The sequence below is a fragment of the Bactrocera neohumeralis genome, chromosome 4, assembly GCF_024586455.1.
Source record: "Bactrocera neohumeralis isolate Rockhampton chromosome 4, APGP_CSIRO_Bneo_wtdbg2-racon-allhic-juicebox.fasta_v2, whole genome shotgun sequence".
In the NCBI taxonomy this organism is placed as follows: Eukaryota; Metazoa; Arthropoda; class Insecta; order Diptera; family Tephritidae; genus Bactrocera; species Bactrocera neohumeralis.
Window position 1 is genome coordinate 45,304,483 of NC_065921.1, and position 72,089 is coordinate 45,376,571.

Genomic DNA, 72,089 nt, shown 5'->3' on the forward strand with positions numbered 1-72,089 from the left:
AGACAGCGAAACTTCCCACACATCGCAACAATCAATAGATTTATTGACTACTTCGGTGAGCAGATAACTTCACGATTTGGGCCGGTCGATTGATCACCAAGATCGTGCGATGTCACAGCGTTTGACTTTTTCCTGTGGGGATATGCAAAGTTTAAAGTCTATGCGAGCAATCCGGCTTCGATTTAGGCCTTGGAGCAAACATCACGCATGTCTGTCGCGAGTTACCAGTCGAAATGCTCGAACGAGTCATCGAAAGTTGTACTGAACGGAAGGACCTTTGGGACGTAAACGAGGTCAACATTTGAAAGATAGAATCTGCAGTAAATAAATGTCAAAGAATGTTCTTTCGAATGATAAAAAATATTTCCCATTATATTTGAAGTTTCTGTGTTTTTTCTTTAAAAAAGTGAGGAACCTCGAAATGGATAACCATTCGCATGTGTGTTTCTATATAGCATGATGGAAATAAGCGATACATATATTCTAATTGAAAGTAAGAAATACATTGAATATCTCTTATAAGGCGAGCTTCAGTTTTGCCCATTGAATAGTTAAATAGTTCCAAGGAGAATCATTAACTCCCAAAAGGTGTCAACAAAGTATAGTTTTGAAAACTATTCGATTATCCATCTTTCGGCCATGCTCACCAGTTTGAAACTATTGTCATTATTGAATTGTAAATATAACACTGAAAATTATTTTATTCAAATATACTAAAATTTTAAAAATTGTTTTACAAAATTTCGATAAATTTTTGTAACTCGTTTATCAATACCTAACCTATAAAATTGTGGTGTGCTTTAAAATTAGCACTCTTTAAGATAATAGTTACATAAATACATATATATATATATAGGTGAATTTGTTTTTGTGTATAAGTCAGTTTTTATATTCCGATAAATCTTATATACACGTTTAGTTAAATATAAATATTTCTACTTGTATTTGCAAATGTAAATGCAAATTGAATTTATATGTATGTATTTGAAATATATATATAGATTTCCTTGTAATTTTAGCTTAAACTTACAGTTTACTTAAGTTTTGTGAATTTCAATTCATTTATCACCATTTAGTATCGCATCTCAGCGCATCGGCACGTACAAGTTGACTAAGAGAGTGGGAAGGTGGGTGTTGGGTTGTTGGCTTTACCTTGCGTAATAGTGGACCAACGGACAACTGCATTAAGCTTCACTTCATGAAAATAAAAGCTAAAAAGTTGACAACTTCGGCAAACAAACAACAAAGCGCATCAAAGCCGCATTCGAAGGACAAACAGTGGGTGGCACCCACACACACGCACTCACACATCCATGTATAAATTTGTGCCACTTACGCTCGCGTGGCTTTTGCCAGCATTGCCTCTGCTCTCAGTTGTTGGACCCCCGCAATTTTTCTTCCGGCTTGCAATGAAATTCCATTTATTTGGCTTATTTGCTGTCCATTGTTGTTGGCCTTGGGGGTATTGGTTTTGGCATTTGCCAGCATCACTTATGCAACAACGTCTCACGCTTACAGCGTGTTCTGTTTGCTGCTCTCGTTGGATTTCGTAGATGCCGTTAGACGTTTTTGCCGCGTACGCTTCTTTAGTTGCAGCGAGTAGAGACGCCCGCTGCGTGGACGTGCTTGCGGTTCGACGACGCTGATGCCGGCGTTAGAGTTGTGGGTTAATTGATAGCTATGTGTGTGTTCGTGTGTGGAAGAGAGAAGAAACACAGAAAAATTAGAAATGTTCGTCAATTTTAAAACATAGTCTTATAGGGTGCTGCATTCAGTGAGAGCTCTTTAATTTTAGAAAACTTTGCTGAAAGGTTGATATGGGATCTACGCGGAGTAAAATGCGTCTCAATTGGAGAAGTGCTGAAGAATTTTGAAAATTTTTTTCTGTGAAGCTGCTCAGGCAACGTCATTTTTGGTAACTTTGAGCTCCCCACAGGCATGCCAAATGAGTTTTTGTGGTTCCAACAGTTCAACTGTTATTGCACCCAAATGACAATCGAGTCTTTTCGAATAAAGTTCGGTAATCACTGTTGTTGTACCGGCTCAAAATTTTCTAGAAATATTTTTTGTGTTGCGGTCGAGTTAACAGATTTTGTACGGATATTAATCTGGTTATGATCCGATTATGTAGTCTAAACTGTCGTGGGAAAGGGTTCCGTAAACATCTTATCTATTGTGTACAGTCACGCTTACAGATTGAGTGTCTGGAAGACAGGGTCTATGCGAACAAGTCAATCATTACAGTCAAATCGACATTAAAGTGAAGATATTATTAAGCTTACTAAGCCTTACGTGAGATAGTGGCAGAAATTTTCAAGGCATCGGAAGACATTCTTCGGAAGACGAGGTTAACAGAAAGCGCATAGAGAATATAAGAAGCGATATGAATGAAATCTTAACCTATCATATAAATAAATGAGGAGTGCTTGCGTTCATGAGAAACCGAAAGATTTTCATTTAAGAAAAGAAGCTCCTTTACGAACCATCCCTTTAAATGTCTACAAAAATGCTTCCGTGTGCTAGGAAGACAAATGCCGGTAAGTTAGTCAAAGTTCAATGACTTATGCGTGTAATTTTCACGAAACATAAGCCATTCATCCAGCTGTTTATCTTCTCAACACTTCTCAAGTGCTTTCAGACTTCCTACAAAAACGCTCATCCACCTTCCACTCATACTCACTTTGATTCCAGTTTCGCCAGCCGTTGCTTCAGTTTCGCCTGACTGGCTGTGTACTCGGCAAGTAAGCGTGCCAACCGCACATTTAAATTCTCTACGGACATCTCTAACTTTTCAATGCCGCTCTCGATGCTGTCGTGCGCGCGTTGTGAATCTGAAAATTAAAAAAGTTTTCCATACAGATTTGCACAAACTTCGTCTCATTTCCACTCATTATACACTTGAATAGTTCACTTTTCTTAATACACACCCGCAAAAACACTCTCGTCTAGTAGACCATCTTTACGCAGCAGCTGACAGCCGCGTTCCGTGAGTGTGGCACGCGCTTCTGGATAATCGGACAGCGTTTCCCATAAATCACGTTTCGCCAAACAAAAGAGATCCGAGTAGCCTAGTGAACGTACATTGGCTGTTCGTCGATTACCGGTGCGATTGCCTGCTATTTCCAACACTGACACTTCGCCGAAAACTGAGCCGGCGCCAAGTGTTGCAAACACTGTGACGCCATCGTCTGCGACCACGGACAATTTGCCTCGTTTTACTATATACATTTCTTTGCCAACATCACCTTTACGACAAATATAGTCGCCGGGACTGAAGACTTGCAGTTTTAGTTTCAACACAAGCGCCTCTAGTAGTCCCGGTTCGCAGTCGTGGAAAATGCGCACCTGTTTTAGTGTGTCCATATGCACTTGTATGGCAATCTCGGCTTTCAGTTTGTCCGGTAGTGCCGCCAGCACACGTTCTTCGTCGAGCGCTCCACTCTGTGACCAAGTGTAGGCAAACCAACGTATCACACGCGCCTCCAACTCATGGCCAACCTTCCGGAAGGCCATGTACTGTTTGACACCGTCCATGCGATTTTGAAACTCGACACGTGCCACATTCATATTGGAAATCATCGAACCAATGTTACCTAAGGGTGCATGGAAAATGTAGAAATTAGGTCTGGAATATTTTTTAAGACTAAGCTAAAACTGGTGGAACTACCCTCATTAGTTTTTATGGAACGGAAACTAGTTGCGACCCTTAAAATAAGTTATCCTTTAGGTTTTATTTGGCTTAAAGTGTGTTAGATGAGGTCGTGACTAGTTGGGGTTATTTTGAGATTTCGGAAATTCTTCCGCCAACATGTAAATTCTTGTCTCTATATTTGAGAACCATATGTTATGTAATACCTCACATTAAAAATGCTTCCAACCGTAGATTTTTATCATGATGAAAATGAATGAGTACCGTAAAAATTTGGAAACGCTATTTGTGAACGAGCCTGCGATAGTGTTTTCTTTTATAAGGGGGCCGGAACTTAAGGTTTTTCGATTTAATCTTCTAGTGTGCAGTTTTTTAAAGAGACGGGAGAACTGATCTGTGATGTCCTAAAAGAGGAACGCTCTAGCGAGTTTTTAAATGGAAGAGGAAAGACTTGGAACTGCTCGACGATTAAACAGTAATAAATTCAGAAGGATGCCAAACATACTGGGTAATATAATTAAGTTTGACTTACTCTGTACATTTGGGCTACTCTATATTGAGAGTCCTTTTTCGGAAGAGTAAGACTAACTTTTTATAAAGTGTGTATCACGAAGCTTTCAATAAAAGATTTTAGGATAAATTTAAGCATTAAAACTGCAACTCTCTCATAACAAGCTGACCAAACTCGGAATTTCTAGACTGTAGAAAAGCTCCAAAAATTCTCCTGTCAAAGTAGCCTGTTACAGGCATTAAACTTGATTAGAAGTGATGATTTGATTTAGTTTGGGTATTAAAAATTATCCTCCAGTGCTGGACCATAATTTTTTTGCTGTTCGGTAATCGAATGTTGAAATATCGACCGTTAAGGGGTAAGCCTACTCATTTCAAATTCTAACAAAACTGTTGTCTACTAACATTTGCTGGACTAGAAAGCTCTATCACGCAATCCCTCTAGAAAGTTGCTTATTTCTCGGTTAAACTTTTTAAAGTGCAATATCTAAACACTTTTCGATTCGTCAAACGCTCTTTAACATATTTTTAAAACATTCCATTACTTGAAGTGTATATTAAAGAGTTTAGTCGTGCAATTTGCATTACAGCGTTGCCGTGAGCACGTACGCCAACCATTAGAATGACGCCAACCACAATGCACACAAAGGCATAACTTGACAAACAAGGAAAACTGTAAACAATAGGCACGCAAATTTCTCGTAGGTATGACAGCGCGATGAATGAGGTAAGAAGCGCCGACGTGGAACGATGTTTGGTGCTGATGGCCAACCATCTGTCATTCGCCGCCAACAACTGTACTCAATGACGAATATGTAAGTGCGAAAAGGTAGAAAAAAGGGGGAAAAGAGATAAACAACAACAAGGAGTGCGCAACTTGACGTATCCTGTGGACAATGTCAAGTCAGAAGGCGACTGAGGGTCGAACAATTCATTTTATTCGATGGCATAATATGACCAATTAAGTCATCAGCTACAATAACTCACGGAAGGAAGCATTCAACGGCTACGCAGGAAATACATATTAGGTATATTCTTATATACAAACATAATACTGTGTTGGTACCGGGAAATCATTAACGAAGTCGAAGGTTAAGGACATTGATAGCCCATAGTTCATGTAAAGTGTACTTTAAATAGCTTGTGGGTGAGGCAACGAGAGTATTGAAACCTGAAGAGTTCGTTTTAAAGTAAATAAATAGCTAAGCAGGTTTTAATGGTGAAATAATTTGTGAAGAGACAAACTAAGATAATTGCCGTTGCAATGTAGGACTTAAGAGTAGATATTAAAGGGCAATCAATTTGATTGTGGCCGTACTTTGGCCTTGGTCTTGGTTTTGCTGTTGCCTTGCCTTAGTTGTTGGTCTTGGTCTGGATCTTGTCTTACTCTTGGTCTTGGTATTGATTTTGGTCTTGGTCTGGGTCTTAGTTTTGCTCTTGGTCTTTGTGTTGTTCTTGGTCTTGGTCTGGGTATGAGTTTTGCTTTTGGTCTTGGCCTTGGTTTTGTTCTTGTTCTTGTTCTTGTTCTTGTTCTTGTTCTTGTTCTTGGTCTTGTTCTTGGTTTTGGTCTTGGTCTTGGTCTTGAATTTGCTTATAGTATTTATGATTTTATTAGCTTTGGCACTAGTAGTTGCTAATAATAGTTGAATGCGTCTATTGCAAAATACTCACCCACAATTGTGGCGAAGATCAGCACGCCTGCCAGAAAGTCTGCCACCACAAACAGGTATTCCGCATCATTTTCTGGCGTTGGTGTCTCACCGATCGTCGTCAATGTCAATGTAGACCAATAAAAGCTATAAATATATTGTCTCTGCAAAGTGCTATTCCGTGGGCCATTCAAATTATATACCCAGTTGTCCGAACCAAAACCGAGATAATAACTAATTGCGAAATACATGCAGGCATTCCAATGTATTAGCACCAAAATGGCGAGCACCACTTTACAAATGCGAAAAGCATTCGGATAACCAGTAGCCGTTTCGGTACGGTCGAACCACTCCCAGAGGCGAGGAGCACGTAACAAACGATTTAGGCGCACTATCACGGGACAAGGTAAACCGCCGGCACTACAAGAGCTTGGCGACCACCATATATATGCAAGATCAGTTGGCAGCATTGACAGCACGTCGATGGACCAACCTTTGGTGTGAAAGTAATGACGTCGTAATTTATAAGCATCGCGCACGAGCAGACCCTGATCCAAGTAACCTAAAAAATAATGGAAATTTTATCTATAGAAGGTCCTAAGATAGTTAATTAAAGCTTTGGCGACTTACCTTCATGCATATGCACTAGCGTATCCACCAGATAAATGCAATCACATAAATAATCCAGGAAGTACCACACCGTTGGAGCACGATGATTTATCTCCCAGAAGACGGAACGACCCACCACAAAGATTATGTTATAGAGAACAGCTAACGATACAATACCAAGCCACTGGAAGGAAAAAAGCATAAAGTAGGAGCTATATAACAAGGAATTAAATAATTTGAAAATAGTTGGTGTTGGCAATGTAGCACCCATAGTGACGTCAGCAATACAGCTGATTTTGGTGAGAAAAGCGACTAACGGTAATTTCTACTCACCCTGTAATGTGACTGCAGTGTCGGGTTCACCGATAGACGATTACACAGTCGACTCGAGCCACGTATTTCACTGGAAAGACCCTCATCGGCTGGCGCCGTATTCGCCGGTGCTGGTCCACTCGCTCCTTCTTCGTTAGCCACAACTGCAGCTGTTGTTGTAACGGTTGTAGTCTTGCCAATTTTATCTACATTATTTGTATTGGAGAATTTCTGGAGAAACCAATCGGGCGGCTTGGTGCGACTGCGACGTGTTAAACGCTGACGCAGCGCATTTAGTGTGCGTCGCAATGTGGAAGGCTTTGTGCGTTTTGTTTGGTCCTGCGGCGCCGGAAAAATAGAAAGAACAATTATACGAAATAAAACAATGGAAAAAATTAGCGCTTATAATAAATATATGGTATATACAAGTATATATATATATATATATATGAATGTGTACAAACTAGCTACATACATATATCGCTGGTTTTCTTGAAAAAATTTTGAAACCAAAATGTGGTAGAATAATCCTTTCAGCCCTTGCCTTCTTTACTGTCTCCCGCTATCTTGGCGGTGTCAAACTGTGAACAATTACAATTTTATTCGAGCGCTTCCTTCTCATGCATTATTTTACAAATATGGTTGTGAGTTGTTAAGGACAATGTGATACTGCTTGTGACAGCATTTAATCCATTAACGTGTCTAGCAAGAATTCTATCTGCTGTGTGGAATGTCACTGCGCTCTCTAATACATATGTGTCTACTACACCATTGTTTTTAAAATACCAAGAATTTTCATAAAATAATAATGCAGATGAAACTTTGCGACCTTGATTGTAGAATATTAGGCAGAATGAGATTGAGTCAAAGACATCATAGCCACTAGATTTGAGTAGTTGAGTTGAATGAGTTTATTCTTGAGCTCCTTTGCGCTCAATTGGCGCTAGTATACATGCTGACAAAAAAACACCCGGACATTGTAATCAAATTCCTCGAGTAAATGATATTTAAAAAAAATGTATTTTGCTCAGCTGGTAGGACAGTCCATAACTACTGTGCCAAATATGGTATACGATCTGTCAACCAGTTTGTTTACAGTAGTTGCTTAAGTCGGTACAAAATATCCAGCAAAGAATTTATCTCAAATATTATATTTCTAACCAAATTTAGATAAGGTGCTTGAAAGTTGTCAAGCAAAGGTTAGAGAGATGGCAAGAAAGCTCGAGTCCGCTCGAACGATATTTTCGGTATGAAACGCATTCTTGCTCAACTTGTCCCGATAAACCTGATTTTCTCTGTGGACATGCTTGATCGTGCGAATTCCGATCCTACATTCATGTAGAGCAATATGACTTCCGACGAGACATGGGTTAATGATGGTGTGTCATGAATTTGTTCTGTAGGGACAGGCGGTAAGGAGTTCTACAAGTAATGTATTTGGTCGCATTGAGGCGTTTGCGTGAGAACATCGGTCGAAAACGGCCGGAATTGTGAAGGAACAATTAATGGATTTTACACACTGATGATGCATCGAGCCACGATTTTGACCGAATTTGAAGCCAAAAACACAATTAATTTCATCAATAAACAACCAGTTTTAGCTACGTGTGATTTTTTTCTTGTTCCCCAAACAGAAATTGCCGCTCTGTGGAACCCATCTTTAGTTGATAGAAGATATAAAACAAAATTCGCTGAAGGTCATCTCAAAAAAAATCGTTGGCATATGTGGATTACTTTGAAGACGATAAATTAAATTTGCGTTTTATTTCCAATTTCCGAGTACTTTTTTGTCACAATGTATATGTATAAGGTTTTCCAAATAGGGCTAAAATTACTTCGAAGCGTCCTTTTGGCTATTTTTAATACGTCATGATCTGTAATTTCATGACTCAGTAATGTTTACAAATTCATCATGGAAACAACAACAACGTTAACAAATCATCAAATTTTATTACCACAGAAGGCGTTTTTCAATTGCAAGTTTTCGTGCGCCTTTGCCATTTTATGGTCGTTATAATGGTGCGGTAAATAAACAAAACTGTCTCTTTTGGTGTGAAGATCATCAACAAATTATTCATGAATCATTACATTTACATAAAATTTTATCTAAATTGACGGCTTGATGTGGTTTTTGGTCTGGAGGAATTATCGCATCGTACTACTTTCAAAATAATCTGCTGCCACCGTTACTGTCAATATAGAGCGGTACAGATCGGTGATAACCAACTTTTTATTGCCGCAATTAGAGAAAGTTGATCTTGACCACATTTGGTTCCAACAAGACGTGGCTATGAGCCGCGTAGCATGTGCAACAAACGAATTATTGCGAGAAAAGTTTTGAGATTCGAGTATTTCAAGAAATTGTGACATTGAATGGCATCTAAGAAGTTGTGAAAAATTTTTTTTTTTTTTCGTTTGGTACTCGGAAAAATAGGTTCCTAGACACCTCTAAGAAAGCCTCTCCAAATATGAGTTTTTAATTGTGACGGGAAGGTTCTCCTACTTACAGTTTTCTATTTTTTCTTATTATCAGATAGAAAAATTTATATCTCGCTTCCAATTACTTGAAAAAATTTCTTGTTCCTAAGATTTTGTTGGAAATTGAATGCTCTACAAAAAAGGTCTAATATGATTTTTTCGTAAACCCAAACGTTTAAAAGATATTAACAGTTAAAGTTTGATTATTTTTGGGAAACTTTTTTATTTGTTAAGAATTTTATAACTCAATGAAAAAAAATTATTATGAATAGATTTTTGGAGAGGCTTTCTTAGAGGTGTCTAGGAACCTATTTTTCAGAGTACCAAACGAAAAAAAAAAAATTTTTTTTTTTGATCCACCCTAATATGCATTGATGTTTGACGATGAATATCTCGTAAACGCTTAACTTAATCGAAAAATCAAATAAGACCATTTTTATAGAGCAGTAAATTTCCTACAAAACTGTGAATTTCATCATTCATAATAATTTTTTTTCATAGAGTTATAAAATTCATAAGAAATAAAAAATTCATAAGAAATAAAAAATTTTCCCAAAAATAATCAAACTTTAACTGTTAATATCTTTTAAACATTTGGGTTTACGAAAAAATCATAGTAGACCTTTTTTGTAGAGCATTCAATTTCCTACAAAATCTAAGGAACAATATATTTTTTTAAGTAGCTGGAAGCGAGATATAAATTTTTCTATCTGATAATAAGAAAAAATAGAAAACTGTATGTAGGAGGACCTTCCCGTTACAATTAAAAACTCATGTTTGGAGAGGCTTTCTTAGAGGTGTCTAGGAACCTATTTTTCCGAGTACCAAACGAAAAAAAAAAAATTTTTTTTTTTGAATCACTCTAATATATGTATATATAATTGTTTATTACGCTGGAATTGAAATTTGGCGCCGAAGAGACTAATAATGAATCTCGGCTCTCTATAAATGGTCGTTTTCTGGATCTTCCTGTAATTGTTCAGTAGAACTCCACAGGCCTCTTCTATGCCTCAGAAGATGATAGCTAATAATAACAATAGGGTCGGATACTCTGTACAGTATACAATGATCTGCGCGACGAGCTATATTATTTGGCCATACTTGTACGTCTTTATGCCATATACGCGAACTAGTCTCTCAGGTTTTAAGTTATGTGGTCTGAAATATCGCACACGTTCCCCTAAAAAAATTACCCATTTCCTAGGACCGCCGATGTGGCACCACTATATGATATATCTGTCATACAAACTGATTGATCAAAATAAAGTTTCCGCATGTAAAATGTCTTTATCTGACAAGACATTTTCACGAAATTTGGCATTGTTTAATATCCATGCAATGATACAACCTCCGAACAAATGTTCGGATTCGGATTGGACAACTATTTTATAACATAAAGCTGTCATAAAACTGACCGATCAAAGTCAAGATAAAATGTCGGCTTTCTTTATTAAGTAACCCTAAGAGGACTTTAATAATGTTATATCAAACAATGTGGCTAGAAAGAACTAACCTTTCTCCATTGAATGCAAAACCGTTGGCCATATTTTTTTAGTTATACACATACTACTATGAGCAAACAATTATAAGACTTTCTTCATAATTTAAAATGCTTAATTTATTTATTCTTCAACATCTATGTCGTCCCCCTCAATCTAATCCCTCTTGGTTCCAATATACTGGAGCCAACGTGTTTGCCAATCCTCGAAACATTTGTTAAAATCAATTGCCGGAATAGCCTTTAATGCCCGTAGCGATTCACGTCAATGTTGCTGAATAGCTAAAAGCCTCGATTGTCGAAGAAAACTGTCAAAATGTGGGCTAATGACAGTTTTTTATTAGACATAAAATCTTCACCGACTTTTCAACCTTGAATAAGGTTATCCTATACAAGTATATTAAGATTGCAGATAACTTATAGCAATATAAAACTCGCTATCAGCTTTACGTTGGTGTCATTTGTACTTTTTTATGAATTCACAAATGTCCTGAGGTTTTTTTCTCTCGTTTCAATCAATTAATAAGCATGGTGAATGAAAATAATCGGTATTAAAAATTCTTCGCCTTTCTTAGTAAGGATAAACCATCGTCTAAACAAAGGGTGCTAAATAGGACAATGTGGAAGGTTAGGAAAGATTTAACTAATTAAACGCTTCTTCTGTATGTATTGGCTTTAATTGGTTAAATATCTTATTACTGACACAAAATATTTATACTTTTTGTTAAACTTTATGAGAAAATACAAGCCAAAGAAATATTTCCTGATGAAAAGGATCAATAAATTATTTTTATATATCGCTTAAAAGAAATGTTAAAAAATATATATAATTTTCGGAAACTTTACCATTTCGCTTGTTCCGGCTATCGTCGCAACATCGACTGAATGCACCATTTTTGTTGTTTTTTGTGCTTGATATGCAGCTTATTTTATTATAAAATTAAATTTTGGTTAAATTTCACAGTTTTATGGCGCTCAATTCAACACATTCAAATTAAGATTTTGTTTTCGACGAAAATAAACACTTCAGTCCAAGCTAATTACGCAACTTATCACTCATAACATTTGCGTTTTATAGTTTTATTTCGCCTCCATAGTCGCCATTGTCTCATCACTTCAACACTTGAATTTATTAGCGAACTTTCAGCTAAACAAAAAGTTTCAAAGAAATTTTCAATAAATCCCAAACTGTCGTCATCTATGCATTGCCCACACAGCGAGTAACAACAAAAAGAAAAAAAAAACACATATAAACTTTAAAATTAAAACTGTTAATAATAAAAAAGCATTTAAATTAAAATTCCAATGGACGCTGGCCGCAGCCAGAATAGAAGCATACAAGCTTACAGTTGAGTGCTTGGGGTGCAGCGGGGCGTATGAGCAACACCAAACACTCGATTCACTCAGCACTTCAGTTACGTCTACACTTCATAGACATGAGTAATTTATGATATTTTTGGCTTTTTTATTACAATTTTTGTTGTTATTGTCCATTGCGCTTGCGCACAACGAGTTGCGCATGTGCGTATAAATTACACGATTTGTACTTCAGAATTATTTTTAACACGAGCGATTCGGAAAAAATCACACAACTTTTTTGTTGTTTTTTTTGTAAAGAATAAATAAATTTTAGCAATCGATCAGCACGATAACGGCTAAAGTTGCACACGCATCGCAAAACCACATCGTGAGCGCAGCGTAGCGACAGTTAGTTGAAAATAACGTTAAATGCAGTTGCAGTTAGGCGTTGCTGGTAGAGTTGGCGTCAGTTTGATTCATTATACTACATTCATTTATACTACATGTACTAACGCCTTGTTTACAACAACTTTATTACTACTTATAAATGTAATAAATACGCGGTTGTCAAACGTTTATGGTTAGACAACAAATTTCCGTGCCTAGAAATGCTAACTGGCAGTGGTTTCCCAACATATTAAAAAAAAATTGTTGGTGTCTTTTTTTTGTTCTGTGTACGTTTGTGTTAACCGCTCAAAATTTAGCGGTCTACTTAAAATTTTATTCAATGAAAGAATGTTTGGTTTAATATTAATAATTTCGTATTATGATAAATTATTAAAGTTTTTCTTTCCTAATTTAAATATTATTTTTTTGATTTTTATTATTTTGCAAAAAAAAAAAGAAATGAAATAACTAATTAAAAAAAAAAATAAAAATATAGTTTTATTGTTCAATAAAAAAATATATTACAACTTTTTTTTTTCAAATAGTTCAAAAAAAATTGCTACTTTCGGAGATAATAAATTTTCCTCGGTAACTTCGGACTAGAAAATTATAACATTGTTTTATTTTTCAACTAAAAAAAAGGTTTAAAAAGAAAATTAAAAAAAATTATTTTTAATTTTTAATGACACTTAAAAATATTAAACATTTATTACTTTTAATGAAATAATTTTTATGTATTGAAAAAAATATTTTTTCGGTTTTTATCCCAAGAAGAATAACATTTTGCTAAAGAAAATATATTTTTAATAATAATTTTAATTTATATTTTTAATATTATATATTATTGTAATAAGAAGGCTTTATGTTATAACTGTCTTATTCAGATTAGGAAAATAATTATTTTTTAAGAGAATAGATAAAAAAAAGCGTTGTTTAATAAAATTTCCGTTATTTTGAACACCAATTTTATAATATTTTTTGAGATTTAAAATAGTTTTTTTGTCAAGTTTTAATTATATTATTTTGAATTTCAAAATATATTTGTTGTTGCTGTAATTTTTTTGTTGTTGTTGTTTAATAAAAATAGTTTTTTTATTGATTTTCAATTCATGGCTTTTCTAAGATCTTTGAAATATATTTGGTGTTGTTGGTGTTGTTGTTGTAAATTTTAATATTTTTTTCAGATTTTTAATTAATTGCTTTTTTTTAATTTAAAATATTTCTGTTGTTGATGTAATTTTTGTTTTATTGCTGAAAAATAAATAGTTCTTTGTTGATTTGGAATTAATAGTTTTTTTATTTTTAAGTTATTTTTGTTGTCGTTGTTATTTCTTTGTTGTAAAACCAACCGTTTCCATTTTTTTTCATTCTAAAAGTATGCCTCTAAATATTTTCATCATATTATAATGCCACAATATTACAAAACTTTTATGCCCGGTTTCACAGTCCATACTTAAGTTGTGCCTAAATAAAATCTTAGCTAAGTATTGTTGCAAACTGAGTGGTCGTTTGCGTTTCACAGTCAATGCTCAATTTCTATAAAATTTTATAATGATATATGGCAACGTTATGGGCAACATATGTTTTACAAACGTCATTCATAAAAATATGTTTGAAATATTTAAATTATAACAGACAATACATAAATTTGCGAGGAAAATTATATCAAAAATTGATGAAAACAACAAAAGAACCCCAAATTTCATCACTAGCGAGTCGGAGCACCTATGGGAACTGAAGGAAAAGTATAAGCTGTTATTGAGTGCAAACGAACGGACACTTGCCCTACGCTACGAAAGATGTCGCTGAAAATTCAAAGCAAATTCAAAACAAAAATCAGCTGTTATTTAAGCACTGCTTAAGTCTCCCCTTTTCAGTACTTAAGCATTACATAAGTATGAACTGTAAAACAATATTTTCCTGTTTTATCTTAAGTACAACATAAGTATGGACTGTGAAACCGGGCATTAATGTTTGTATAATAAGTTGCTCAGAATAACTTTCGTATTTTATATCATTACATTTTAGTATAAATTTTCGTTATAAATTGATAGCAACCACTTGTTTCAAACCGGCGCTTACTAACTTCCACGCACTACTAATCCATGCTCGTTGCGCGCAATCAGCACATAATCAAGCGAACACTGCGTTTTGCGACTCGCTGCGCACACGCATGCGCGTCTAATTATTCACGATGACTGACTGCCAAACTATCCAGCGCTTTGCGGAACGCTACTGCTGCCAACGCTATAATATTGCCTTAAACGCCGACCGCTATGAGTGGCAGCCCAAATTGGCAGTGAGTGCTCTTCAAATGCGAAAACAAAAAACAAATTAAATTATTTTAATATTTTTTATCAAACGCTACTAACAATTTTCGCTTGAGTGTGCGGGCAGTGAGATCGCATTGCTACGCGCTTCAATTAAAAATTTGTTGTTAACACGGTTGCCAATTAATTTGACAGAAATTGTTGTAATATATGCGCTGCTGTTGTTATAGTTTTTGTACATCGACGATTTTCGGGTTGTTGGTGTTTTGTTGTTGTATTATTTAACTAAAATTTTCAACGAATTTATTTATTTTATACAATAAACTTTATCTAGTTTTTGTTTTTGTTGCAATTTTTGAAGCTTGTTGTTGTTGCTGTCAACATTTGCACAGCAACTTGTCGTCATTGCTGGCGGCAAACATGGCTCAAGCGTTTGATGGAAATACATTTCGAATGTTTTTGTTGTTTTTGTAAGTTCTTAAATCTTGTTTTCGCTTATTTCATCGAGTTTAATTTTAATATTATTTCGAAATCATTTGCAAAAATTTTTCGAATTAATTAATAGGCGATTTTGAGATTTATGAAGTGACACCGATTATTATTCGTAATTATCGTTAACTTTATAAGGAATAGAATAAGCAATTAAAAATAAAATTAAATAAATAGCGCAGTAGATTGGTCAAGTTAAGACGATAATTGGGCATAGCCACTCCCAGTGGCGCGCTCATGTGGCTGTTAATTGTTTCGCTACCAAGCATCATGAAGAATGGGAAGAATTATAAGAAAGGCCTCAAGACATATTTGTACTTTGCTTTTACATATAACAAAATTATCAGATAATAGCGTAACATCACGGATAACCTAAAAATAATCGACGTTGGCATCAATTCTGCTATGAGAAAGCAACTTCGATACTAAAAAATTAACCTAATCAATGAATGTTGTAGAGGACACCGTCTAAACTCACATCAATACCATATGAACACACCACTCTATAAGCAGAACAGCGCGAATTTGATAGCCCAGTTCCTTTCTATCTATTCCACATCATCGTCCGAAAAGGACCTCCAACATTATATATCACAATACGTAGAACAAAAAAAAGACATCTAATTGGAAAAAATTCCAACATCGATATACCGAATTCAATGTAAATGGCCTTGACGCCTTATACCCAACACACACGTTGACACCAAAATGGTAAATTTACCATATATACGCTTACGAATCAGACACACAACATATTAACCGATTACAGTACATAAGGTAATCATAGCTTTAGGTCAACTTAGAGTAATCAAATTAGATAAAGCAGACAACCACGAGCTTCTCAAAAAACTTAAAGCTTGTTTACCACACTTTTGAACGTTTTCCCGTTTTTGATGAAAAAAAGATAGTCGGCCCCGCGTGATTCCTACCAATTCAGCTATAAAACTATTTGCGAACGCATTCTCAGTAATCCTCTTAGAAAACAAAAAAATATATATATCTGTATATCGGCCAGTACCTTGACGTTTATTCAAGTTGATCTCCACATGGAAATTTATCATCGGTCAACTGATTATCTTCTGACCACGCGTTTGAAGCAAATTAGCCTGAACAGATGTAAGCAGCTTCATCAGTGGTATGCGGTCACAAGCTATAAAAGTATCGTTTTTCGGATGAAAATATTTTCACTGTTAATAAAGTTTGTAAAACCATAAAATCTACTAAAAACTTCCAAGAGCGATAAAAGGTTATTCCAAGGTTTCAACGGTTCCATCATTTAGCTGCTGTAATGGTTTGGTTAGGGACTATCGTTACCCTCTTTCACTTCTCTGAAAAAGAATATAAAACTGTGGAAGAAGTGTTCCAGCGAGTGTTTTAGAAGACTTGGTAAATCAGTTAAGCAAAAGTATCTTTCACGGAGAGGATTGGATCGTTCAAAAAGATTCCCATCCAGCAAAGAAGTCAAAACCCAACCAACAGTGCCTTAGAAGCAATGTACCCAATTTAATAGCAGCAGATGATTGGCCATTTCGAAATCAAGATTTGAAGCCATAGTTGGAAAACATGGCCTATTACGTACTTAACTGAAATTTGAACAACCTCTAATGATTTTTGGTTCTATACCGTTTACAACGCTTTTTACAAAAGTTTCAAACGACTTTTTTGACGAAGACCGTTGAGAGCCGATTCGGCATCGGTCGCAGCAACTCGAAGGAACGACTTAACTCATTTTAAGTGGAGATCTTTAGATTGGAAGCGTATAAATTACAACTTGTGTAAGAACTGAAGCCGCACAATCTTTTCAAGTGACATCGGTTCGCTTCATGGGCTCTTGAAAAGTTCCAAGAAGATCCGACGTTTTCGAGTCAGTTATTTAGCGATGAGACCAATTTCTGTAAAAAAGCAAGATAAAGAGCAACCTGAAGAGATTCAAGAGCTGCCATTTCATCCAGAAAAGGCAACGGTTTGGTGTGGTTTGAGGGCCAGTGGAATCATCTGTCCATATTTTTTCATAACGATGACGGTGAGGAGGTAACCGTCAATGGCGACAGTTAACACACTATTTGGTGCCTGAAATGGACGCTCATGATATCGGTGATATTTGGTTTTAACAAGATGGCGTCACTTCCCACCATCGCATCAATCAATGAATTTATTGAGAGAACATTTCGGTGAGTAGATAGGTAGGCCTTGGAACTAAAATATCGCGCGTGTCATTCGTCAGTTACCAGTCGATATGCTCAAACGAGTTATCGGAAATTTGGATGAACGGATGGACCATCCGAGGCGTAGTCACGGCCAATATAATAAGATAATCTTTAAAAAATAAATGCCAAAAAATAGTGTTTCTTCGTTAAATTTCAAGTTTCTGTGTTTTATCTTTTAAAAAGTAGGGAACTTCGAAATGGAACACCCTTTGCAAATATTTATAAACCAAAAGGATCCCTGTTTAAGTATGTAATTATTCAAATATTAATTCCAACAGCTACACCTATATACTGTATAGATGTTGCCCTCCTCAGCATTTAAAATTGATCAGTTATTAAATAATATTCATTCACTCGGGCAACGGTAATTGCTGATTCAAAGTCAAGTAACTGACCTACACCGCAGCAATTGCCAACAATTCATATTTCTTTTTGAAATATTTGATCCATCCAAAACAAAAAAATTGCAACTGTTGGTAAATAATTGAAATGCAACACTGTCTTAACATTAGCATAAACGAAAATTGTCAAAAATATTCAATTGAAACTAAATCGGCAATCAGAGATAATAAATTGATAGAATACTGAGTATGTACAAACAAACTCAGCAGAATTCCTATACACATATCCATGCATACATATACACTCCCATGCACATATACATATGTATAAATATATATTATTACTACACTCATGTAACCTCACACACATACATAAGTGCAAGCATTCAAGCTCAACAAGCTGCTGGTCAATCGAATCGAATCGAACTGAATACTCCATGAGAGTACTATTGAATAAACGAATGCTTCTGTATTATTCATTGTCGTCACGGCACACCGAAATCACCACTTGGTGGACACATTTGGACAGCACGTGCCTGGAGTGGCAAATGAGTGCACAATTGGGCAGCTATTTTGTATCATAAAATTCTTGTTGGCTTGATGACTAGTAGTTGTTGTTGTTGTTGGATTACTACTGCTTCGTACTACTGGCATATATTTTTATATGATTTTTAGTGTTGTTGTATTCGTGGTGTGTGATAGCTATGCGCGCAATGAGGTGCTTTGAACTATGCTGGGCGTACCATTGGTGGTTTAAACATAATGTACAGGTATACATTAGGGAGTTTTTTTTTTTGAACTATTAATTTTTATCAATTCCCTCATGAAATTTCTTTGGAAATACCCTGAAAAAAATTCCCTGAAAATTTGAGCTCTTAATATTAACATTAAGGACTGGACCAAGACATGTAAATATTTTCCATAGAAAATACGGGACAATCGTGATTTTTTATCCTTAAATTTTTATAGCTCAGAGGCATTTTATGGAATCGCTTTAACGATGTAGTACGGGGCTTTAAACCTGACTTTTCCACGAAATTCGCATTTTTTTAATATATCTCGTAAATGACAACAGCTACAGAAGAAATGTACATGACAAACTTGTAGAAAATTTTATTTGTTACAAAAAAGATCCGAACGAAGAAAAAAGATCCAAAACCTGAAAAAAATTAATCGTTAAAAAAAACACCCTAATATACATACATATATATGTAGTCGTATGAATAAATTTATATGTATGTAGATATGTACATATACTACTAACAGGAAGAACGTGCTCCACATGAATTTAAGTATATAAGTATGTAACACTGTGTGTCTGTTTCTATGTAACTTTAATGCAGGTTGGATCGCTTCCTAAGCCATTTCGCTCCCAAAAGTGTTGTTGTATATTACAAGAATTTTTTTGGTTCCTCGTTTCATTGTCAATCCTTGACATTCATATTTTTGGTGGCTTCATTCTGAGCTTCCAAAAAAGCGCACATTGCACCTTAAACGCAGCAATAAACTGTTTTAAATGTTATTTGTTGTTGTCATTCATAATTATTAATTTCTGTAAGCCATATACGATAGTGAGTAGTTTAGTTAGTTAGTTTGAAACTTATAATAAACAAAACATTATTTAGCTATATGTTATATTCTACCGTTTAATCGACGCATAAATTATGCGCCTCGCTGACAATAAAACTATTTATAGATATGCATAACTATAAGTACTCATAGTAAAATTTTAAATATGTATTTATTACGTGTTAACATATGTTTATATAAATATATATAGTATATGTGTTATATAAATTATTGAATTGGATGTGGAGCCGTTGAGTGACTTTGAATTTAGATGAGCGCTGGCAATGACCAATTGGCAATAAAGTGAAAAATTTCATTTAAATTGAATATGGAAAATAAGGGGTACAACTACGGAACGTAATCTATAACTCCCGGGAATACACGTATTTAAGAGAAATTCTATCTGATCAAATCTCATCCGGACTGGCTCATTTAAACTTCTTACGCAAATCGAATCGAAATTTTTTTTCTTCGATTAATACAAAATTTTGTTATGGTCGTGATGATGTGAGTTTGATCTCAATATGTCAATTAGTATTGGCAGCTGTTTGTTTTCGACGCGAAAAGTTTGTTTGGCGATTTTTGCCATTTTTACTGTGAAAAAAATTTAATAACAAGTTTCCTTGAAATTTCATGCTCCCAATGAAATCACAGCTACTAAATCATTGTACATCTTGTATAGGCGTTTTGGCAAGTGTATTTTATCACGAATACAAGTATTTGAGTGCTCCAAAGCATTCAGCCAAGTTCGAGAAGAGAAAATCGTATGCAAGTCGTCAATGTCGATGTTTTTGTACTACTCTTTAATCGGATTAGTTGCGATTTCTTCAAGATCAGTAAAACATAACCCCTGTACTGATTATATGAAGCGAATTATGAAGTAAGTGTGCAAGGAGAGCTTCATCCAGAGGACAATATATTATTTCCTGCTACAAAATAAATTTAAAGATTTTCCGAAAATTATCCGATTTCCAATTTATCCGAGCATATTGATTTTAAGAACACTTTCTCATATTCCAGTTCTTTCAGAGAAATAACTCCTAATTTTTCATTTTCTTTATTGGCGAAGATACCGCTTACGCGGTTATTGCCGTGTTACACTGAAGATTCCAAGTGTAGCCACTTCCTTCTCCACCTGGTCTTTCCAACGGAGAGGAAGTCTTCCATTCCTCTGGTATTGCGTGGAATACTCTTAGAGCTGGAGTGTTTTCATCCATTCGGACGACATAATCTAGTCAGCATTGCCGTTGTCTATTAATTCGCACTATGTATATGTCGTCGTATATTGTGTACAGCTCAGTGTTCTATCATTTCATAATTCATCCTTGTTCGTCGAGAGGATTTTACTTTTCAATTGCTTACTCAGTTCGAATAAGTACCTGTTAGCAAGAGTTATTCTGCGTTGGATTTCGAGGCTGACATTGTTGTTGGTAGTAATGCTGGTTCCAAGATAGACGAAATTATCTACGACTTCCAAGTTATGACTGTCAACAGTGACGGTTGTTATGTTCAATGATAGCGATGTCATCGGGGTACGTCAGCAGTTCTACACTCTTGCAAAATATTGTATTTTCTCTATTTAGTTCTGCTGCTCGAATTATTATGCTCGGAGACGTTCTTCCCAACACAACCACATAAGTTTTGCAGGGATACCAAACTCGGACATCGCGGATTGTGATATGAGTTTTTCTTATTCTTCGTCAATATTATGTAAAAAAGTATGGCAACTTAAGGATGTTGTTTTTGTTATTAACCGATATCCTGATAAAACGAGACTGTTTATTTTCATAAAGTTTTGCGCTAAGGAAGATTATTAATACACTGACGCAAAATCTCAGAATTTGAAACATTGATTTTTATTCACTTGAAATATACGCCTATTATATGTATATGCTAGCGAAACGATGTGATCCTATTTTGGAAACATTGATCCAAGGGCCTTAAACCGCATCTGCGGATATCTGTGCAGTCAATTAGCAGGCTCCCTGTCGCAGAACCAGAAATTTACGCAAGAAGCTAGGCCCATATTGTATAAATGTTTATCCAGCTTGCAGTGATCAGTGTAGAATGCGACCATTAGTCTGAGTTTATCCCAAGAGAGGTTGATTGCATATTTAAACCTTTTGAGATTGTACCCCTCCATTACCAACTTGGCTGCGGAGCGAGCGAGCTCATCAGTCAGTTCGTTACCAGCTAAACCCTTGATAAGGTGCACATGGTTACATTCTGCTAAGCTATTCAGCCGCTCTCTACACTCCTACACCAGTAGCGACTTGATCCCGTAGAAAGGGACTAATTTTATTGCGCCTTGATTATTGCTGAGTATGTTTATACGTTAATTGCGATAGTTGCGTTAGTGGTTTATCTCTATGCTTGAAAAATGCTCGAAAAACTTCCCATACCTCCGACGTTTTCGAGCAGTCAGTGTAACATTTGATTGTACTATCGCTAAACAGTAGATCGAGAGTGTAATCATTCCCTTCAGCCTTACTGCCAAGGGTAACCTTGAATTTCTTCATGAAGTGAACCCTTTTAGTAATGGTGTCCTTTAGGAGAAGGGCCAATGGTGTAGCAGCACTTGGGACGAGATTACCTTACCTTTGCCGCACCCTTCTGCCGTTACTTGTAGATTTGTGTGCTTGGCCGATCACTGGATGAAGCAGTGTGAGCTCAAGTGCTGCCATCGGACAAGTGCGCATTGCACCCGACATGCAGATGTACATATGCAAGATACATTGGAGCTTCGATAGTTGAAGCCCTGCCAAAGTCTCCGAAGCTTTTGAGGCCCAGGCCACCGCCCCATACGTGAATTATCGGTTGCATGATCATGGTTTACCACCACCTTGGCTTGCAGCCCCAGGATTTTCCAGCTAGCCAATTGCACACCATTAGTGCTTTAGCCGCTTTGACCAAGGTCACATGGTGTTTCTCCCGCTGAGTGGAATCCAGCATGAGACCAAGATATTTGATCATGTTACCTAGTAAAGTTGCAATATTTATCGAAAATAAATCTTATATTTACTCTTTGCCTCTAAATGAAGCATACCTGTAATTAAGATATAATTTCGACTTTACCACGTAGATTTGTCGATCATGTTGTATAAAAATGTGATTATTTGATTAAAATCAAAAAAAAATTATTTTAATTTTTCTTTTAATATAGTAGGTATATTTTATTACCAAGCTAAAGAACTAAGATTTAACATCTCACTCGTTAACAAAATTTTCAGCAGCGTACTAAAGCGTTTCATCATAGCCTGATTGTCATAAAAAACTCACCTTTATTTGTAATGACACCCACACATTCATTTGCGGTACAAATAACTGCATTTACGCCTTCATTCATAACTTCTTTCTCACATTGATTCCAAACTTTTTACTATTACTCATAATCATCCAGCCAACGTCCACGCGTTTCCATATAATGCCTTAAGTTATTACATTATATAATGTGCAAATGTTTAATGTACATACGTATATTATCATTCTTGTCTGCATATACATACAAATGATATACATATGCATATTGCATGCATAAGAATATATGTACTTGTAATTAAGTCACTCATACGAAACGCTAACCCGCATCTAAACGCATTTATCGCTAACTAAGTAGTTAGACGACTTTTATAGCCATTTGTAAAGGGGGGTTGAAGTCTTCACGCAAGCAATAACAGAGAAGCTGCAAAAATAACTACAACAAATATATAATGTTTTTGACATCTTACGCCAACCACGCTCATTCGCGCTGAGCCGCAATTGTGGTGGCAATAAACTGAAGTGAATCAGGTCAGCAGCCGCGATGACTGCCTGTGGCACAATATTTTTGCTTATGCGACTTATGTGAAACACATGTGCATACATCGTGTTGTATGTACGTATGTGTGAAAGACTCTTTGTTATTATTTTTAATATGTGACAATGGCAGTAGAGTTTTCCATTCAATAAACAATCTTCTAACCAGCAGACTCTGCATATGATTTTATATAATACATGCATTTTCTCTCATATGTGCTGTTATTTGCACGAGTATAATGTCACTTTCATGCTTTAGTGCTTACAAGCAGAATACTCTTACTTATGTTAAGCACATTTCAGCTGCCAAAAAGTCGAGTGCGCATATATCCGTCATAAATGCTTTAAATTTCGTTATGAGTTTTGGCGACTACTGCTCTGTTGACTGCCACTACTCTTTGAATGTGTTTATAAGCCTGACTACTTACATAAGGCTTAACTCACATATTTTAGTTCACTATTTAGTTGAGTTTAAGATGTTATCATTCTATTTTTGGATATATGTATATATACATATCTAAACTCGATATACGGGAACTGTTAGACGACATTTCAAGCTACTCACGTACAGCTGAAAACGAAACCATGGGTTTTCGGAAAATGAAAAAGAACTGCTGGTACGATGAGGAGTGCCGTGTGGCAGCGGAAAAAAAATAAACTGCTTACCTCCAACGTTACAATCGACCACAACACTTGCGGGATGGAATAGATACCGAGAGTTGAAGAGGGAAAAGAGACGTATTTGTAGACAAAAAAGTTTGAATAGCAATCACCTGCCTAAAGAACGACAAATTGAAGAACTGATAAGGAGAATGCATCAGTTTCTTTGTAGAATATTAAGAAAAGCCCACCGCCAACAAACTCATTGGACCTTATCAGTGTGGCTTTGGGCCTGGAAAATCAACATCTGACCAGATATTCACTATGCCCCTAATCTTGAAAAAGTCCTGGGAAAAGAAGATCGACACACAACATCTGCAGGTTGCTTTTGACAGCACGCAGAACTAATACGGCTGTGTAAACTGACGCTGAGCAATACAAAATTTCTACAGGCATTATAGGTCTGAGAGTATTCGACGCAGCACCGAGAGGAAGACCTCTATTCCGTTGGTAGAGGCAGAGAAGGACCTGGCTACATTTGGAATATCCAATTGGCGCCAAACAGCTAAAAGTAAGAGCGACTGGCGCGCTGTTGTATTGTATATAACTGGAGTAAGCTGTTCTACTCGAATAAAGAAGAAGAAGCAGATACTTCCTCAAAAATTGATCACCGAACAAGTTAATTTCTCATTTTTTCTTGCATATTTCTATGGTGTTTAGCTTTAAAAACAACACAATATAGTATATTTTTTGATTTATATCTTAACTATTTTTTCAAAGCGTACCTACCATCCAAAAATTTTCAATACAAGTCAACTTATTTTAAAACCGCCAATATTTTCATTTCTGTTCTTTTTTTCATATAATATTTAGATTTGTTTTCTACAAAGAAGGCCGAAATCCCCTCAACAGTGGAGGAGCTTTATTCGATCAAAAAACATTTAATCTTTTCTCCTTCTTTTCTTCTTACACCCTGAACAGTAAAAACCAACTTACCTAGATGTTATAAGCAAAATGCATATAAAAAAAGAAGCATTTATTTAAAAGTCGTGTGAGTGTGTAATGTCAACTCTAACGATAATTTAGCTTATTAATTCATATCTAACCTTGCTAATTTGAAATTCACGAAAAATATTATCATTAATATTCATGCACACAACAATGTACATATACGCAAATTGAATATAAAATTTGGAAACAGTTAAATAGCTTTAGAAACACCCACTCAAATACATTAACTCATATGTTTGATAATTTCGAATAGACTAAAATTCCAGTGCTAAGCTAATTTCATGTATGAATATTAGGCTTTCATAATTTTTTGGCCGCACTAATGCAGAAACAAGTAAGGATAGATAAATACGTACACATCGCACTTGCGCACTTGATGATTAGGCCCTTTGTAGCCTCAGTTGTAATTTGACAGGCAATTCATATTGTATGTGAATGCTGTAAATTACAATAACAACCAATACAAGAGAAGCTGTAAACTGTATTAACGCAGTAACAATGACACTGATAAAGGCGACTGACACACGAGCCATTGACTTTGAAATGTGGCGACAGTGGCTTAATAGCGGTTATAACTAACTGGTAGTATAAATCTATACACATTCACTCACTCACTTACTGCCGCAGGTATAGTCGAGCAGAGCAAAATCGGCAGAGTAGAGGAAGTAGCGGAAATGTCAAACCACCAGCAGCCTCGGTGGTTTACAGCAATATTATAACTATATATATGTAGTATGTATGAATATACTTGTACGTATGTACTTGAAGTAATATTTATACCCTGAACAGGGTAACATTAAGCTTACCATGAAGTTTATGGCACCCTTTAAAATATAGGGTAGTCAAAAAAGTCTTTTCGTATTTTGTCAATAGATGTCGTTGCAGTCGTATTTCTCCAGTGCTTGTGTCGTACCATATACTTGTATGCCCGTCTTTTCGTCAATTCCTCTGTCTATATGTACAAGTACAAGTGTAGGATGCCATTTATATTTCGGGATTTAAGAACAAAAAAAAAATTATTATCGAAAATAGCTTTATTGTTTTTCAAAATATTTTCCATTAAGATCTATACACTTTTGCATGGGTTTGAATTACTTAATTGTCGAAGCACTTTTGCCACTCTGATTGAGACATGTCCACAAGTGGTGGTCACGATGTCATGATGACGATGACATAACCCTTTTTTTCAGCTATTTCCGAATTGTGTAGAATCCAACATAAACAAATTGAATATATGCAAGTCGCACTAATGCCCATAGTGGTCTGAATCTCGCGATAGGTCACATGACGATCTGGCAATATCAAATTGCACACAATATTAATAGTTTACGGAATATCAACTGATTTTGGCTGACCTTTCCGAAATTCGTTTTGGAGTAATCTACGACCTCGATTAAATTCACCATACCATCGAAAAACACTGGTCCTTGATGTAGCTTCATTGTCGAAAAGTTAGTTAAGTTCGCCTATGCACTATTGATGAGTTAATCCACTTCAAAAGTTGTAAAAAATAATCGCACCAAATTTTTCGATATTTAATTTACTTTTTTGGTCTAGAAGAATATTTTAAGTTACTGTAAACAACACAAATGGCGCTCTTATGTCAAAACGTTCTGAGTAACAATAAGCATGTCAAACCTTACGATCAAGTTGTCAGTTTCCAGAAATTTTGTGCATGTTCTCCTCTCTCTAAGAGGTTGCTCATTTGTCGGAGCCGCCGATATCGAACTACTGTAGCTTATAGCTGTCATACAAACTGAACGATCGCACTAAAGTGCTTGTATGGGAACTTTTATTTGTGTAGGGTATTATTGCTTCGGTAGAACCGAAGTTACAGTACTTGCTTGTTGTTTTTGATACTGAGAATTGCAAGTCGACACATAATAAAGATAAAAGCCGCACATTTTTGCACTCTTTGAAATTTGTTTGACATTGTTAGACAATTGCTTTTGTTGGTGTTGTATACGTTATCAAAGTCGAATTGGCTGAGCAGCCTTCGACAATTCATAAACTTTTTGAGGCGCGAAATAAAATGCGAAGAAATCAATAAAACACCATTGAATACCAACAATTTTTTCTAAACTTTTTCTTTCAATTCAAAATTGAATTGTATTGACATTCGAAGGCCAAAAATCACCAAAAACGATAAAAAATCCGGCAAATACTTATGTTGGAACGTGTGTATATGTAACTATAAAGTACAAAAAAATATCGATTGGTTTGTCACAATTGGCGAATGTCGTTCCTGTTGTTGTTACATTATTTTATTTACCTTATGCGTTCATTCGCAAGTAAAAAATACGCAAACGAAGTCAATTGCTGCCAATAGCGTTTTGCAAACATACGAATTCAGAGCTGATGTAACACACACACACGGAAAGGCTGACATTCGTGCTGTCATTATATATATATATATATATATATATACGTACACCTACGCGCATTTTTGCTTTCGTCGATTCCGTGCCGATAATTTGATGTCAAAGTTCAGCCATGCTGTGGAAGGCCAATTGTAGAAAGCATTTATTAAAAATGAAAAATTGAACAAGAGCTAAGCAATGCATAAGAATCCTTTAGCAACTCTTTAAATAAGGCTTTGTATAAGAGGAAGCCTTTAGATGTCACAAGATTTAACACAAAAGAACCTCAAAGAACTTCCACTTCCAATCGCTGCTGAATCGTGTTCCATTAGGTCAAAGCACTTCGAAAGCGCTTCGTCAGAAGTTCCCGTTGTAAAGTGCATTCTTAATCTCGACCTGATATTAAGTTATTCGTATGATCCCTGCTTATGGCGAATGATAGAACTGCTGAAAAATTCACATGGTAACGAGTTTTCAAACAAAACAGTATATGTTTGACTTCACTGGGATAATTCCAACTATATTAAAAAACCCTTCAATTTAGTGCAAACATTTTTAATCTCTTTCAATATATCATAAATAAGAATAAGAAAAAACGTTAATTTCGACTATTTTGAAGCCCTTCACCGACGAATTTGTATACCCTGCATCGGAGATCCAAAAACTATATATATCTAAATGATCAGCGTGCGTGGTAGATTTGACCATGTCCGTCTGAACTAAAATCCAATGTCGTTAGGGAGAATGTCAACAAGTATGACAAATATGGCTGCCCGAACCACTCCAATCTCCACACTCCCATTCATCAGGGTTCCATCTGTGGTCCATATATTTGGAACCTTATGATGGACACTCTGCTTGGGCAGCTCGAGTCACTCTGTAAGTGTTGTGCGTATGCGGACGACCTTCTTCTTATGGTCGAAGGTAGCTCGCGGTCTGAACTAGAGCGTGCTGGAGGAGATCTCTTAGAGATCGTGAAAACTGTAGGAGTGGGGGCGGACACATCGAGGGAAAAAACGGTGACAATGCTGTTTAAGGACAGATTGTCACCGGTTCGTCCACCGGTTGTCCGTGTGAATGGGGTCAGCATCAGATATGTGACGCAAGTCAAATATCTGGGTTTGACCATGAGTGAAAGGATGTGTTTTACTCCACATTTGGCGAATGTGATGGAGCGACTGCAGGCTACAGTAGGCAAAATACGCCGCATTTTGAGGAGGGATTGAGGTCTCGGAAGTCGTGCTGTTCGCACCATATATCGTGGCTTGTTTGTGGCCTGTGCCACATATGGAGCCCCTGTATGGTGGGAGGCAGCCACGACTGTCTGGGGTCTGTCTGACTCTGGGTTTTCTGCTTACGGCGCATGGGCCTCTGAATGCATTTTTGCATCAGAGGCACCTATCGGATACGTCGGGGTGTTTTTGTGGGGCGGGGTTAGAAAATTGGTCGCATTTAATTGCGGAGTGCCCGATGTACTCGAACATGTGATCTCCACTAGTCGGAATACCGAACAGTTAGGGTCGTTTGCGCGTGAATTATTTAAACGGCGAAGACGGTTAGCTGGGAATCAGGGTTAGTTTTTGTATGATTGGTGTTTGTATGTGATGTATGTATGGGTTCAACCCCTGGCCACCAGTCCAGAGCCGTATGGAAGCTCAACTGGTAGTAGCTTCGGCTGCGAGGTCTGACCGGAGACTTAATTCTGGTACCACGGGGAGCAGGAGCCCTTGGAGGTAACTCCAAACTGCTCATGCGGGCTGGCCCCTAGGGGAGTATCGTGGTGGTGGTGGTTAAAACCCAAATGCGGGAATAACTGACTTTGTCAGTTGAATGTAGAGTTGCATTGCAACCGGGTGCCGGACCCAAAGCACGGCAGAGGTTTTAGATGGGCCTCGAACCCGATCAAGGTGGTTAGTGTGTCCATTCCACACTGCCATTGGTACTGAAAATGCTTAGCATTCTCAGGGCGCTGATCAACGCATTGACTTGATCCGCTGTGCCTTTGAGCGCCGTGGAGTAAGGCTGTCGTCAGCAGGTACCCACGTTAAACACACCGGACGTTGAACTAAAATCCATATGCACTATGTCTTTCTGTTTGGGCATGCCTTGAAATATTAGTATAGTCTATGTCAAAAATAGTGCTATAATACTCAGCCTGAAATGATATTATAGGCTTTATATTAATTCCTAATATAAAGACCTTTGTTGCTCAAGCGACAAATCTCACCAGTCATTGAGGTTTGTGGGGCTCAACTAGTAGTAGCAAATGCTACAAGGTCTTACCAGAGACGTGGTACCACGGTGAGCAGTTAGCCCTTGGAGTTAACTCCAATCTACTCATTGCGTTCGGCCCATTGTGGAGGTTCGTGGTGGCTGTGGTTGAAACCTAAAGGCTGGCAGGGTTGAAAAATTCAATCCAATGTGGAGTCGCATTGCGGCCGGGTGCCGGACCCAAAGTACAGCAGAGGTTTTAGATCGGCCTCATACCCGACCAAGGTGGTTAAGGAGTCCCTATCCACCTGAACCAATTGGAATCAAAAATACGTGCAAAATGAATTTATACTTTGGGGCGCTGATCAACGCATTGTATTGATCTATGTACTTCAAAGAGAGCAACATGAGGTAAGGCCGTCGTCGCCAGGTACAGTGATTTACACAACAATTGTTGTTTCTCCATTAGTCCATCCGTCTTTGTCTATACGAACCAGCTCATCAGGTTTTGAGTTTTCAATCTGAAATTTTGCACACACCCTCTTCTCGCCAAGAAACTATTAATTTTTCGGAACCATCGATACCGGACTACTAAACCGGACAAACGCAAACTCAAAATCAAGTTCTTGTGCGGAAGACTTTTTTCTTATAAAACATATCTTCAAGAAATTTTTGGATGATTGTCTAAAGCAATAAAGTAAAACAATCAGCGAAGAAATTGTTCAAATCGAGTCCTTATGGAATACAGCTGCTGTGCAAGCTGATAGATCAAAGTTCTTGTAAGAACTATCTGGCATTTGGGAAGGGTATTATAGCTTCGTTAAAATGGAAGTTAACACTTTTCCTTGTTTGTAGCATAAGTGAAATAGTTATCTTTACTTTGATTTTTTTTCGAACAGCTATATTCTATAATGTACTGATATGAACAAAGTGTTCGGATATTGAGGCGACGCTTTGGGCAATAATCTATTTATGTCAATATTCGTGAAGATGTCGTGTAAAACAAAAACTCTTTTTACAAAGAATTTGATTTTGATCAATCAGCTTGAATGGCCTATAGAAATTTTAGCAGCTTTCAGCTCCCCATTTGTAGTAGTTCCACACAAAACGAAAGTTAAATGTTCTTGAACACTATTTTTAAAACAAAGTTTCATTTAATGATTTTTAGTATTTACTTATATAAACGCAAAAACGAGCTATGAAAGGATCTATTAAACGTGCCTCTCTAGCAGGTAAATTCAAATTTGTCAAGTAGTTGGCTGAAATCTTAAATTTTAATGTGAAAATATATCTAATATTGATACATTTCATGTAAAAGTTTTCTTTAAAAAAAATGAAAAAGATTATTTCGGAATTTTTGCAAATTACCATTTACGTATTTTTTTCTTTATTTTATCCACCATAGTGGCACCATAGAGTGAATTTTTTATCAATAGTCGCAACTATAAAGCTCATAAGATACTTGTGAGCATAAAGCTGACTAAAAATGTTTCATATTTGGCTTAATGTTGTTTAAATATTTTACAGAATTAAATTTTCGTTTCTGTTATCATTCATATTCATAATGACTTTCTGCTGCTGCTAATGAGTTAACTTTTTTCCTTAATCGGACAAGCGTAAAAATACATATTATATATGTATATGGGGAGTTTTCTCTCACACCTTAGCTTATTCATATTGCTGATCTTGTCATAAACATTTCATCGATTCATAAACTTTTGTCGCTCAGACAATTCGTTCATAAATCGGTTGCAACAAGCATCACTTGTCCTATTATTTATTAGCTCTTTATGGTTTTGTTGCGCACTTTATTATGAAAAGTAGGAATAATATGTAAAATGCTTACATTGCAGCTTAGTACGTCGGCATGTGTGACATACTTGTAAGTCATTTTTATTTAGGATCACTGGACTCTTGTGCAGCTTTTGTCTTAAAGCTTTGTTTCGAATTTCATTGTCGTCGTTAGCCACTACCTCACTGCTATTTTTTCTCATCTTTACTTGTTGTAATATTTTCGTAAAGCATTAATGAAACGCATTAAAGTGGAAGACAATATAATATAGTACATGTTATCACTATCCATATCGTTCACTGCAGCAGAGATCCTCATCGTTTTACGCATGTTAAAGGTGAATGCATTTTGCTGTTTATTTCGATGATTATAGCGATGCTTTGTTGTGCTTACTGCTATAGAATTCGTCTTAATATTTCATGAATTTTGCTTATCCAAACCCTGTGTGTATCACGACCATCCAACCTTGACGTTTTAATCCATGTTGAAATGAACTCCTATTCCTAACTGTTATTGGAGGTGATAGCTATTAGCACAAAGCGGGATGTAAGTAGAAACTGCATCTTATGAATACTATACATAAAGTAGAGGTCGTCCGCTGCCTAACCTACGAAATGAGCCAACCGATTCATCTCTCATTAGAAGTTGTTAGCATGAATAGTGACAAGGCCATGACGCTGAAGGGATTATAGGCACACAAGTCTTTTGAGGAATTCAGTGCAACTCAAAGCTTCTTTGAGATCATGCTCGTTTATCACGGAGTTTTTGAGATATTAATCTGAAGTTTTTGACACATCGCTTCCTTCTCAGCAAGCTGATCGCTTGTCGGAACCGCCAATATCGGACTGATATGGCATATAGCTGCCATAAAAAGTAAATGATCGGAATCCAGTTGTCGTATTTCAAAAGATATCTTTTTTTATTTCTTCAAAAGATGTTTTCAAGAAATTTGGATGGCTATAGCTTAAAGACAATTACTTTTGCAAGTTTGAAACCTTCATAATCCGTCGTATCAATTTATGTAATCACTAGCCTTCAAAATCTACATTTGTTGAAAATTTAAAGTGAGAGGAAAATTTTAACCTGATAGTTGCTAAGTAAATTACTTAAAAAAGCGGTTCAATAGGCAAACAGAGACACACTTGCGCTTGGATAAACCGCGCAATGTCCAGTCTCCATAATCGGATTATAAGCTTTACAAATACCGCATACACTTCTAACCAACAGTGAACACACCAAATGGAACCTAAAAAAAAATTAAAAAACTTGAAAAGCGAAGAGGAATGAAAGACACTGTATAGGCAAGTGTAAAAGTGACAGTGTGGCAGGAATGTGACAACGACTGCCGACGGCTGTAATAAACGTAATTGTAAGGTCAATGATATTCGCTTGTAGGCTTCCATTCATTCATTCATATCGCTTTAGCAAATCCCTCAAGAGATCACCGTGATAAATCCTCAACAGAAATTTATACATAAACATAGATGCACACACAATACTAGAGAGTTATTTTATGAGGTGTATTAAGTAAAACATTTTATCATATTTTTCTTGCAAATATACGGATTTGTTGTGAAGCCAGTGTTTTGCTGGCGACTTGCTTTGTTGCTTTTGATTGCGCAGACGAGGTTGTTGCCGTAAAAGTGGCTTCATAGGTCAGCAGTATGATTGTATTAACGGTTGTTTTGTGTCACCAAGTTTGCGGTCAATGATTTATACTTTTTTCACGTTCCTACTGTTCTATACTTTATGGTTAGGTTACTCGACATGGATTTGAAGTCATGCCATCATGGTGTTGGCATCAGAGATATAGCAGTGGAACTCAACATATTTTATGAATTGACTCTACCAATTTGGTTAATGTTTGAATGTTTCTGTAGAAAGAGTGGTAATGCTAGACTCGTTCCAAAATACCTGAATCCTTTTCAAAAACGACGACGAGTAGAGGTTGCGAAAAAGATGCATGACTACGTCGCTGAGATTCCTATAATCATTAAACACATTATTATTACTGGAAACTAGACGTTGACTTAAGAATATGACGTTGAAACTGTCCAACAATCTATCAAATGACGCTCTAAAAATATGCCTCAACAAAAAAAAGAAAATTCGGTGAAGGCAATGGAGCCCACTTCAGTCGAGGCCTTTAGCAAGTTAATGGAAGTTAGGAGCTTGTTGTGTAGGTAGGTAATAATTTGTTTTATATCTCATTTAAGTAAATAGGTTTGAGCGCATTAAAACATGGATTTTACGTTTTTTTATGTGTTATTAAATCCTAACGGGTGATCCAAATAGATGTAATTTTTTAAATAGCCTCTTTTTTGATAAGTCACGCGTGAGTCGTGTCAAGCTATCATGTCACTTTTATTCAGTATTGTTTGGCATTTCATCATCGAAAGACACACCGTTTAGAAATCTTTCAACTTCATTACGAAAATACACGTTCTGTAAATAATGTGTTTAGCATTCTTCGGTCAACTTTTGGTCAATATAATCGGTTTACTAAGCGTACTATTCGGAATATCATCACTTATCTTCCGACCCAGCATTCATTATTCGCCCGAAAAGACCACATAAAGTACACAGTGAAGAAAATATAGCAGCCGTAGCTGAGAATGTACACAAAGACCATGGATAGTCGATTCGGCGCCGTTTGCAGCAACCTGGACTGACGTATAGAACGACTTGGCGCATTTTACGTCGAGATCTTAAATTGAAAGCGTGCAATATGCAACTTGGGAAAGAATTAAAAGCGCTCGATCGACAGAAAATGAAGGCCGTGATCTCGGCGACATTTGTTTTAACAAGACGGCGTCACTTCCCACATATCGCATCAATTAATGAATTTATTGAGAGAACACTTCGGTGAGTTGATAATTTCATATCTTGGGAGGGTAGATTGGCCACCAGGATCATGTGATATCACACAATTATACTTTTTCCTGTGCGGATATGTAAAGTTTGAAGCTAAGCGGACAATCTTACTTCAATACATGCCTTGGAGCAAACCATAACGCGTTTCGTTCGCCAGTCAAAAAATAATTAGCAAAGAATGTTCTTTCGAACGTTTGTAAAAATTCTTCATTATATTTGAAGTTTCGATGTTTTTTCTTTAAAGAAGTAGGGAACCTCGAAATGGATCACCCGTTATGTCATCTCTAAAATATTATTCTCATTGTTGAAGTTGATCCGAGTAATAGTTTCGTAGAGGCAGTTCTGTCTTTTCGAAACTGTGCGTTCAAAGTTGATCGCCAAGATTTCTCGCGAGCTTCTCAACTGATCTTAATAAAATTTTATGCAGGTTTTCGTGATATAATTTATAAGGTGTAAGATGAAGAATTTTTTTTTTCAATTCCAACTGTTTGAAAACAAAAACGTCGAGAAAGTTTCACAAAAATTTGCATTTTTTATGAAAACTTCTGCTTTTGTAATTACTTTTCCTTCATTTAATACTCAGTTTATGATTTTCGCCAAGGTACGTGTTTTTTTCTTTTTATTTCAGAAGATCCTATAAGAACTTCTTTTTTTATAATTTAGTTTTAATATTATTAGTTATTTGTATTAATTACAATAATTTTAGCAAGATTTTTTTTAGCTTACACTATTATTTGAATAGTCTTAAATTATTTATTTATGTTTTTTTTAAGAAATCATACAGCAAAAAATATGATTTTTGATAGCAAAATAAATAACAACAGAAATTACAGGTTCTTTTTAATTTTTATAATTTTTTAATTTCTTTGGAGCCTATTTTGATTTCTTCACGAATTTTTGTACTTGCACGTTTGCTTTGTTTTTGAAAAATATGTATTTGCACACAAATTAAGATAATAATTTTTTTCACTTCCAGAAATTTAAACACACATATTTTCAAATTAATTTTACAATATTTTAAACCGTTTTTCCAAATCTTTTACAACTTTCTTGCTTTCTTCACATTTACAATTTAATTTTTATTTTCTTCGAACTTTTTTTTTTAAATTTTTAAAAGTTATTTTTCACAATCCGTTCAGACAAACTTACACTCAAATATGAGACCGAAGCAACACATGTGAAAAGCGTATACTCGTATATGCATACCCGAACTACGCGTCAGCCGACGCATCCGCATAGAGACATTCCCGCAAAATAAAATACTTTCCGGTTTAACAAAAAATACGCGACTGCAAATTCAATTTAAAGCGACGCCGCGGACGGCACAAAGGACGTGAGAAAACTGAAAGTATATTTTATGGTAAGTGAGAGGCGAGAATGATAAAAGTGAAAGCAAAAGCGACACTTTCACTTCAGCTACTCTTTTCTCATAAACACACCCCTTTCGGCCACTCGCGACTTTTAAAGGCGGTTTTTGTCTATTTGCAAATATTAACGGGACTTTTTGTCCCCTAGCAGTCGTTTCGCATTTGCCATTAATCGCTTTACGAAAGAGGCAAAGGAAAAACAATAGAAATATGTTGATTAAATATTTTATATGAAACAACAACGTGAAACTTGAGGACAGACAATTGCAAGAGCAAAACAACAAGCAATTAGAAAAAAATATGCACACACTGTTATTAAAACAGAAACAATATGCTGGTACGCAACATACCTACAAATACTTATAGATATATCCAGCTCATTCAGCAACAATGTTTAGTGTTGCCATTCCTCTGGAATACTTTTAATTGGTGTTGTTGTAAATAGATGGCAGCCTTGCCGATCCTGTGACTTTGCTAGCCTGTCAGAATTGTCTATTTAATTGTTTGTTGTTGTCATTTGGGTAGAGTAGCTGAATGCCGTTAAACCAACTGCGGCCGTGTGCCTTTAATTGCGCGTTTTTGTTTATGGGTGTGTGTGTGTGTGTGTGTGTTTGTCGCTATTTACCATGTGGTAGACCATAATAACCGGCGTGCAAACTAATAAATTGCAGAGGACCGAACGCAAAGTAATACGATAAGCAAAATTGAGCAGAAACGTGCAAGGCAAAAGAATGGGATGACACGAGCAGAGAGGTCACCAACTCTATGGCTGTAAAAAATGTGGGTGGCGATAGAGGAGTTAACAGACAATGAACGCCGAAGAAGACATATTGAGTTAATGAATGCGGTCAGCAGCGGAGCTTTTTAACTCCCCCATATACATTTCTTTAGTTGATGGATTAATTTCGTAAAATGCACCCACAGGAGGGTAATGCTGATGAAAATGTGTAAAGAGGTATGCACAAAGTACTTTCGTGTACCTTTTAACGACATATCCGAACACTTTAAAAGAAAGTAAAATCTATATTTCGCAAGGTTGTGAGGGAAGATAAATTATAAGGAAAGGGTTGCTGGTTGCTTCATAGACCTTCCTTACACCTGAACTTTTTTTGTCACCCAAACCAGTTTTTTTAGGTGAGCGGACGTCTTGGTCGTAATTGTTCCCGGCTACGCATTTCATTCATTCAGAAATTCTTTTCATGGTGGCAACAGCTCTCGGTATGCAAAATAAAAATAAAATATATTGTTTTTTGAAAACAGTGAATAATGACAAAAATTAGGTAAATCAAGCGTACAAGACTATGAGAATGTTATGTAAGAGAAATTGCAAAAAATTGTCCGACACAAGTTGTCGCACTCGTTTTGCTCGTGCCATAGAATGAGCGAAATCAAAGCGACAAGAAGCGAAAAAAATATCATCGACTGAAAGCTGATTGTGGAATCCATTTCTCAAATTTATCTTTAAGGCACAAAGATACACTGTTATGAGTACAACGCGCTTCTTATTTTCATTGGGATAACTCACATATTGGCCGATGTATGCGGTACAAAGTCACCATGAAGGTCGAAAATTTTTACATTAAGTATATGGGGCTATGGAAAGTACTGATCCGCTTCAAACCATTTTTGACATACAGACTAGGGAAGGAATGCCCCTTAATTTCAGTTATATATATCATACTTTGGGGTTTAAATATTCGGCTTGAACATTTTTTCTTGAATTTAAACAATTATTGGTCATAAGGCGGTACACACTAGAGACATTATTCATGTCAAGTTTTACCCCGTTATATTAATAACGTTTTGATTTGTGAAAACTGAACGAATCAAATGGAACTTAAAATTGTGCTTCCCATATAGCAGTATACGTGGTTGGTATCCGATTTCGTCCATTGTTCAATGTGCCATAAGAATGAAAGAAGAATGGCACATACCAAATTTTGTCGAAATCGGTCGGTCGGGTCCCGAAATATGGGATTTCTCCAAAAGGTGGGTGGATGGATTGAAATTCACTTAGGAGTGCCCAGAAACGATTCTTTTACATATGGCTCAAACAATTCACGATTTCCGGTTTTTGAACATTGCTGTCATTCACCCCGGTGGAAAAACGTCTAGCAACAATTCGTATAAATGCCAAGTCCTTCGATGCGCCCACGGCCCAACGGAAAAGAAGGACGATGTGACCAAAAATGCCTTCTATGGGCGCTTAGAGCGCACCTATGAGAACTGCCCCCGTCACTATGTAAAAATCGTGCTTGGCGACTTTAACGCTAGGGTGGGCAAGGAAGGTATCTTTGGCACAACAATCGGTAAATTCAGCCTCCACGAGGAAACATCCCCAAATTTGTTGAGCTGATCGACTTCGCCGTTGCCCAAAAACTGGTTATCTGTTATACCAGATTCCAACATTGAAAAATTCACCAAGCTACTATATCTGGATTGAAAAGCCACCAACCAGATCGGTCATCGACTCGGACCACTATCTTGTTGCAGCCAAGATTCGCACACGCCTCTGTGCAGCAAAAAGCGCACGCCAACAAACGCAAGGAAGGTCTGAGAGCACTCGTCAACAACTCGGTATAAGGGAGTCCCACAGCATTTCAAACTCCTTATGTACAGCTGCAACCGAAACCATTTGTTTTCGGAAAATGCAAAAGTATAGCTGGTACGATGAGGAGTGCCGTGTCGCAGGGGACAGAAAGCAGGCTGCCTACCTCGCAACGTTACAATCGACCACAACACGTGCGGGATGGGATAGATACGGGGAATGAAGAGGGAAGCGAATCGCATTTGCAGACAAAAAAAGGGAGGCCAAAATGCTGCTGAATGGCAGTGAAAGTATAACGCCAAGAGAAGGCGAACTCGATTCACCAATCGAGGACGATGGAGCCTGAAGAAGTTCGAATGGCAATTACCCGTCTGAAGAACAACAAAGCGGCGGAGGCCGATGCATTGCCAGCCGAGCTATTCAAATATGGCAGCGAGATTTGATAAGGAGCATGCATCAGCTCCTTTGTAGAATGTGGTCTAACGAAAGCATGACTAACGATTGAAATTTAAGTGTGCTCTTCCCAATCCACAAAAAGGGATACCCCACAATCTGCGCCAACTTGTATTGTGTGAAAGATTAAAGCCCACCGTCAACAAACTGATTGGACCTTATCAGTGTTACTTTAGACTTAGAGAATCAACAACTGACCAGATATTCGCCATGTGCGAAATCTTGGAAAAGACCCGGGAAAAGAAAATCGACACGCACTACCTCTTCGTCGATTTCAAAGCTATCGCATTCGATGGAACGATGAAGTGGTTCATCGAATTAAAAGACTAGCGCACCCTGGCTAGGTCATGTCGTTCGAGTGGACGAAAATGCTCCAGCTCTGAAAGTATTCGACTCAGTACTCGCCAGGGGAAGCAGAGGAAGGCCTCCATTCCGTTGGAAAGACCAGATGGAGAAGGACCTGGATTCGCTTGGATTCTGCAATTGGCGCCACCTTGCGAAAAGAAGAAACGACTAACTCGGCTATAAACGCGTAAGCGATTTCTACGTTAGTAAAGAAGAATTTTCGAATATCCGGCTGATTTTACTTCATATAATTGTGATTGTCTGTGAGGCACTTTATGAAACCTAAGGAGCTTAATATAAAGTTTTGCCATCACGTGAAGGAATTTCTCCGTCTTTGATCTTTGCAAGTTGCAAGATTATCAAATACTCGGCTACACCTGAACTTAGGCCTGCCTTACTTGTTAGCTTTAGTTTTAAGCTATAAAAAAAAAGCACATGTGAAGTTATTCTAGTTTCGGTGTAGTCACGGTAAACGGTTTTCCTTGTTTTGAATTAAAAATTTGAAAAAGCTCTCAATAACTCAATAATCACAAAAGGCACTCAATAAAAATGATTCTGACCAATTTCACTTCTTTTGCTTTCTTCATTACATATAATTTCGTTACAATAAAAATGTTCTGCCGTAGTTTTGCCTGATCTTTCTATTCAGTAGAACATAAAAATATGTGTATTTTAATAATTTTAGGGAAATATTCTAGATAGACTCGTCAATTAAAATTGTGATTTTCGGATCACCTTTACCAAATGTCTTGGCTATTGGTTTTGTGAATTAACATTCAATTTTTTAGAGGATAGTGGGATAAACTACTCAACAGCCGAAATCGTGTGATTAAGTGTCGGTCTGAACATGGTATTACTTTTGCCTCTCGCGTATGGTAAACCATGTCTGGTCTTTAATGATAATGCTAAACCAGTTGATTTACAAGTATTTTATTAATATATCGTACTTGAAAGAAAATTATTGAAATTTGCCAAGTGACTAACTTATTTATAACACAAAAGCCGAAATTAATTTCATAAAAGTCAAACCCCACAAAGCAAAGAGCCTGAATATAGAGGCCAGTGCTATTAAATGTTATGTGCCTCCGAACAATGTGAAGGTGACCACTAAGTGCCTTGTCTTTTTCCTTTAATTGACAAGATTAGACTCAAACGCCTGCTTGCATGCAAATTGTGGGTACATAAGACATTATATTATATAATGATATTAGCATTAATGGAAGAATTTTACTTTACTACCTGCGCTGGCTTCGGTGTTCGACTGGATTGTCAGTTTGCTGCTATTAATTGCGTTTAACTGTTTCCAGTCTACTTTTTTATCGTTAATTTGCTTTTTTGTTTTTCCTATATTTGTTTGCGTGCAAAATATCTGCCACGCGTACTTGAAGCAATTAAGAAGCCATATAACTTACCACACAATGTTCGGTAAGAAGGCATAAATACTCTAAAGAACATAAGTAGAGTAACTGTTCGTTTTTATTTTTTGCATCTTCTGTTTTCAATGTCACCGCAAGGAGTATGATGACCTACGTATGCGTCTCTTTAGCCATCTAATTCGACCCTGAGAGTCGCACATCTTATTGTATTCTGTGCGATCATTGGACGAGGAGGTCTTTTAGAGAGTTCTTTGTTAATTACTTTCGTTTTATATAATAAATGAAATACCTTTTTTTTGCGACTAAATTGCTTGCACGCTCTCTCTGCATTTGCATAATGGAATTTGCAATTAACCTGCCCAACAGGTTTGAAAGGGAAATATTGTTCAGAGTTGTTTTGGAAGATGTATTTCCTTTAGTTTCCGTATATTCGTACCAGGTTTATCATGGTGACCGAAGAGCGCGAACTCACTATTGAGAAAGATCTCAAGGAAATTGAAGTAGTGTCTACTTTAATTTATCAGATATAAAATCGGAAATTTTACCCAGGTCTTTTTGTGTCCAAAAAGATGTTTATTTGATGGAACCGGATAATTGCATTAGATTTAAATAAAAAATTTGTATAAAGCCATTGAACCAAGTTTTAGAAAAAAAGAAATTCTTTACAACTAAATTTTGTTTCTTTGAAACCAAAGTTTTTTTGTACTATTTTTTATAAAATCGCTTATATTTCTAAAAGAAAGCATTTTTACTTTACATATGTATTTATTGACTTTCTTGTTTGAAATTAAATTATTTAAAACTTTTCCTTTGGAAGTTTTTCTACAAAACCAGCCGTTTACTTAATTTTTTCAAAAATGCCAAAAATCAAAATGAAGGTCTTAAATTTTCAGGGATTTTTTTGTCAATATAAAAAGAAAATTTTCAAGCGTTCGCAATGAAACTACCTAAAAGTTATAACTTATAAACCCTATACATATATTCACAACTTATCTTTCAATTTGGTATACTTGTATACTACATATAAATTTATGAATATATAAATATGCAAGTATTTCGAATGAAAAGCCACAAAATGCATTTAAATAAAATGTATTTAGTTGCACTTCTATTTAAACGTCACTGGTGTCCAATCATCTCTCCAGACGCACGCCGATGTGGCAATTTATTGCCACTTTTATCCACTTTCATTTGTCTGCTCAACTGCAGCGACTATTTTATTTCATTTTGATTATATTTTTATTTCTGTTAAATGAAATTTCAACTCTCAGTTTCATATGCGGTTAGAATTTACAGCGCCTTTAGGGTAATACTAGTTTTTATTTTATAGGTTAACTAAAGTTTACGTTTCCTATTTGAGAAATAATATATTAGTTTGGCACATAACAGCTAAACAATAATCCGCCAACACAATACTTTCCAAATTCAAATCCAAATGCACTGCTCTTTTTTGTGGTGGCAAGTTGTGTTGTAGAGAGACATGATGTTGTTTTAGGAAAAATTTCTGAGAAAGAGACTTAAGACATTTCAAAATTCAGTCCAGAAAAGTCCCGAGAAAAAGTTGGAGAGAGGACTAAAGTAATTTGAAATTTGAGTCCTTGATCATTTATAAAGTACGAAATTTAAAAATACTGAAATATAAACGATATATTAGCTTATATAAATAGGCTGATTTCTTGTGAGGCCACGAATAATTTCATTGGGAGAGCTTCACTTGTTTACTGTGATTCCCAGAAAAAGTGCGAAAAAGTGCCAATTCGGCGGTTTCGTAAACTGTTTGGCAAACGAATTGCTTCAACCTTAGTCTGGAGAAAGCTGAACAGTGGAGGAAAAAGTATCTACTTAGATTACCTTCTTTTGGAAAGCTGCGTCCTCCACAATCTTTAGCCTTATCACATGAGTGTCAATGGGCCAATATCCAGTTAGTACGCTTATTATTGCGGCGATATGAGGCTTGCTAAGAGCTAGCACTTCCTTTTATGTTCCACTTTAGGTCAGAAAGTTTTTGCAACTCCACAAGATTTTACAATTACTGACGATTCTACGGTGAACAGACAGAGTTGGTCGATTTACAGGGTACCAACAAAAACGGGATTGTCACGTTCTTGCATTTGATATTCTATTGATCATTGGTCGGAATAAGTCAGCTCAGACAACTATATCTCATATCTTCCATACAAGCGATTATGCAGATGTTTTAAATTTCACCTTCAACATCGCCGGTTCGAAACCGGTTTTAGACCCATAGTCTCTTAGTTAAAGTTGTTCAGAGCGATCCGTAGTACCATTTTTGCATATGTAATTTTCTGAAAAAAAAAGTCGACTCGCTCTGCTACACATCCCAACTTGATTTTGCTGCTAGTGAGGTCATATACTCCTTAACTAGCTTTTAGCTCAATGTCGGAATGGATGCAAAACTCCATAAAAGATGCTGCACTTCGGATAAGTACATCTACTACTATCTTGACAAGTGCCACTTCTGGTTGACACTACCTAATCTTTCCCTTGAGCTTGGATGCATCCGTGACGAGGTTCACTGCGCCACTAAATATAATATTAAAGTACAAATATTATAGTATGTACTTATGTATGCCAGTATATGAAATAGAAACTGAATATTTCATAAATACATTCCTCACTTTGTAAAAGTTCTGTGCTTAAGGTTTCGAAAATTGAATTTTAGATTTTGCAAAAGCAATTTTCATAAGTTCTTTTAAATATGAATGCATGTGAGTGTACACGACATGAGAAAGCATATACTACCCAAATGTATATTCATTTCAAAAACCATATGTTCATAACGTTAATATCACATAAAATCCATAACCAAGTGGAAGTACAATGTAATAGAATTGCAAAAACAATTTAACACTTTTAATTTACTCAAGTTGTTAATTAAATTCAAAAGCATTTGGAGTGTACATAAATACTTTAAGCACAGTCACATTCATATAAAGTGCACATCGCTCTATATCGAAAAAAGACATCAAAAAGTTGTCTTCGAAATATTCTCTAGAACGAAAAACGCTTTGAATTGCAAAGGAGCTTCGATGCAACCCACAGTTATTTCAAGAATTTCAGGCATTTACCGTACACGCCATTGCGGGTAGTGTTGGAAAATGTCACGAAAGAGAAAAACAAATAGTGTAAGCATAAAAACTATTTTAAGCGATATACGATACATATGGTATACATTGTTATAAAAAAGCTACCGCAAGTACTGGAAATTGTAAACAAAACGCAAAGTTTTTAATTATTATACTCTTGAAACTAGTTGCTACAGACTATAAGACTATAATACTCTGTAGCAACTAGTTTCAAGAGTATAATAATTAAAAACTTTGCGTTTTGTTTACATTTTTTTTGTTTTTTTTTCACCTAACGGCTGTACGTACCACCTAAAACAAATCAAGTTAAATATAGGGTTATATATACTATATATAAATGATCAGAATGACGAGAAAGGTTGAAATCCGGTTGACTGTCTGTCTGTCTGTCCGTCGGTACAAGCTGTAACTTGAGTGAAAATTGAGATATCTTGTATGTGGGTTCCTTGGTACAAAACAAATTTCGAGTACGTAGATGAGCCTATGGCCCCGTCCTCTATTAAGTTTAATGTGCATATATTCAAATAGCAATACCAAAAGTTCCGTCAGGATCGGGAAGAACCTCTCCGAGCCGTTCGATATCAAACGAGGTTTCAGGCAAGGCGACTCCCTATCGTGCGACTTCTTCAATCTGCTGCTGAAGAAAATAATTCGAGCTGCACAACTTAACAGAAAAGGTACAATCTTCTATAAGAGCGTACAGTTGCTGGCGAATGCCGATGATATTGATATCATTGGCCTCAACACCCACGCCGTTAGTTCTGCTTTCTCCAGACTAGATAAGGAAGCGAAGCAAGTGGGTCTGGTACTGAACGAGGCAAAACGAAATATCTTCTGTCATCAAACAAACTGTCGTCGCACTCGCGACTAGGCTCTCAAACCACTGTTGATAGTCATAATTTCTAAGTCGTAGATAATTTCGTCTATCGGGAACCAGCATAAACAAAAACAACAATGTCAGCCTCGAAATCCATCGCAGAATAAGGCATGAGTAGGCAATTGAGAAGTAAAGTCCTCTCTCGACGAACGAAAACCAAACTCTATAAGTCATTCACTATTCTTGTCTTGTTTTATGGTGCATGGACGATGACAACATCTGATGAGTCGACGTTACGAGTTTTCGAGAGAAAGGTTCTGCGAAAGATTTATGGTTCCTTGCGCGTTGACCACGGCTAATATCACATTCGATGGAACGATGAGCTCTATGAGATATATAGTACATCGAAATTTACATACATAGTTTAGCGAATTATGAGACAGAGGCTGCGCTGGCTAATTCATATTGTACGTATGGATGAAGACCCTCCAGCTCTGAAAGTAATCGACGCAGTACCAGGCGGGGGGAACGGCACAGGGATAGGAAGACATCCACATAGTAAAGAAAAAGTAGACAAAACACTTTTCCTAAGCATTTTTTGAGGTGGCCTTCTGCTTCTTTAGCGAGTTTTGTTTTATCTCTTCGATCGACTGATAACGGGTTCCACGGAGCGGCAGTTTCAGTGTGGGGAACATAAAAAGTCAAATTGGCTCGATCGTGCTTTATCGTCGTGTAAAATCCATGGATTGTTCGTTCACCATTCCGCCCATTTTCGACGGATTTTCTCACGCAAACTGCTCAATACGACAAAATATAACTCTGTCTCTCCGGAATAAATTCTTGATGCACCAAACCACGAAAATCGAAAAAATTGATCGGCTTTGGCGTTTTGGTTTCATATAATTTGTTGTTTCCTGCTGTACACAAACTGGTGGACAGATCGGTAATATTTGGCATAGTAATTGAGGACAGTCCCACCAACTTAGCAAAATAATTTTTTTGAAATTTCATTTATCCGGAGAGTTTGGTTACAATTTACGAATGTTTTTTTGTCACAATGTATAAATACATAAGAACAGTCCTACATATACACAGAGTAGACGAGCAAATAATAGAAGAAATACCAAAACGCAAACAGTTTGCAATTTGAGGTCAAGTACTGAAAATGCTGCCAGAGCCAATTAAACTATGGTAATTTCAATGTGCAGCTGCTGGAGCATTCAGACGACAACTGCAACTGCCAACAACTGAGACTATGTGACGCTAGGTATTAAATGCTTGGTTTAAAATCATAATTTCCGCAACATTCAACTATTGGCACTAGCATGCATTCCTTACAGCCCTTTTAGCGGCAGCATTCTTAGGACTGAACAGGTCGCCACTATCCCGCTCAGCTAACTTTCAGCTCCTGTCGACTGGTATGTATGTACTTAATTTTCTCACACGTATGTTTGAAGGTGTGCGTAATAATTTTTATGCAAAGAAATTCTTTAACGAGAAAATGATTTTGAGTGCTATCTCACACAATTACCGATATAATCAGTACCTACGGGCTTCAACAGTTTTTGTTGGATTTGGAGAATTTTTGGTTTTAAGAAGGCGTTATCCGTGCAAAGTTTTATCCCGTTATATTAATTACTTCTTGGTTTGTACGCTCGAAAGGAAAAAAAACAGATGGAATTTAAAGTTGTTTCGCCCGGTTTCGCCCATTTTCATACTGTGAAATAAAAATGTCAGAAGAATTCCACATGCTCAATTTGGTTTGAAATAGGTCAGGAGGGTCTCGAGATATGCGTATTCACTTAAAATCGGGCGGTGGTACGCCCAGCGTAAAATGTTGACCGTTCCGTTCCATAAATGTCCTATCATATCATCTCGGGGGTAAAACGTTATGTCTCTGGCGTATTTAATCATTGATTTATCACACTTTTCACTCGGATTTCAACTTGTCTCGCCATCGTCGTCTTTTATATATAGTATATGTATGTGGGACCAGTAAACTCGACCGTAAGATCTAGTACAAACAGAAAGCAACCGTACCAAATACAAATTTGAGTCGAACGAGATAGCCAACCCACGGATGCTAACAAGTTACAGTTGAATTTGAACTTAGCAGCGTGCGGTTGCGTCTTTCGCTTTGAATATCTATAGTACAATACGTTTACTTGAAAATAACTGCAAAGTGTATAATTTTGGTTGTAAAATATTGAGCAACGTTTATTATTAAAAGCACTTTTCGGAATTTTTCAGGAATAGGGTGAAGAAGTAGCAGAATAAGCAGAGGCAAAAAAAAGAAGAGTAGCATCGATTGCTAGCGAAGATTCCGGAATAGTGAGGAATAGTAAGTATCTAAGTAGAAGAGTATAAGAAGTTGTATTCATTTTGAATTGGTACTTTGGCTTTTAGAAGCTACAGCAACGGCGATACATATTAGCACCGACTAAAACTTGTAAATGTATCGTACCATATATGTATGTTTAAATACATTTTTCCAATGCGGAAATTTAAAACACTAAATGTTAATAAATCAATTTGCTATTAAATCTAAAAATTAGGAACATTTCACATTTTACATTGAGAGATAATGAAGATAGTATATCTTCATTTACCGGTACATACTCACTAGACGTTAATCAGTGGGTGATTGAATTTGAAGATAATGCGGCTACAGTAGGGTGGAATGAATTGCAAATGTTTATTTGTGCAAAACAACTCTTAAAGGGTGCAGCTAAGTCGTTTATTAGGGGTGTAAGTTGTATACGCTATTGGTCGTCTTTAAAAAAGAAACTTGTTGAAGAGTTTGCGAAACCATCTTTAGCGGAAATACACAATAGTTTAAGGATCGTCGTAAAAAGTATCAGAATCGTTTCTTGAGTATTTATACTGTTTAATTGAAATTGGTAAACCTATTAGAATTGATGATGAAAGCACTATTGAATGTTTTGTGAATGGTATTTCAGATTCCAAAATTAATAAAGCTGTTTTATAACAAGCCAAAGGCATCAGTGAGCTCAAAAATTAGATAAATATATACGAAAAAGTGAGGTGAATGCAACAATCTCAGCAAAGAATTTCTCTAAACCTGTCAGATGTTATACGTTCAGATGTCAAAGTAAATAGTAATGCAGGTAAAAACAAGAAATTTTTCAAGTGTGGTGAAGGGACATAAGTATTTCGCAAAAAATTGTCCGGGTAAGCAGTATCGGTGTTATAAGTGTAATAAGATGGGATATCGTTATTTTGAATGCACAGATTATTATTCTCAGAACAGTGCGGTTAAGCTTGAAAGAAATATACATAAATGTAATGAGGGATGTGGGCGAATTAATATTTAAGAACATTCAACAAAATGGTTTTACTTTTTCTGTGTTAGTTGACACTGGAAGTGATCTTTGTATTATGCGTTATGATACTTTAATGTGTCTTAATCAGCGAATTCAATTAAGCAACGCCAAAGACGTTTAGTGGGGCTAAAGGATAGTGTTATTATTACAATAGGAAGTTTCGGTATAGAGATGAACATGGACAATATTAAACTGAACATCAACTTTCATGTAGTTAAGGAAAAATACTTGCGTTATGCTGCTATAATAGGTAATATGGATTGGGAAAAGTTGACATGTTGGCAAGGGAAGTCCAGTCGCTATGAAGATTATTCTTACAGATAATGTACCAGTGTACACTACCCCTAGACGAGTACCTTATGTAGATCAGTGTTTTATTGAAAATCAGGTTAGAGGAGGGTATAATACTACAGAGTACTTCAGAATATGCTTCGCCTGTGGTGTTAGTACCGAAAAAAGATGGATCTAAGAGAATGTGCTGCGATTACCGGAAATTAAACCAGAAGATAGTAAAGAATAATTTTCCTATGGTGTTGATTGATGATATTTTAGAACGGTTACAGATTGACCAGATTTTTAAAACTTTGGATTTGGCTAATGGATTCTCTCACGTACCAGTTTCAGTCGAGTCTCAAAAGTATACATCATTTGTTACACACCATGGTCAGTATGAGTTTTTATACGTCCCGATGGTCATTTCGAATTCTCCCGCATTTTTTTCGATTCGTTAGTTCAGTTTTCAGAGATTTAATACAGAATGGTACTATCATCGTGTATATGGATGATATCATTGTGCCTGCAAAAGTTGAAGAGACTAATATCCAGAAACTTCAGCTTGTGTTGAAACGCGCATCGGAATATGGTTTACGAATACGTTGGGACAAATGCCAGTTTTTAAAGAAAAAGCTGTCGTTCTTGGGATATCTGTTAGAAAAAGAAACTATAAGGCCTAATAATGTGAAGTCGGTTCAGCGATTTTTGGGATTAACTTCATATCGAAGGTTTGTGGCGAATTAGCATCGAAAGCTAGGCCGCTTATGGACTTGTTGCGGAAAAGCGTTGGGTTTAAAATGGGTTATGAATAGCTTTTGGCAGTCAAACAACTAAAATTAGCTTTGACAAGTACGCCAGTGCTTAAACTATACGATTCGCAGGCAAAGACCGAAGTACATTCAGATGCGATCATGTATGGATATAGGGCGGTATTGTTGCAAAAAGACTCAACTGATTAACAGTATCATCCAGTAAAATACATGAGTCGTCGGACAACTCCACAGAAAAAAAAATATCATTCATATGAGCTAGAGGTTCTAGCTATCGTAGAGGCTTTAAAAAAGTGGCGTATATATCTATTGGGATCGAGATGGGCTAATTTTCTTCAAGATTATTCGTTTACTATCGAGCACCGATCTTTAACAAAAATGAGGCACGTAGATGCTTTGAGTCGAATTTAAAAGTAGCTCAATTAAGTGACGAGTGGGTAAAAGCAATGCGCAAAGTACTTGAGAAGGAAGAATATATGGACTTTTTGGTGAAGTATGATTTATTGTACTAAGACCCAGTATTAGAATTGCTAGTAGTACCAACAGAAATGGAGGAAGAAATTATTAGGTTAGCTTATAGAAAAAGGCATTATGGTATAAGAAACTCAAGATTGTCTGCAAAAAGAATTCTTTATTCAAAATTTGCGTTCTAAGGTGGAGTGTGTGGTTAAGAATAGCGTTGAGTGTATTATCAGTGAAAGCAAAATGGGTAAAAAAGAAGGGTTTCTTTCACCAATATATCATATATTAGTTATTGTTGATAGTTTCTCGAAGTTTGTTTGGTTGTTCCAGGTAAAGTCAACAGATAGTGCATCAGTTATTGGTTATTTAGTAAAATTGTCGATTATATTTGGTAACTCGAGGAGGATAATTTCAGACAGGGGAACTGTGTTCACGTCAGAAGCGTTCGCAGAGTATTGCAAAGGAAATGGCATTCAGCACTTACTTATAACAACAGGCGTACCGAGAGGAAATGGAGAAATCGAACATATCCATAAGATTGTAGTTCCTATTCTAGCGAAATTAGCACAAGAAAATCCATCTCAATGGTATAAGTTCTTAGGACGTGTTCAGCAAATTATCAATAACACACCCCCTAGAAGTACAAAAATAACTCCGTTTAAAATTTTAACGTGACTAGGTATGTGCAGTACTGAGGATTTACAACTAAGAGAGTTATTACGAAATAAAATGGTAGAAGAAATTGATACAGAAAGAGATGGTTTGAAAAAAAGCACAGAATAACATTCAGAAACTGCAAAAAGAAAGTTGTGAAAACTATAATTCTAAGAGAAGACCTGAAATTCAATATAAAATAAATGACCTAGTCGCAGTTGAGAGAACTCAATTCGGACCGGGGTTAAAGTTGAAACCTAAATTCTTGGGTCCTTATAAGGTGACTGCTACGCTTAAACATGGCAAGTACGAGGTAATCAAAATTGGAGACCACGAAGGAAAAAATGGTGCGATTCATTCGGGGCGAATGAACCATCAGGACAGCCGAAAGTGGGACCAGTAAACGCGACCGTACGGTCAACAAAATCTAGTACGAACAAACATCAACCGTACCAAATACAAAATTAACAACTCTGACTCGAACGAGATCGCCAACCCTCGGACGCAAACAAGTTACAGTTGAGTTTTGAACTTAGCAGCATGTGGTTGCGTCTTTCACTTTGAATATCTACAATACGTTTACTTGAAAATAACTGCAAAGTGTATAATTTTGGGTGTAAAATATTAAGCAACGTTTACTATTAAAAGCCCTTTTCGCTTGCAGAAAGAAAACTTAATCAAAAAGTAAAAACAAATAAATAGTTTTTAAGTTAAACAACGAATGTTTAAATTACTTGCAAAATTATATTAAAAACAAGTAAGGAAGGGCTAAGTTCGGGTCACCGAACATTTTGTACTCTTGCATGATAAAGTGATAATCGAAATTTCATTATCTGTCATTTACATATTTTTCAAATACCGTATTTGTGTAAAGTTTTATTCCGCTATCATCATTGGTCCCCAATGTATATATTATACAGAGAAGGCATCAGATGGAATTCAAAATAGCGTTATATTGGAAGAAGGCGTAGTTGTAAATCGATTTCACCCATATTTCATACATGTCATCAGATACATGTATACACCGAATTTCATTGAAATCGGTCAAGTAGTTCCTGAGATATGGTTTTTGGTCCATAAGTGGGCGACGCCACGCCCATTTTCAATTTTTAAAAAAGCCTGGGTGCAGCTTCCTTCTGCCATTTCTTTCGTAAAATTTAGTGTTTCTGACGTTTTTTGTTAGTCGGTTAACGCACTTTTAGTGATTTTCAACATAACCTTTGTATGGGAGGTGGGCGTGGTTATTATCGATTTCTTCCATTTTTTAACTGTATATAGAAATGCCTGAAGGAAACGACTCTATAGTGTTTGGTTGACATAGCTATAGTAGTTTCCGAGATATGTACAAAAAACTTAGTAGGGGGCGGGGCCACGCCCACTTTTCCAAAAAAATTACGTCCAAATATGCCCTTCCCTAATGTGATCCTTAGTGCCAAATTTCACTTTAATATCTTTATTTATGGCTTAGTTATGACACTTTATAGGTTTTCGGTTTTCGTCATTTTGTGGGCGTGGCAGTGTGCCGATTTTGCCCATCTTCGAACTTAACCTTCTCATGGAGCCAGAAAATACGTGTAGCAAGTTTCATTATGATATCTCAATTTTTACTCAAGTTACAGCTTGCACGGACAGACGGACGGACAGACAGACATCCGGATTTCAACTCTACTCGTCACCCTGATCACTTTGGTATATATAACCCTATATCTGACTCTTTTAGTTTTAGGACTTACAAACAACCGTTATGTGAACAAAACTATAATACTCTCCTTAGCAACTTTGTTGCGAGAGTATAATAAATGCTTAAATGAAAAAGTACGTGTTTTGGGAAAGGACAATCTACATGCATATATAATCCAATATCTATCTCGCATAGTTTTAGGTGAAATAGTATATATAAACGTTAGGTCAACAAAGCTGTTATACTTTGTAGCAACATGTGGCAAGAGTTTAAAAAGTTAGAAAACCCGTTAACTTCGGGTGTACCGAAGCTATGATACCATTCACTGGATTATTTCTTATAGCATAAGTGGTTATAAAATAATAACAACAATATTAATGGAAGCTGTGGAATTGCCTAGATAATAATCCATGTTAAATTGTGTGAATATATAATATCATGGTAATTAAAATACTTTTCCGTACAAGGACTTAAGTTCGATCAGACAGTTTGTATGACAGCTATAGCCTATGACGGTCCTGTTCAGAATATAAATAAAACAAAAAAATGGATATCAAATATAGAAAGAACAGAAATATGGTTGGCTCAATCGAAGTTAAGTCCGAAGAATATAAATATAACTGATAAGATTTAAATTCGTCTGAATGGTGTTCAGTCGATGAGTCAATTAACACTCTCAAGTAAATTAAACAAGTGGTTTTTATGCCAACCTTTTAGCTTCCCGATAGCCCGCACGCACAGTGGGCGATTGGGCCTCGCTAGCGGAATTTAATTCAAATTTTCAAATTTGAAAAAGCGTTAATTTTTTTTTGACAAATCGATAACAGATGCTTTGATTAGATTTTTGGCGGTTTTTTATAAGCTCTACGATCAGCTGATCATCAGCTGTGAGCTGTCAAACACAAAATATGTTGTAGCAAGTGCTTTACAATATTTTTTCTTTGTTGTGCGCATTGATTTCGAGCTCCTTGGAAATTTACAATTTTTACTTGTTTTATTAAAAGTGTGGCATTTTATTAACTTCAAGGTATGTATTACATAAAAAATCAGTGTTTGTGACCGGTCTGTAAATTTGTTGTTCATAAAACGTAGTGGTAAGTAAGTGTACTAACAACTAGCCCGCACTAGCGTGCACCTGTCGTTGGTGGAGTAGAAGTTACAACATTCGCACGGATTAGGTCTTTTTTTAAGCTGGAAGTATGAGTCATTTTGCGTCCAAAATGTGTAATATGAACTGCTATTACCTGCTAACCTTTAAATCATGGCACTTTTTAGGAACAATGTCGGTAGCAAAACAGGTACTTTTTTTAGTATGGCATGAAGAAGCGATCCCAACCAAGAAGTTTCTCACCATGGAAAACTTTGTATTTGGTACTGTTCTCAAAAACCTTAAATATACTCAGGAGGAGCAGTACGAGATTGGCAAAAAGCTGCGAAATTTTACTAGTAAGCTTGTAGAAAAGTGGAAAAACTGTAGAAGAAATAAGGATTTTTTTTGAAAACAAAAGCCAGGAATGGCTAGATACGCCGTTAGTATTGATTGAAAGATCATCTTCCGAAATTATTGGACGTCCACAAACAGATATTTCGGAATGTTGCAAAAAAAAGCAAGTTAAGAAATTGTCAGGCCTTACTGAAGATGTGCCATCAGAAGCATTGTTGGTAGCTGCAAGCTGCAGCTTGTATAAAGGTGGAAAACGTAGTGCTTCACAGGTGGTGTCAATGCTAAACGCCGACGAAGAGTTTAGCGGTAAGATTTTGAAAACTATGAGTACCCCTCAGCGTCTACCGACAAAACTTTCTGATGAAAAAGCACTGGCGCTATTTGTAGATGTTGGACATACCAAGTTCACATGGAATTTGTCAAAGAGAGCCGCTAAAAGGCAAAACGCCGATATATATCCATGCTACGACAAACTGCGTTGTGCGAAAAAAAAAATGCTATCCTAGTGTCATCACGGTCACTGATCATTTCGCTGAAGTACCATTACAAAGCTTAGTAGACCATACGATTACTAGGATTATTGAAGCACACCCAGAAAGTTTTCAAAACCATATTGAAAATAACAATAACACCCAATTAACTGCTACCTACAAATGGGGTTGTGATGGCAGCAGCGGCCATTCTACTTACAGGCAAAAATTTAATGACTTCGATGGAGAGATGATAGATCAATATTTATTTTCAATTTGTATGGTACCATTGATAGTGCAGAAAGGATCGACAGTTTTATGGAAAAACAATCGGCCTTATTCTACCCGATATTGTCGACCCATTAAATTACTTTGCGAGAAAGAATCGGCAGACTTGTCTCGCAGAGAAATTCAAAACATTAAGAGCCAAATGTTAAATATTTCTCCAACATTTGTGAGTACCTTAAGAATTGATCACCAATTTCATATGACCATGCTTGATGGCAAAACGTTCAGTGTCATATCGGAATCGGCTTCGCAAACATGCGGAATCTGTAGCGCGACTCCCAAAAATATGAAATATGAACTGTTTGGTGAACAGCTTTCCTATTATTGATGCAAACCTATTTGAATATGGCTTATCAAGTCTCCACGCATGGATTAGGTTTTTCGAGTGTGTTTTGCACATTGCATATAGAATACCAATACAAAAGTGGCAAGCTCGTGGTTCTGACAAGGATTTCGTTGAACAAAATAAAATAAGTATTCAGCAGAAGCTAAGGGAAGAAATGCATTTGTTGGTGGATATACCAATAGCTGGTACTGGCAGCACGAACAACGGAAACACTGCAAGGAGGTTTTTCCAACAACCAAATTTGGCTGCTCGTATAACAGAAGTAAGCTATGATTTAATATATCAATGTAGCGTAATCTTACGAGCATTGGCTTGTGGATACGACATAAATTCAGACGCATTCGGATCTTACGCATTGGAAACTGCCGAAATTTTTGTTAAAGCATACTCCTGGTTTTACATGCCATCGTCTGTTCACAGAATTTTAATTCATAGAGCAGATATAATAAACCTTTTTTCCCTTCCGATTGGTATGATGTCCGAAGAAGCTCTTGAAGCCAGGAACAAGGACTATCGAAACATACGCGAGAGCAATACAAGAAAAAATTCCAGGAAAAATACAATGGAAGATATCATAAATGCTTTATTAGTTTCGTCTGACCCTTTGATATCTTCATTGTCAAATGGGTCTTCAATTTCGACTGCAAAAAATATTATTATGGACGATGATGTTAAGACCTTGCTATTAATGAAGCATCTAGATATGCCTGAAGATTCCGAAGATAATTTTGATTTATAAAATTTGTTTAATGAAGGTAAAAAAAAAATTTTGAAATTAAAAAAGAAATAAAAAAAAATTAAAAAAAAATTTAAAAATTAAAAAAATAAATTTAAACAAAATTTTTTTTCTTAAAAAATTCTATGACTTTTTTCTGAGCTGTGAAAAAAACCGTCTGAAGATATCTTTTTCGTTTAGAAGTTATTAATTAAATGCCGCTAGCGAGGCCCAATCGCCCACTGTGGCACGTGGCCCTAATTGTAATGGTGGGAATTTTCGATAGCAAACATCCGACACAACAAAAAAAAAAATACAAGTACGTGACACTTGACAAATTTGCTCGGCATGGTAACAGCAGCCTAAAGAAATTAGTCCGCAACATCCTAAATGTTAGTGAACATATTTTAGAAGCATTTAATCTTCATTTAGAAGGCGACATTTGTTTTTTTTTTGCCATTGGTCTACGGTGTTCGACTAACGACTATTAATTTCATTGAAATTATTGTCAGCAATGCAAGCCAAGTATTATTTCATTCAGCTATAAATAAATTAAGCAGTTATAAATTATTATTTATGAGTTGGTTAGAGCGGGGGGAAGTGAAGGATATGGCCACTTAAATGTTATTGGCTATTATCGTCTGACACTGGAGTGCGTTGCGCACACACACACATACATACGCAGTACTGGCGGACAATTTGCCTGAGGTCAATTACACCGCTAATCGTATTTCAATTAAGCGTTGAACATAACAGTAAATACTATCAAAGTCAATAGTCAGTGGATGAAAACATTTATAAAATACGAATCCGCCTTGCCACGCGTACAGCTACCCACTCAAATATCTAAGTGTAGACATTTGTGTATTGTATGTGTTTGTTGTACACTCAGCAAGCTTTAAGTGAATGTATTTCAATAATTTTCGATTTAGTGGTTGTACTATTCCAAAAAAGTTAACGGCGATACTGAAGCTATGAAAATCTCTCATTCGTTTAATATACACTGATGAGGACACTGTTACTTTCATTGCGTAGAAGACCATAAAAACTTAATTGAGTAACTTTACCGCAAAATGCATGTGCAAATCAAAGTAAATTGCTTGCACAACACCTGAGTATCAAATGCGGTTTCGGAGAATGCTAATGAGTAAACACAGTAATAAATGTTGTATATAATAGATAAAGGGAGTGGGGAGTGCATGCGTTAAACTTGTGTACACAAACTTTTTTCCAAGGTGCAGATGTTTATGTGGTGATCTCCACTCTACACTACACTAATCATAATTATTTAATTGTTAATTGTTGTTGTACTCTACTTCTTAAGGGGGTATTCTCATGTAATCACTTCGAAAAAACGATTTTTTTTATGTCTTGACAGTAGAACCTATTGAAAACATGCTGTGAAAAATTCAGACCGAAATTCATAGTATTTGATAAGTTACAGCTCATATACATTACATGAAAGCATAACACCAGAAGAATGATGAAGAAGTTCGAATAGCAATTACCAAGCTCTATAATTCACTCATTATTCCCGTTCTGCTATTGGGTGCAGAGGCATGGCCGGTGACAACAAAGAAAAAAAATGCGTAACCGGCCAACGGCTACGCCAGTAAAGAAGAAGAAGAAACCAGGCATCACTCTAAATACATAAAATTTTTACAGCAGAAAAACCAAAACTGCATTTACAATTAATTGCTCAAAACTGAACAGAGAAATCGTGTACTGCAAATAGTTCACTCACTGCATTCATGACTTTGAATAAGAGTGAAAAAATTTGAACCAAGAAATTGTACTATAAATAACAGAGTGACAAACAAAATATCAAATTGACGTTATAAAAAGATCACCGCTTTGGTGAAAATGGACGATTGTATTTGTAGTTTTGTTCTCCCTTTCTTTTCGGTAATTAGAATTATAATCCAATATAATTCTTGTAGTATTTTCTCTGCCTCTGTGATTATTGCAAAATATTTTGAATACAATTTGTAGCATTTGAAGTTCTTATTACAGCTGGCAGCTGGTTGGTTTTTGTGTTGCTGATTGTGTGAAATTCAATTTTTTGAGGGTGACAATTTTGAACAGTATGTGGATGCGTATATGTGTATGGGCGTAATGCATCAGTGGATTGTTAGGAGTAATGCCAATTAAATCTGAATATATGATTAATGTTAAAAGACTGATTAAAATGTTGTCAAGAGCCAAATTTATGAGTCGTGGAAGCAATAAGGCCTTGAGGTGATATGTTGATATTTGGCCGTTTGACTTTTGTTAAGCTGCTTTTGCTGTATGTAAATCAAATCTTTCGAATTTCATCTTATCCAACTCTCTTCAGAAACTTTAGATGAAAAGCTTGTAAAGCTTGTGAACAACAGCCACTTACTTTGACTGAAAATTCAGTTTATCAAAGTACTGCCTACGTTATGAGGTTACGTGATTTTTGAAATTAAAAACAATATTTTTTTCGTTTTTTTTAATGCTGATATGCCTAGAATATTTTTCCAAAATTTCATGTGTAGGAGATAAAATCTTCGGGAGAGCGGCCCGTGAGTCTACTTCAACCTTTGATCATAATCGATGGCCACGCTTTTTCAAGAACTAGTGAAGCAATCGTTTTGAAAATTTCCACAGTTTTTCGAAATAGAATGACGCCATCATTGAATGAAGGATATTTATAACTTTGTTTTGTTTTTTTTTTTTTCAAAGGCAATTTGTGGTAAATTTAGACCTAAAATCTTACTGTTAATACATTTTTTATTACCAAGTCCTTCGATTAATCATGGCATTCAAATTGACCTATCAAAATACTATGTACATATATACATACATACTTATATGAAAGTACAAGTGAAGTTGAAATTGTCATGAGTTATAATATACTATATGGTATATCTTTATTTGAACTGAATATATAGCCTACCCAAGAATTACTATGCAATTACGCGTTTTCTTTTTAGGGATTTAAAAGTGACATTAAAAAATTCTTACCTGTGACATCCGTTTGCCACTCTCCAACTCTAGATAATCCTCTTCGCCGCTTTCATCTTCCACGCCACTACTTAATGCACCAGCGTCATTGCGACCACTCCCACTTCCCTTTCCAGCACCGGCACCTGACGAAATGCCAGCGTTCTTCGGCGCAGCATAGGATTTCCTTCTAGCAGCGCGCAAGTAACGTCGACGGCGTTCCACTTCATCCACCAAACCAATGGCATCCTCCTCATCGCTTACCTCCATTGAAATGCGGCGCGGTACCTCAGCCATAATTTCGCCAACATGGTTGGCAATTAGACGCTTACGAGCTGTTTTCGCTTTCGCTTCCTTATACACGAATATGTGAGTGTCCTTGGCCACGGCAGCGGTAAGCGGCGTAGAAGGTGAGAGTGGCGAAAAGAGACTAGTGCCATCTTCGTCGATTGTCGCCGTCGCATGCGCGACGTGATGTTGGCTGCTGTGGTGTGACGGCAGCCTATGCAACGCCGTTGCAGCAGCGTGTGTGTGAAATGGCGGCGGACTGGCTGTGGAAGCGGCGCTGGTGCTTGCGCTTGGCAAATTGCCGTCAGCGGCCTGGCTGCTGCTGAGATGGTGTGATTCGTAGTATGGTGTTGTTGTTGTCGAAGTATGCCCATAGGACGTATAAGAACCGGGCGGTAAAGTAGAGCTTGCTGATGAGTGCAGTGGTAGCACATTATGGCGGGCGGTCGAACGATATGGCATTGAGCGTTCGAGGCTGTTTTTCGAATGGCATGTAAGAGAGGGTGAGGAATTTTGAGTTATATAGAAATTTCTTGTATTAGCAATGTGTGGCTACATAAAATTGAAATAGAGTTTAAATTAGCAATTTTGTAATAAAACGCCTAAGTGTATGCTATAAAGATATCCTATAAGTATACTTTTTTAAAGAACTTTTCATAAGACTACCCTTCACTTAATTTGATATTTTTTTGTATCAAAGGCTATGTTACCTACCTTAAATAGGCAAAAGTATATCAATTTTTAGTATATCTACATTTTAAATGGATTTTAGAGATTTAATATTTAATTAGACGCTTAGAAGTATGCTTTATTTCAGGTTAGAATAATCGAAATATAAATGCTTTCAGTTAATAAGCATACATACTTCTTGTCCCTAAACTCTCCCTTATATGTATATTATTAGAAATATGCTCTCACAAAGGTGAATAGCCTAATTCATGGTTACGGTCATCCGATTTTGCACAGTGACATGCTTCTGACCAAATATATACTATTAGCTTTAGTGTGACTTACTTGTATCCATATTTCGGTGATTCACTTTCATTGCGACGCCTCGATGCAGACATCATCATATTCGCCCGTTCTCCACGGCTTGCTGCCATCATATATGTCCACATGATGATAAATCATGACATTCGGAAGCGTGAAAATGTAGTTCTACTTTTTTGTTTGCTTGTATGTTTACTTGTATGTGGCGAAATCGTTAGCTTTAGCGTAGGCAAATGCACAATTTTTTCACTAGTTGTGTTTGGTTGTGTCCAATTGTTATCATGCACTATACCGTCTTCTGGTAAAGCCACAATTATGTAAATAGTTGTTGTTTTAAACAAGATTTTTTCAAAATTTTCGCGATTTTATATTATTAAGAAACACTTAACATTTCTTTTAATGCGCCACACTTATACCACAATTCGTTTCAAACTGTTTACAAAACCATTACTCAGTTATATACACAATATATTATTAAGGCTATGTGCGGTTCGCCAGTATTTAGTATATGCACACTTTTCGTTATCAATTTTTAGGCGCCGACATTTTATTGGCTCATTTAGTATACATTTCCCCTTTTGAAGCATGTCAATTACCTTAATAGCACTGAAAATAAACGGAAAAGAAACACCTTGTTAACATGTTCAGACATACACATATAGACATACATATATATTTACTTAAAAGCTAAAGCACATACAATTAGTATATATACACTTGTTATCGGATATATACATATGTATATATATTAGGATGGGCCAAAAACCAAATTCGAAATTTTTCGCTTGGTAAAGTGACAGAGCTCAATTCCATCAATACTTTTAGTTTTCTTATATATAATGCCATTTTTATTGATTTATAAAATTAATAAGGAAAAACTAAACTTTCCTTAAAATAATCAAAATTCAACAGATAATACCTTTAAAACGGTTAGGTTTACGAAAAAATCGTTAATGACCTTTTTGAAGAGCATTTTATTTCCTATAAAATCGATGAAACGAAAATTTTTTCGAGTACTTCAAAGTGAAATTTGAAATTTCTTATCTCATAGTTAGAAAAAAAATATAAATCTCTAAGGACCTTTCCGTAACAATTACGGGATTATACATATTTGAAAATATTTTCTGAGAGGTGTATAACAACGTATTTTTAAGACTGCTAAGCGAAAACAATCAATTTTTTTACCCACCCTAATATAGAATATACATATGTACATATATACCAAAGGTTTAAGCAAACATTTACAATATATACAATAAATTAAATGTGGTTCACTGAGTTTCTTAGCAAATTAAATACGGCCAATGTCATCTGGGCTTAATCCCCCATACAGCTACTTAAAAATCCAAGTAAAAAATTTCAAGTTCACTGCACTGGAGTTAACGGTACACCCTGTGCAAGCGTGATAGATAAAACATGACAACTCGATTGAATATAAAGTTACTTACTAAGCTTAAGTTTCCGAAATAACTTCTAATTTATGCTTTTCGAAAAAATTTAATTTATTTACAAAATGTGATATTCCAAATATAATATGTTTGTTTGATAAATTTTGCTTTATATAACTCTTTAAAACTATAAAAGAATAACAGAACAATTTTCATTCTGTATTCTAATATTCCCTAACTGAAATCTTCTCCATTTAGAAGGAAGCTACATATAGATCAAAGTAGACAATGTTTAAAAACAAGAACAAAAACAGAAAAACAAATAAGCTGAAACTCATAGGAAACGAGAGACAAAATAGCAAGTTTTAAGGGAAAAATAATTTATGGCGGACGGGGCGGTCGGAGGTCGAAAAGAAGGGAAGAAACGTGACTGAGTATTTGAGGATTAAAAATGGTTTATCTCGATTCCCGGAAAAACTATGAGTCCTATAGAAAAAGTTATATGGTAATGTTGTACGTAATAAAAAGATCCTTATCTTTTGCATATAAATTTTTTCACATAATATTAAAAATTCAAATGATATAAAATATAAAAAAATAAAAATTTTTAAGTTTTAGTTAGGTTATCGTGTACACCATTTCTTTTCTTTCACGAACATTACTTTCACTTACTTTCTTATGTCTCAAACTATATGTTTTTAATAAAATATTTATTGTTCCTCTTTATATTGACCTAATAGCGAAAAACCCAAATATTCAAATAGAAAAATCCAAAGTAAAAACATAAATTTTTTTAAAAAGTCAATAGGGTTTATATTCGCGGAAGTCCCAACCTTCCAAAATATCCAATATCTAAGGGAGTTTTTGTAGACGTTTGGTTTTCAGTGAGGTGATACTTTTTCCAAATTGATGTTTTCACAGCTGTTACTGGGTTTATGATCAATTTGGATTGCCCTTTCATAATGATATGGTTTACTCTGCAACAATGTGCAAAAATAGATCCAAAATAAGTAAGCAAAGGCTAAGTTAGGGCGCAGCCGAACTTTTTATACTCTTGCACCTTACTAGAATCAAAACCAGTGAAATACTTTAAAATGAAAAAGCAATCATATAGAGTAAAGTCTGCCGGAAGTTCGAAAATCCTCACATTAGTGATGTTTTCCCCAATTTCATCTATTTAAGGCACAAAGATACACTGTTATGAATACAACACGTCCTCATATTTTCATTGAGATACCTCACGTATTGGCCGATATATGCTGAATTAAGTCACGTGGAAAATCTGTATGTTATGTGTATGGGGTCTAACGGAAGTATTGGTCCGATTTTTGACATACAGACATATTATTATAAGGGAAAAATTATCGCATAATTTCAGTTATACTATATATATCACACATTGGAGGATGGGGTCATGTGTAGAAGTTCACGCAAGTGAGAAAAGTTCTCTGATCGCCATTCACTTGGGAGTGGCCAGAAACGATTCTCTTACATATGGCTCAAGCAGCTCACGACTTCCGGTCTTTGACGAAGTATCCTCTGGGTAGCCCAAGAACATTCGTTCGAAGGCGAGCTAAAGTGAGAAGGCGAAACATCCCCTACATAGGGTTGTGCGGTGGGTTTGGGGCCCGCCACTTAAAAAACTATACCAATGAAAAACTGCCAACAGCCTCGGATGAGAAACCCCCTTTTGACGACGACCATGGCAAACGAAATAAGGACTACGAGTTAAGGGCATGTACCTGGAATGCCCGGTCCTTTAATTGTGAAGATGCCGCTGCCCAGCTGGTTGATGTCCTCGTGAGGATAAAGGCTGACATCACCGCCGTCCAAGAAATGCGATGGACGAGGAAATATCCCCAAAGGGTTGTGGCTGATTGACTTCGCCCAGGCCCGAAATATGGTTATCTGTAGTAATAGATTCCAGCACAAGAGGATACATCAAGCTACCTGGCTGTCTCCGGATCGAAAAGCCACCAGCCAGATCGATTACGTTGTGATAGATGGAAGACACGTCTCCAGTGTTCTAAACGTGCGTACGCTCCGAGGTCCTAACATCGACTCAGACCACTATCTTGTTGCAGCCATGATTCGCACCCGCCTCTGTGTGGCAAAAAACGCACGCCAACAAACACAAGGAAGGTTAGACGTCGAGAAACTGCAATCACAACAGACAGCCGAAAGATTCTCTACTCGGCTTGCACTCCTGCTCTCTGAGAGCACTCGTCAACAACTCGGTATAAGGGAACTGTGGGACGGCATTTCAAATTCCTTACGTACAGCTGCAACCGAAACCATTGGTTTTCGGAAAGTGCAAAAGAACAGCTGGTACGACGAGGAGTGCCGTGTCGCAGCGGAGAGAAAACAGGCTGCTTACCTCGCAACGTTGCGATCGACCACAACACGTGCAGGATGGGATAGATACCGAGAGTTGAAGAGGGAAGCGAGACGCATTTGCAGACAGAAGAAGAAAGAGGCCGAAATGCGTGAGTACGAAGAGCTTGATAAGCTGGCTGACAGGGGTAATGCTCGAAAATTCTACGAAAAAATGCGGCGGCTTACAGAAGGTTTCAAGACCGGAGCATACTCTTGTAGAACCCCCAAAGGTGATCTAGTCACTGATGCCCAGAGCGTAGTTAAATTATGGAGGGAACACTTCTCCAGCCTGCTGAATGGCAGTGAACGCACAACGCCAGGAGAAGACGAACCCGATTACCCAATCGACGACGATGGAGCAGACGTTCCATTGCCCGACCATGAAGAAGTTCGAATAGCAATTGCCCGCCTGAAGAACAACAAAGCGGCAGGGGCCGACGGATTGCCGGCCGAGCTATTCAAACACGGCGGCAAAGAACTGATAAGGAGCATGCATCAGTTTCTTTGTAAAATATAGTCGGACGAAGGCATGCCCAACGATTGGAATTTAAGTGTGCTATGCCCAATCCATAAAAAGGAGACCCCACAATCTGCTCCAACTACCGTGGGATTAGTCTCCTCAACATCGCATCTATCGAGTGTATTGTGTGAAAGGTTGAAGCCCACCGTCAACAAACTGATTAGACCTTATCAGTGTAGCTTTATACCTGGAAAATCAACAACCGACCAGATATTCACCATGCTCGAAATCTTGGAAAAGACTCATGAAAGAAGAATCGACACACACCACCTCTTCGTCGATTTCAAAGCTGCTTTTGACAGCACGAAAAGGAGCTGCCTTTATGCCGCGATGTCTGAATTTGGTAACCTCGTAAAACTAATACGGCTGTGTAAGCTAACGTTGAGCAACCCGAAAAGCTTCGTTAGAATCGAGAAGAACCTCTCCGAGCCGTTCGATACCAAACGAGGTTTCAGACAAGGCGATTCCTAATCGTGCGACTCTTCAACCTGCTACTGGAGAAAATAGTTAGAGCTGCAGAACTAAATAGAGAAGGTACCATCTTCTATAAGAGTGTACAGCTGCTGGCGTATGCCGATGATATTGATATCATCATTGGTAAAACTTTTACAGAAACGTTTCAATTGGTGTTTATGGTGATGATTGCCTATCCCGTAGCAGAGTGCACGAGTGGTTTCAACGTTTCTAAAGTGGTCGTGAGGACATAAATGACCATCAACATGTGGGCCAATCAAAATCCGTGATCACCGGAAATTCCATCAAAATTGTGAAATTGTGGATTCATCAAAATTCAGCCGAAATCATCATTGAAATTCATGGAAATGGATTTGAACGTCTCCAAAATATCGATTTATCGCATTTCGACCGAATATTTGGGCTTACGAAAGGTGTGTGCACGGTTTGTTCCGCACAAATTAGCGGACGACCAAAATTGCTGAGAATCCAAAATTCGATCGACGCTTGTGACTGATTATTTGACTAAAACTAACATGTTAACCATTAACCACTCCCCGTATTCACCTGATATGGCACCGTGCGACTTCTTTCTTTTCGGAAAAATGCATTTGCTCATGATAGGGAAGCGTTATGCCGACGTAGAGTCTATTTAGAAGGCTTGCACCGGCATACTGGCGGCCATACCTGCCAACGAGCTAAAACACTCGTTCGACATGCTTTTGGACCGTGCAAAAAGCTATATTGTTGAGGCAGAAGGTGACTATTTTGAATAAAATAAATTGATTTTGCCGGAAAAACCATTTGTTCTGTTTTTTTTAAGTCCTCTGTACTTTGGAAAGCTCCTTGTATGTATATTAAACTTATTATACTATCGCAACAAAGTTGCTAAGGAGAGTATTATAGTTTTGTTCACATAACGGTTGCTTGTAAGTCCTTAAACTAAAAGAGTCAGATATAGGGTTATATATACCAAAGTGATCAGGGTGACGAGTAGAGTTGAAATCCGGATGTCTGTCTGTCCGTCCGTCCGTCCGTGCAAGCTGTAACTTACGTAAAAATTGAGGTATCGTGATGAAACTTGGTACACGTATTTATTGGCTCCATAAGAAGGAAAACTAGCTAATACGATTTTAGAAATGGAAAAATTAGACATCGATTTACTTGGCATAAGTGAAACATGGTGGCCAGATTGTGGAGAATTTATTTCCCAAAATACAAAGTTCTTTTTCTCTGGCAACCGAACTAAAAATCACCGCAATGGTGTAGGCATTATAGTTAAAGAAAATATTGCAAAATCTGTCATCGGATTCGTGCCGAAATCTGATAGATCAATGATGCTAAAGTTATTTGCAAAACCACTGAATATTAATATTATTCAAGTCTATGCTCCAACGGCCGACAAAAGTGATGACGAAATAGAAACTTTTTATGATGAACTAGACGAACTTATGAGATTAACAAAACCATACGAAATAAATATAATTCAAGGCGATTTTAATGCAAAAGTTGGAAGAGAAAAAGTCGAAGGAGTTGCAGGTCAATACGGCTTAGGTGAAAGAAATGAGAGAGGAGATCGACTAATTCAATTTTGTCAAGAAAACAAATTAATAATTTCGAACACATTATTTAGCCTGCCTCCCAGAAGACTTTATACATGGAAATCTCCATCGGACGCCTCTGATAATATCATCAGAAATCAAATAGATTATATTCTGATAAATAATCGATTCTGTTCCTCAATAAAAAAAAAAAAGTCAATACATATCCAGGAGCGGATGTACCTTCGGATCACAACTTGCTACTGGCAAAATTGCGTATTAGGCTAGCCGTAATTAAAAAAGTAAGCCTCAATTTAAGCTAAATGTTGATAAGTTGCGAGACGAAAGTGTGAAACGCCTATTTGAAAGTGAAATCAATGAAAAAATAAATGATATCCAATCAGGAAGTGCGGAAAGTATATGGAGCGACTTAAAAGAGATAATTTGTACTACAGCAAAAAACTCTCTTGGAATAAAAAAGAAAGAAAATAATAAAAATAATTGGATGACAGATGACATATTAAAACTAATAAGTCAACGCCGGGAATATAAAAATAAAAACACTGACATGTATAGACAACTGAATATGAAAATAAGGAAGATGATCCGTAATGCAAAAACAAACTGGATAAACAATGAATGCCAAGAAATTGAAAGACTACAATTTTTACATGATACCTTCCATTTACACAAAAAATTGAAAGAAGCCGCAGGTATTCATCGTAAAAATCCGCCCTCAATCCTCATAAATGAAAACAATGAGGTGGTATTTGATATAAATGAAAAGAAAAGTATATGGAAAAAATATATTGAAAACGTTTTTTCGGATGACAGTAGATTGGACCAGAATCTTCATCTTCATCACAGACCAACTGGCAATTATATTACGAAAGGCGAAATAGAGAGAGCTATACAATCCATGAAAAATTACAAAGCAACAGGTCCGGATGAGGTTCCAGCTGAAATTTTAAAGTTAATAAATGACAAAAATATGACTCTTTTACTAAAGCTTTTTAACCAAATTTATGACAATGGCCAATATCCAAAAGACTGGTTAAAATCAACATTCATACCACTACCTAAGAAAAATAATGCGAAACATTGTAGTGAGTACAGACTAATTAGTCTAATGTCACACGCTCTTAAGATATTTCTAAAAGTCATTCACGCCCGAATATATAAGAAATGTGCGCCCGAATATATAAGAAATGTGAAGAGGCAATGGGTAAGACGCAATTTGGCTTCAGAGAAGGTCTTGGAACACGCGAGGCATTGTTCTGTATACAAGTCTTGGTTCAAAACTGTAAAGATGTCCAAAAAGATGTATTTTTATGCTTTATTGATTATGAGAAAGCTTTCGACACCATTAAACACGATAAACTTATGGAAATTCTTCATTCTATGGGAATAGATGACAAAGAGATTCGTTGCATAAGAAATCTGTATTGGCAACAAACTGCCCATGTAAGCATCAATGGTGATATAACCGAAGAAATATCTATTTCACGAGGTGTAAGACAAGGATGCATTCTGTCACCCTTGTTATTTAACATATATTCGGAAGTAATATTTCAAGAATCGGTAACCAGTATTGATCAAGGTGTGAAAGTTAATGGTATTTTCATAAATAATATACGCTATGCAGATGACACTACACTTATAGCCGATAGCTTGATGGGATTACAAGAACTTGTAAGCCGAGTTAACTTACGTAGTGACGAATATGGCCTACGCATTAACATAAACAAGACGAAGTACATGATTATTAGTAGGAAAAACATATACAATGACACACACCTCATGATTAATAACAGTCCAATCGAAAGAGTTAAAAATTTCAAGTACCTTGGTTGTCAGATCAATGAAAATTGGGATTGTTCAAAAGAAATAAAATGTCGAATCGAATTTGCGCGAACGACTTTTCTCAAATACAAAAACTTATTATGTAGCCATGACCTCAACATCACAACCAAAATACGTTTTTTAAAATGTTATGTTTGGTCAGTGCTTCTCTATGCGATGGAAACTTGGACTCTAAAAATCACAGATATGAACAAGCTAGAGTCCTTTGAGCTATGGCTTATTAGAAGAATCCTAAAAATCCCATGGACAGATCGAGTTACAAACAGTGAAGTTTTGAGAAGAGTGAACCGCAATAGAGAGTTGTTAAGGACTATAAAACAAAGAAAGGCAACCTACCTAGGACATATTATGAGGCACTCTAAGTATGAGCTCCTACAAATAATTATCCAAGGAAAAATTGAAGGAAAACGGGGTATTGGCCGTAAACAACTTTCGTGGCTTCGAAACATTCGACAATGGACAGGAATCCAGAACATTGGCAACCTTATAGATGTGGCGAGAGATAGAGAGAAATATGCTGCGATAATTCAAAATCTGTGATATTTTTATTTTTTTTTTTTTCTTTCAATATACAATATATAGTATATATTTAACATGTAAATACATTATTATATTAATATTAAGCTTATTAATATTGTACATAGTACTAAATGTTATATGATCACCAATATTCGAATACGAATTGGCAAATAAAGAAGAAGAAGATAAGAAGGTTAAGTTCGAAGACTGCCACCACAAAATGGCGAAAACCGAAAACCTATAAAGTGTCATAACTAAGCCATAAATAAAGATATTAAAGTGAAATTTGGCACAAGGCATCGCGTTAGGGAGGGGCATATTTGGACGTATTTTTTTTGGAAAAGTGGGCGTGGCCCCGCCTCCTACTAAGTTTTTTGTACATATCTCGGAAACTACTATAGCTATGTCAACCAAACACTATAGAGTCGTTTCCTTCAGGCATTTCCATATACAGTTCAAAAATGGAAGAAATCGGATAATAACCTCGCCCACCTCCCATACAAAGGTTATGTTGAAAATCACTAAAAGTGCGTTAACCGACTAACAAAAAACGTCAGAAACACAAAATTTTACGGAAGAAATGGCAGAAGGAAGCTGCACCGAGGCTTTTTTTAAAAATTGAAAATGGGCGTGGCGTCGCACATTGGGGTAAAATGTGTCGATTTTGGAGATTAATTCAAAAATCAAAATTCAAGGTACAAGTAAATTTTTGGTATCAAACAAAAGTAGATAAAATTCTACATCACTAACTAAATAAATATTTGGCAAAAAATTTACAGTTTTCTTGTAATATTCTCTGAAAATTGCATGTTTATTTCTTTTTGTATGCGCACAGTGATATACGTGATTTTTTTTTCATTTTTCGAAGTATTTTATTTTCTTTAACTGGAAAAATCCTTAGAAAATTGTAATAGAGCCTTCTTGTTCAGGTAATTTAGTAAATACAAAAAGATTTCATTTGTGTTTTTACGTGTCTCTAAGTATTTTAATTTTTTTTTGGGCGAAAGCCTTAAAATATTGGGATTTCAATAGTGAAAGAGGTTGCAAGTTCACCATCGAGAGCGAAAAAATTTCATAAAAGTATTGCCAAATCATCACTATCACAGCAAATGTCCAAAGAAGACGCTTTATTTGTTTTGGTGGAAGCAAAGTTATCTCGACAACAGTACAATGTTATGAGGCAATCTGCTCCAAATAGGTTTCCTTGCTATTCATATGTCCAATCAGCAAAAAAGGATTGTTATCCTAGACGTGAGAGCATGCATTTTTGCGAGATTTCAGCACAAGTAAGCTTGCAAGCCCTTTTAGACCATACCATTGAGCGTATAACTTTAGCCCAAAATAACGTAATTAAAACATTAAACGATGAGGAAATGACGAATTTATGCTTGTACACCAAGTGGGGATTCGATGGAAGCTCTGGACACAGCTCATATAAGCAAGCGTACCATAATCCGGGTGCAAATGATTCATCAGTTTTCATCACCTGTATTGTTCCAATCAGGTTGATTTGTGGAAGCAAAATTATGTGGCAAAATCCGCGCCCAGCTTCTACCAGGTTCTGCAGGCCTTTTAAAATTGAATTTGTAAAAGAGTCCACAGCTGTTTCTAGAACTGAAAACGAAAGAGTTGGTATAGAAATACGAAATCTTGTTAATTTGGTTATACCTTATGGAAATAAATATTTGGAAGTTAAACACAATTTAATTTTATCTATGGTTGATGGAAAAGTATGCAACGCATTAACAGAAACAACATCTACACAAAAATGTTATTTATGTGGAGCTAGCTCGAAAGATTTTAATAAAATTGATGAAATGGTGAAGAAAGTTATGAAAACAGAAAATTTACAGTTTGGGCTTTCAATACTTCATGGGTGGATTAGGTTCTTTGAATGTCTTCTCCACTTATCATATAAATTGTCTATAAAAAAGTGGCAAGCTCGAACAGAAAGCGAGAAACTATTAGTTTCGGAAAATAAAGCACGGATCCAAAAAGGATTTAAAGATAAAATTGGTCTGATTGTTGACCAACCGAAACCTGGCCTTGGGAATTCTAACGATGGCAATACAGCTAGGCGTTTCTTTCAAAATCCCGAGATGTCAGCAGCAATTACTAAAGTTGACATAAATTTGATTAAAAAGATGCATACAATACTCGTAGTTGTTTCTAGTGGGCACGATATTGAGGTACAGAAGTTTCGTGACTACGCTTTAAATACAGCAAAATATTTCATTGAATGTTATCCTTGGTATAACATGCCTCCAACACTTCACAAATATTTTATCCATGGTACAGAGACAATATCGCACGCTATGTTGCCAATCGGACAATTATTCAGAAGAAGCTCAGGAAGCTCGAAACAAAGATTTTAAGAATTTTAGAGAACATTTTTCTCGCAAATTCAGTAGAAAAAAAGCAAATGAAGACTTTTAGTCAGTTCTGACCCCGTTATATCAACCACAAGAAAATTACCAAAAAAAGTGCAGGATTTACCCGAAGAAGCATTAGAGTTGATCGTGATAGAGAGTGGCAATAATAATGAAGTTGATGATGACGATGATGATGAAGGCGATGATAAAAATTCAAGCGAAGATTATAGTGATGAAGAAACAGTTTATATATTTTAAATAAAATTTGAAGCTTAAAAAATTAAAAATTTAGAAAACCGATGTTCAGCATATTTTGTTTTTTAAGATATAAAAAAACAATCAAAACACTAGAATTGCATTATTTTCTTACTTCTTTATGATTAATTAACTAACAAAAATAACTTTTCCATAACTAGAAGACTTGTGCTCCATTTTGAGCACAATTTACCCCACTGTGCGTCGCCCACTTCTGGACCAAAAACCATATCTCAGGAACTACTCCACCGATTGCAATGAAATTCGGTATATAATATTTTCTTAACACCCTGATGACATGTGCGAAATATGGGTGAAATCGGTTTACAACCACGCCTTCTTCCAATATAACGCTATTTTGAATTCCATCTGATGCCTTCTCTGTATAATATATACATTGGGAACCAATGATGATAGCGGAATAAAACTTTACACAAATACGGTATTTGAAAAATATGTAAATGGCGGATAATGAAATCTCGATTATCACTTTATTATGCGAGAGTATAAAATGTTCGGTGACACCCGAACTTAGCCTTTCCTTACTTGTTTGTATTAAGAAACTCACATATCTGGTTTCATACAGCTAGCACGGGCGAACGGACAGACAGACAGTTACCCAGATTTCAACTTTTCTCGCCCCTCTGATCATTTATATATTTATATATATCCATATATCTATCTCGCTTACTTTTAGGTGATACTTGCAACCGTTAGGTTAATAAAACTATTTTACTCTATAGCAACAAGTTTTGTGAATATAATCGATCCAAATTTTAACAAGGAATTTTCTTCAGCAATGAAATTGTTCACTTTGGTTGAAGGGGTACGTTAGTAACAAAATTATTGCATTTGGAACGATGATGATTTTCTAACCTTTTTTCAGATGCCGCTACATCTTCATATAGTCACTGTTGATGTGTTTTATGGACAGAGGAATTCAATGGTCTATATTTCTCCCAAATTACTTAGCGCATTATCTTGCATCCAAAAACGTACGATTTAACACGGCTGGGCTATTGTTATGGGGTTATGAGAAGTCGCTGGACTACGTAAATAAAGCCGAGATAATTGAAGCCTTTAATACGGATATTAAGCTTCCATTTTCTGTACTCTAATAAATTTCACAATCCTGCATGCATACATTCCAAAGATATTAATTTGACTGCCACTGTAAACAGTTGCGCACGGGGCCCAACAATATTCGCTATGATTTGATAGACAACGAACGCTGTAAACGCTGCAATGTAAAGCAACACCCGTCAGCATGACTACACTATGTGTCATTAATGTAAGCAGAGACTGCTTTCACCGAGTTAGAGTGCGCGATATCTAGTAATTTGAGTGTGGTATGTCTGAGGTATGTCAGAAACTAGCATATAAAAATAGAATACACTTGTGGCTCTGTTATTGTTTTGCACATGAGTGTATTTGTACGGTGAGACACCGTTAGAGGATAAATATTGTCATAGATCAGCCAATAACTAAACTGTGATCTGCGAGCTCGATTTTGTTACGTTGTTTCAAATTTTGCCCTTTCGCACAATGTACTACTGCTGAGCAATGGAAAGCAGAAAATTTGTTCGGAAGGACTAAAAACCTCAAAAACTTGAATTTTGCGTTACAAGGGGAGTTAAATCATTTATTGATGCTTAAACTAAATTGAAACCTCCGAATAATTTCAGCAAATATTTGCTTGTGATGTTGTAGGGACAGACAAATGAAAACAAATATTCACAAAATTTTTCATAATTTGTTCAGCTTATTTTTCAAAGAAAGTAATGAAGGGCTAAGTTCGGGTGTAACCCAACATTTCATAGTCTGGTAACTTGCCAGGTTTTCTCATCTTCATTGAAGTAACCGATGTATTCGTTAAAAGGTAAACTAGAGTTTCAAAAGTCTTTCTATTAGGTATGTGGGTTAAAGAAATTATTGAACAGATTCAACATATTTTTGCCATGCAGGTATACTTCTATTAAGAAAGGATTCTTTCTCAATTTCCACCATATGTATATCTCAGAGATTAGCCGATATTTTCGATAAAAAGTTCGTTATTGGAACATTGATCCACATATTCGATATGCGGAGACCTGAATAGTTTTGGTGCGATAATTTTCGGCAATAAAGTAGCCTACTTTAAACACACTACACGGGCAAAGCTTTTCCCGATACATTCATCAGTGTTTG

The 72,089-nt window shown here is 36.3% G+C and overlaps 1 protein-coding gene across 2 annotated transcripts; it reads right to left on the reverse strand.

Annotated features, from left to right (window-relative positions):
- Positions 1 to 868: 868 nt before the first annotated feature.
- LOC126754506 (cyclic nucleotide-gated cation channel subunit A) lies at positions 869 to 58,094 on the reverse strand. 2 transcript variants are annotated; one of them, XM_050466539.1, is made up of 7 exons: positions 57,359 to 58,094; positions 6,751 to 7,068; positions 6,439 to 6,601; positions 5,831 to 6,370; positions 2,928 to 3,593; positions 2,681 to 2,831; positions 869 to 1,678 (listed from the first exon to the last, which is right to left on the reverse strand). In XM_050466539.1, exons 1-7 carry the CDS (start codon positions 58,085 to 58,087, stop codon positions 1,513 to 1,515), a joined length of 2,733 nt encoding a protein of 910 aa, XP_050322496.1. In that variant the 5' UTR covers positions 58,088 to 58,094; the 3' UTR covers positions 869 to 1,512. The 2 variants fall into 2 exon arrangements, with proteins under 2 accessions (XP_050322496.1, XP_050322497.1); XM_050466540.1 differs by lacking the exon at positions 57,359 to 58,094 and adding an exon at positions 11,552 to 11,892.
- Positions 58,095 to 72,089: the final 13,995 nt, after the last annotated feature.

What these genes read in the sequence shown, in the direction of transcription:
- LOC126754506 (XM_050466539.1), bottom strand. Translation starts at nt 58,087, where the DNA reads ATGCCATATCGTTCGACCGCCCGCCATAATGTGCTACCACTGCACTCA. An exon ending in GTGGCAAACGGATGTCACAG is followed by an intron (nt 7,069 to 57,358) that starts GTAAGAATTTTT and finishes CCGGCGCCGCAG; the next exon opens with GACCAAACAAAACGCACAAA. An exon ending in CACTGCAGTCACATTACAGG is followed by an intron (nt 6,602 to 6,750) that starts GTGAGTAGAAAT and finishes TTTTCCTTCCAG; the next exon opens with TGGCTTGGTATTGTATCGTT.